Genomic DNA, 72089 nt, shown 5'->3' on the forward strand with positions numbered 1-72089 from the left:
TAAAGCTCATACTCCAAAGTCATGAACATGATCTGCACTATTTGCAGAGGCTTGTTATGTTGTAATTATAAGGTTTAGTTTATTCTAATGGGAACCACTGGTATTAATTTTGTTTTGCCTCTTTGTTTTTTTGTTTGTATGTCTTGATTGTCCTTGAAGATGACGTGGTGATGTCTTCAAAATCCTGGGTCAGTGCTCTGATGCTGCTTTTTGGGCTGCTTTATGCCCTTCATATCAGCTACCCCAAGAAGCTGACTTTTTTTTTTTTTGGTTCCTGGAACCAAGGAAAGTTCGATTTTGCTTAGTCTTTAAATCTGTTTGTGTTCAGGTAACAGATGTAATTAAGTCCAAATAACATTTTAGCTACACAAATGGTTTGAGGAAACCGATTGCCTTAAATGGTTTGAGTTGACTGAACTCAAATTAATCAAGACTAACTTTATCAGTTTGTGTTCTGTCAACTCAAACCATTTAAGGCCATCGATTTCCTCAAACCATTTAAGTAACTATATATATATATATACTTTACTACTTTTTTATTTATTGATTTATGCCACAGAATTACCACAAACATTGTTTGTGTCTGTGGTTTTCTGATAACAGGTTGGTAAAGGAAGGATCTTTGATGTGGTTTTAGAATCTTCATTTATACTGGTTTATACGTTTTATTAATATTGACTTAAGAAATAAAGAAATGTCTGGATGAATAATAAAAAACATAGTTATTAATTAATGCAACTAATTAACTCATTAAATATGATTGTAAGAATTAAAACTTTTGGTAAACTGATTAAAATGAATTACCTGTAACTAGAGTGAGAATCAGTGCATCTGACTTCACCTCTTAAACATATCTTTTGGAGTTAGAGGTCAGGGCTGTGTCTCAAAAGACACAATAACTTACAATACTTTAACCTTTCATACTAACTTTTTAAACTTTTTAACCATGAAGTTATGACATTGAAAACTCACAGCTGAAAATGTTAAATATGAATTCCACACGTTTACTTTCATTGTTGCTTGTTTTAATCTGCTTCTGAGAGAAATTCCGTTTCCAAGCACGTCATTTAATGTGTTTGACTTCATGCAACAGTATTAAACTCATGCAATATACTGTAGGGATTAAGTTGTAATGTTTTATTTATAAGGCCATATACATCAACGTGTTTGGAGTAATGTTCGAAGCAGATAAGTTATACCTACCTTATTATTAAAACAGATGGATGTGCATGCAATGAGTCAAGTTTCATTTTTATGCACTTTTATGCATATGCATAAGTCGTTTTATTAATACCTTAATTTCACTATACACAAATAGGCCTAATATATTATTCATCACTCTAAACATGTTAATGTAAATAATGACATTATTCTCAAAATATCACGAATTTAATCCCGTATTGCTACGAATCTTGTGATTTTTACGTTATTCTCATAGTGTTAACTTTATTCGCGAAATATTACTACTTTGTCACAATTATATTTAGTTTGACTTTTTTTCTGGAATAACTACCAGTTAAATTTTGCATTATAATGACTTTAATCTGAAGAGGTTTTCCATTTTAATTTTTATCTTTGCACAGGCATCTTTAAAGTTGAACAAAAACAAGTTCTGTGCAAATGGCAGGACAACACCAGCGCAATTAAGTATTTACAAAGCACATAAAATACTTCGCAGCTTTACACTCACACAGTCACGGGTAAATTTATATATATTCATTTAAAATGTAAATATTATTATATATGTATTAAAGTATTAAAATATATACTTTAGAAACTGTGTTTATGTCTTTCAGAATGTATTGTGGATGTTTTCTCACAATCACTACATTACATGTGCAGTTAACAAATTTACTGGACACTTTTTAATGTAACGTGATAAATTACAAGCGTATTTAACAAGAGTATGAAGACTACATAGCAAACTTTGAGTGATTATACTGTATAATGTGCTCAGGCCAGAGGTGTACCATGTGCCACCTGGTGGACATTCTGTGAAGTACAACACATGCATTTAAATACCAAAGCGCCGACATCTGTATACATCAATTTTATTTCTAAAGCACATTTCAATTCAACCTTAGTTTGCCAAAGTGCTGTACAAAAATAAAGGGAATAAAAATAAAAAAGGATGAAAGCAGGAAAACACATACACATTACAAAGAATTAAAAGCAGAAGAAAAGAGATGCGTTTTTAACATAGATTTGAATTCAGCTAACGTGGAAGCAGTTCTAATGGGTGATGGCAGGCTGTTCCACAGCTTAGGACCAGCTACTGCGAAGGCTCTGTCTCCCCTGCGTTACAGGCGAGACCATGGTATTCACAAAAGATGACCATCTTGGGATCTAAGTGACCGAGCAGGATTGTAAGTGGTGAGTAAATCGGAGAGATATCTTGGAGCTAAGTTGTTAAGAGCTTTATAGACAAATAACAGAATTTTGTAATCAATTCGATATCAGACTGGCAGCCAGTGCAGGGAGCGTAACATTGGTGTGATATGGTCTCGTTTGCAGCTACCCGTGTTTGCAGACACCAGAGCATGCAATGCATACCAGTTACTCTGATTTGGAATAAATTAGCCTGCATTAAGCTTTCAGTAAATGAACAATTATGGAGTGTCATGTGAGTTTAAATTGGGAGTGAGCAGAAACAAAGTAGCTTGAAGACAACTGTCATGTAACGTTTCTAAATGAGCAGAATGTTCCACCAATCAGGCATAACATTATGACCACCTGCCTAATATCATGTTGGTCCCCCTTTTCCTGCTAAAACGGCCCTGACCCGTCATTCACTGTGTATTCTGACACCTTTCTATCAGAACATTAACTTCTTCAGCAATTTGAGCAACTGTAGCTTGTTTATCAGATTGGACCACATGGACCAGCCTTCGCTCCAACCACTGTTCCTTCCCTGGACCACTTTTGATAGATACTGACCACTGCAGACCGGGAACACCCCACAAGAGCTGCAGTTTTGGAGACACTCTGATCCAGTTATCTAGCCATCACAATTTGGCCCTTCTCAAACTCACTCAAATCCTTACACATGTCCATTTTTCCTGCTTCTAACACATCAACTTTAAGGACAAAATGTTCACTTGCTGCCTAATATATCCCACCCACTAACAGGTGCCATGATGAGGAGTCCTCAGTATTATGTCACTGGTCATAATGTTATGCCTGGTCAGTGTATACACTCAATAAATGTAGAGCTGTGAGGCTATTTTGTTTAACATCAGTTCATTAGCACAGTATGTAGTTTTTGTTGGTCATGTACTATACAAAATGCACAGCACTAACACATTAATGAGTAAGAAAATGGAAAGGAGAATCTTTTTCTCTGTTAGCTTTGCTATCACTCTGTCCTTCTTCTCTCTCAGCTCTTTTTCCTGCTTTCACCAAAAGAGCCTGAGCTGCATCTACCAACATAATATAAAGAAAGCATTTCCACAGAATGAATGAATCATGTGTAGTACATTGTCTACAGTCTAGTTGGGTTTCCTGTCACTGTGTGCACCAGAGTAGTACAGTTTAGAGTCTGTCACTGCTGCAGAGGAGATGAACAGATCCACTTTTGTCAAACTTAATGAACAATCATGGATGATGTTGTATGGCTGGTGTTACATGTTCACTAGCTTCATTAATTAGCATCAGAGGCTTTGGTCATAATGCAGGTTTTTGTTAATAGGTTTGCTAGGATTTACTAGGTTTTTGTTTGCTATGAGACACATTGCATGATCACACCAACTATACCTTATAAATAATATAAACAGCTGCTTACTGTCCTAATAAATGATCATTAACTCAGAATTTATTTTTATTAACTGCTCTATCCTGGTCACATGTCCACAACTGTCTATATACACCTACATTCATTCATTCATCTTCAGTAACTGCTTTATCCTGGTCAGGGTTGCAGTGGATCTGGAGCTTCTCCCAGCAACACTAGTCATGAAGCAGGAATACAAATTACAATGGACTACACTGGGTTGTGGGTTGTTTATTAATTTAATTACACAATGTATAGACCAGCAACATCTAGCATCTGAAACATGTATATTTGTGAGTTTACCATGAATATTGTGTAGTTGCTGTGTTAATCCCTCATTATTCTTTTTTTCTCAGCTATTTTCTCCAGCTGTAAATGTTATTACAAAAGTTGTTTGTTTCTGTGGTTTACCAAAAAGTTGATAAAGTGAGTCTCTTTGATCTTGTGGTTTAATAAACGTCATATATGCCATTTACAGTTTTTGTAAAGCCTTTCAGTAACTCTGTATTACAGTGCTACTACTTCAAGAGCACAATGATAGAGTGCAGAATCTGAGAGCTTTAGACCTCTGATAGTAAGTTCAGTAGAGTCTCTGCTGGTTTTCGACTCTAATCGATGATCATCAGGAGTGCTCTGGTCAGATCTTGACCTTGCGCCTTTATACAGTAAAAACTGTGGTGCGCTGTTAGGATATTGTTTGTACCAGTAAAGATCAATGTCATTGCTGCTTGACTCATATGAACATTTCAGAGTAACAGTCTCTGTTTCTTTCCTGACAATGTTGGCATCTTCATCTGCTGGTCCAATTTTATCAGCAAAACTGCCTGGTGTAAAAAAAAAAAAAATACAAAAAAATATATCAGTGAAATATTTTTCTTAAACCAAATATTGACTTAAGATATCAAGAAATGACTGGATGAATAATAAAAAACATGGTTATTAATTAATGCAACTCATTAAATATGATTGTAAGAATTAAAACTTTTGATTAACTAATGAAAATGAATTACCTGTAACTAGAGTGAGAATCAGTGGTATGTATCTCACTATGTACAGTAAGTTGTATAGTTGATCCATTTCTGAACACAGCTCTGTGAGGATTCTGTATAATAGTGCTGTATGTGCTGAACTTTACACGTCTCTAGAAGGACACACCCAGGAAGTGATGCTGTTGGAGCATAATTTTACACAGATCATCACTTCACAGTATCAGTGACAGTGAACTGAGTCACTAATACAACACAGAACTATTCCACTGTTGCTGATCAACGTTTTGTGTGATTTGTTTTGGATATTTTTGGATGTTTTATTTACCTTTTGCTCTCTTTTTGATCTTTTGTCTATTTCTGCACCTTAGTTTATTAGTTATTCCCCCTGATAAATCCAGGATTTACTTACAGTAAATAAAGTAATTAAAGTTATTTAATTACACATTAAATTAGTGGTGTCTGCATCTACATCTGGAACCAATATTCCATTTAACTCCAAACTAGTTTCTATAGAAAACAAGCATAACATTTAAAACTAATCCACTTGACAGTCATGTTGTTTGCATGTATTTTTCAGATTCCATCTAGAATAAACCAAATAAATCAAATGTAGCATTAATATTCTAACTTTAATGGTACAAGAATGTCCAGAACAGAGCGTTTACTGGGTTTCTGATCCACAGTGTCCACTGGGTCCATGCAATAATAACCAGTTACACAACAAACTAGCTGTATGAGGAGTTGTTAGTGAAGTGCAGTTTGGGCTTTATTCTACAAACAATACAACATTAGTTAACCTCTAATATTGTGTCCATTAAAATACAATGTTACTACATTTGATGGTTAAATGATGGTTAATGTGAAAGGATGATGATGAAGTGAATGTAAAAGTGTAAATATCTCCATCTTGTGAGAAAAGCATGGCTCTTAAGTTGGTAAAAGGAAAAGAAGAGTAAAGCTCAGTGTAATCACTGCTTGACTCGTATGAACATTTTAGAATAACAGAGTCTGTATCTTTTCTGACAATGTTGGCATCTTCATCGGTCAGCCCAATTTAATCTGCTAAACTGCCCATTATAAAGAAGAATATAAATAAACTATTTAGAAGAATAACAAGTAAACTCTATGTCACAACTGTTTACTGTGAAAAGTAGCTTCCATCATCTCAGAGAATGTGAGCAGGTTGTGTGGTGCTCTAGTTCTAGACCCACAATAAGATAAGTGACTGCGCCATCTTGTGTTCACTGAAGAGAAAAACATAACACACTAATAAATAGTTTTATAATTTAGCAAATTAAAATTTCTCCTTCCCTCTCTCTCTCTCTCTCTCTCTCTTTCACACACACACACACACACACATTTTCATGAACACACCCCTATTACACCAATAAACTTATCACATGCAATTACAATTGTGTAGTATGAAAGGTTCAGTGACAACAGCCTATGCAGGATTATAAAGTAAATAAAAGATTTAAACATTGCTTGGTGAAATATGTTTATGGCTTGTTAAAGTTGGGCTGTCAAAATACATAATACTTAAAATTAGTAATTGTTCTTTATTATAACAATGACACAACACCACACTACAAGAAAACACTTTAAGCAGAAGGATTTTAACAGTGTGATAGCACAGTGACACAGCAGGTAGTGTTGCTGCATCACAGCTTCAGGATCCCCAGTTTGATGATGTGTTCAGGTCACTGTCAGTTTGTGTGCAGTTTTGCATCACCTCCAAAATACATGACAGTAATAAATTTACTAATATATTCACTATGTGTAAATAAGTATGTGAAAGGGTTTGTGTATGGAGCTCTGCAAAGGACTGACATCCCATTCAGGGTGTTTCCTACCTCATGTGTGGGACAAACTCCACATCAACCATGACCCTGATCAGTAGAGAGAAAGAGAGAATCCCCCAAAAGGACATGTAACTTTATCTAAAGCATTGGCAAAACTTCTTTCAATATAACAAAACTGTGTGAAAGTTTTTGTACAGTGCAGCTGGATTTCCTGTCACTGTGGGCCTCAGAGCACAGTAGTATAGAGCAGAGTCTGATACAGCAGCAGAGGAGATGATCAGATCCACTTGTATAGTTTTATCATCAACTTTAGCAGACATTCTTGGGTCAGTGTTGGAAATTAGATTTCCTTTTTGGTCAACAATAAGAAGGAACTCAGGTGTAGATTTTGGATATTGTCTGTACCAGTACAGGTAGTCTGATGTACGACTTGTTTTGTATTTGCAGGACAGAGTAACATCATCACCTTCATCTACAGCTTCAGGAGTGATATCTGGTTCTATTGAATCTGCCATGGAGTCACCTGTCATAGAGAAGAGAACATAAAGCATTTACTCTTTAAATAATCAACAGGAAATACTTAAGTCAGACCCACACTCTGCATTTTCACACTGCATCACCACACAGACTAATATTTAATATAATATAGTTAATATTTCTGTAATAACAAAAAGTCAATGTTAACTCACCTAGTGAAAGCCACAGATACATGAATATAACAGTGAACATGATGACTGGTCTTAGCTCAGTGAAAATAGTGGAGATCTTTCTGTAATCTAATATGTTAACACCATAAAGCTTCAAAATTGCTCCACCCCACAGCATCACATGACAGTGTCACCAATGTTGTTGTCAGATTGTTGATTCTTACTGAAACATCCTGGCTTTACATTCAGCCTCATATGGGAAACCTGTCCAGAGGACACTTAAGTAAACACATACTGAAAGCAGGAAATTAATGTATTTATGTTATTTTACATATGTTAGTGATATCTCTAAATTAGAGAAAGTTTGTGTAAACACCAGCAGGCAGATTAATGTTAGAATCACTAAGTGGAAGAGAATATGATTTATTTAAGAATGAGGAAGAAATGAGTAGTTTCCCTTGGTAATTAAGGTTGAATTAATCCCTTATTTCTCAGCTCTAACAGTTAAATCTGAAAAATAAAACTTTCCTGTACTCACAATAGCATCAGAAGAAGAGAAAGAAGAATAAAGGCACATTCACATATAAGTTTCTAGTTTTTAATGTTTCTGACACAGCAGGTGTCAAAGAAATGACATTAGATGAGAATTTATTCTTATGACAGTTTAGTGTTAAGTGGACAGTTGTGTTGTTTAATCAGAATGGTATCTCTGAAATTAGCTTAGGCACTAAGAGTAACCAGGGCAGGGGTTAGGATATTATATCAGCAGTATGTATGATAGAAGAACAAGTATACTCTATGTCTCAGAGAATGTGAGCAGGTTGTGTGGTGCTCTGGTTCTTGACCAACATTAAGATAAGTGACTGTGTTCACTGAAGAGAAAAACCTTAACACCAAAAAAATTGTTTTATAACTTACCAAATTTATATATGTGCAGAAATATCATTGAAAAAAATAATTGTTTCTCTCTCTCTCTCTCTCTCTCTCTCTCTCTCTTTCTCTCTCTCTCTCTCTTTCACACACACACACACACACAGCCATTTGCTCACCCATTCACACCTAGGGGCAATTTAACATTATCAATCAATCTACTTAGACTAGCTTTATTTAGATATTACTTCAAACTTGTTGCAAAATTTACACTAATAATATTAAAAATTAGACGATTGTTCAGTAAGTGGCAATATACAGTATCTCACAAAAGTGAGTACACCCCTCACATTTTTGTAAATATATGGCAACCTGTAGCTCTGGTGAACTCCATACCCAAGAGGGTTAAGGCAATGCTGGAAAATAATGGTGGCCACACAAAATATTGACACTTTGGGCCCAATTTGGACATTTCCACTTAGGGGTGTATTCACTTTTGTTGCCAACGGTTTAGACATTAATGGCTGTGTGTTGAGTTATTTTGAGGGGACAGCAAATTTACACTGTTATACAGGCTGTACACTCACTACTTTACATTGTAGCAGAGTGTCGTTTCTTCAGTGTTGTCACATGAAATGATATAATAAAATATTTACAAAACCGTGAGGGGTGTACTCACTTTTGTGAGATACTGTATGTCCATGTGTCCATACAGCCCTAAAACATCAGGCATGTGTGGCTTGGGGTGCAGTCAGAATTCTAATTCATCCCAAAAGTGTTGAGTGGGTTTGAGTTCAGGGCTGTGTGCAGGTAACTCATTTTATTCCACACCAAACTTGTAATAAACATCTTCATTGAGCTGGAACATGTTTTTGTAAGAATATAAAAACATCCTATACAATTGTGCAGCAGTTTGGAGAATGCCCACATACTGGTGTGATGGTTAGGTGTCCACAAATATAGCCATATTGTACATATTCAGGACTTTGTTAGAATTAGTATTGTTGTAATAATGTTGTAATAACTGGTTGTGCATGTCAATAAAGAAACATATGTAAAAATATGTTAATATAAATACTGAACCCTTCTCAATATCTCAGTACCTCAGGTTATGGACTCTCCTTTCATACATATGCATACTTGTACCCTTTTTTAAAGGGCTACTGCAATATAAGCAGAACATTCATAAAGCTGCAACAAAATGTTCCCAGTTATATATTTGCTTGAAATCTAATTTGTGCAAAGCCAATATTAAGTTATAACTTGTAGTCAATTCACAGACAGATTAAAGTGCACAGTGGAATTGCACATTTTATTAGGTAGAATGTGTGTGTGTGTGTGTTCAGTGATTGTTTGCAGTCCGAATGGCCCAGGGGAAGAAGCTGTTTGTAAGTCTGGTGGTGTGAGACTTTGTTGACCTGAAGCGCCCCCCAGATGGCAACAGGTCAAACAAGTGATGAGCAGGATGTGAGGAGTCTCCTGTGATGGCCTTGATTTTGCTGAGGCAGCAGGACCTGGACATGTCATCCAGGGAGGGCAGAGGGCAGCCGATGATTTTTTGAGCTGTTTTTCACCCTCTGCACAGTTTGTCCTCATCTGTGCAGCTTGCGTACCACACACCCAGACAGTATGTCAGTGTGCTCTCCACAGAGGTCTATAAAGTTTAAGCCCTCAGGTAGCGTAGCCATGTGGTCTAAGGCACTGGATTTAGGTTCCAGTCTCTTTGGAGGCAGGGGTTCCAATCCCACTGCTGCCAGCTGAGTCTTTTCAAGGCAGGGGTTGTGGGCTCTGGCACCACAAAGGCTTTACAGTGGTTGTGGCTCCTGTGCCTTCTGCAAATGTGCTTAAGAGTTGACGTTAGCAGGCTGCCTAGATGCAAAAAAAACCCAGCATGCTCACACTGTACCGGAGCCCCCAGACCCGGGTGCTGAAATAGCTCCGAGTTTTTGGCAACTGGTGTCAACACCTGGCTTTGAACGCTGCTCTGTTTCACACCTTGCTTTTTCAAAAAGCAAGTCCAAACAACCACAGAACGGTACGCAAAACACGGTTTCCGCGTGTGTGAGCCGCATCAGTTGTGCCCTTACCATGGTTACGAGCTACCAACAAAACAACAATTCAACCAAGAATAAAAATTCGACATAAGAAGTGGTGGCCAAGAGGTTTGGGCAATGGAGTGCAAGTGCCAGGTGCACTGAGGTGTAAGGTCATGTGGGTGACCTAGGACGCCAAGAGGTTAAGGAGACAGACTGCTAATCCACGTGGGATGGGCTCCAGTTGCTTTGGGAACAGGCTTGTTTAAACGCCTTGGGTTATGGCGCTCCACTACGGAATTGTCGCCATCTCTGTGGACATTCAGCCTTGGGTGCCTTATCTATACTTGACGAGGTGGCCGAGAGGTTAAGGCGATGGACTGCTAATTCTTTGTGCTCTGCACGCGTGGGTTCGAATCCCATCCTCGTCACTTGTGTGACCTTCAACCTCCTCTTTGCATACAGAATGCTTTGTACCTGGTCTGCCAGACCATGCTAGAGGGGAGCGAAAAAAGCTCGTCCTGGGTCTAGGTGTTTTGCAGCCGTGGGCTGTATTTCCATGTTGGTTGGACACAGATGCTGTAAGGCTGACGGGTCGCCACTGGAGATCCATGCAGATCAATGCAGTGCGCAGTCCCGAAGACAGCAGCCCGGATCGTGCACCTTTCTTGCAACAGACTGGGATGCAAGTTCATTTCAGCAAACCTTGTCAACAAGAGCCTAAGGCTGTCAATCCACTTTGCAAAACCTTTCCTGGGTTTGGATCTTGAATCACATCTGGTAATGGAAGCGTGCGTGGTACAACCATTGCGACCACCTGCCAGAGTGCCTCTCTTTCCCGACCTGGCAGACCTCCCTTGACCAAAGCCCCCCAACTCTCCAAGGGCATGGGTAGCGTGGCCGAGCGGTCCAAGGCGCTAGATTAAGGCTCCAGTCTCTTCGGGGGTGTACGTTCGAATCCCACCGCTGCCAGGTGAACTTTTTGGTCGACAACAGCAGAAGGTTGTTCCTTCACCCACACCTTCAGGAGTGTGCGGTTGAGCGCGAGGCCTTAATGCTGAGTTCACACTGCAAGATTTTCAAAGTTGTTGGGTCACCATTGTTTTCACACTGCACGACTATCTATCGGCTTGATTTCTGTTTATTTCTGATAAAAACCTATAACCTCTAATTAACTATAACATCGTGCTCCAACACTCCGTCCAGCGTGTATCCAGCCTTGATGCCCAATGACGCCTGAGATAAACACAGGCTCCTCGTGACCCGAGTATAGATCGGATAAGCGGTACAGACAATGAAATGAAATTGTGCTCCAACCAAAGCCGTGCTTGCTGATATAGAATAGAATAGAATAGAATAGAATAGAATAGAATAGAATAGAATAGAATAGAATAGAATAATGAAAATAATGGAAAATAATGAAATATTTAAAGAAATACAAAAAACATTAAACTGTCCAAGGATTTCCTGTGAAAATGATACAAATCTAACCCAAAAATAATCTGTTTGCTGTTTAACCCTTAGGAGTCGGCAAGCCCGCCGGTGGGAACACTTGCATTTTTTCTGGTAACCGTGAAAAGAACTTAAAATGCTCCGTCATTTTTGATCATACACATAAGTGTAGTACATCATTTGAATCTGTAAGGGTCTACTTTTATTCATGTACACTCACAATATCCACAAAACATTGTGCTTTTGTAAAATAAAGAAAATAAACAGGGTGCACTTTCAGCTGTCTCAGTCTCCGCGAAAATATTTTTGAAACGTGTCACTAAAATGGACTGAAACTGCGTGAATACTGCACACACAGACATGAGAAATATATCTATAGAAAGCTTAAAGGGTCTACTTTTAAATGATGCAAGTCATATCGAAAATCACGGATTATGTAATCCGTGTGAAACCAAGGAGAGGCACAGAATTTCTGTCGCACTTCATTATCTGATCTATATGGTAGTTGAGTCAAATAAAGTCACAAAGTGGATTTGTTTAAATACCAGGCTAATTACTTTTCTTATTGTTTATTCAGTTATGATTACCTTTAAAACTACATTTATTTATATAGTTGACACTTCTCAGTTCCTGCTGATTTATTTAGAATTATGAACAGAAAGTGGGCAACAATTTGTAGAGTCTGTCTATGGGATCATAGATCACAGGGTATGATAAATCACAGAGGTAAAATGTTTGAAGATGCACTGCCACATTTCAGTTAAAAGGAAGCCATTTGATTGCTTGTTTATCTTTTATTGATTAACTCTTCCTATAACTCTTTCGACAAACTTTGCAACCTGAATTTGAACATTTTATTTTCTTGGTCTTTAACAAAACAGTTTTAATCCTTTCTCAACAGCCTTGCATTATGTGAAGGGAGTGCATCCCCAAACCAGGGTATATAACCAGGGTATCTTTAGAAAGCTGATACTTGTAAGCTTACTGTTCAAGACTGAGAATTACTCAAGTGCTTATTAACAGCTATAATCAAGAACCAAAGACATCCAAAGAAGTACCAAGTTTGTTTTCCTTTTGCTCTCTGGATCTTCATAAAGCTTCTTGAAGCTCCACCCTGCAGTATCACATGACAGGGCTGATTGTTGATTCTTACATTTGAATCCAGGATTTATTGAATTTATTGTTTGAATGAAAACAATTTTTTTGTAAAATGTCTTGCTAATGTTAACATCATAAAGGTTCATGAAGCTCCACCCCACAACAACACAAGGTTAAAGGTAGTTACATATGAAAAATACAGCATTAGTACAAGTGCACTAGAGATTTTAAACACAGTTTAGTCTAAAGTGGACAGTTGTTTTATGTGGACTGGTATATCTGAAATTATCTACTAATGAGATGAACCATGGCAGGGGTTAAGATAATATTTGTGCAGTATGTATGATAGAAGTAGAGGTAGAGCCTATATCACAGAGGGTTTATTGTGAAAAGTATGTGAAAAGAATGTGCAGGTTTATATGCTGCTCTAGTATTCAACCCATCATAAGATAACTGAGTTCACCATCTTTGTGTTCATCAAGGAGAAAAACCTTAAGACACAAAGAAATGTTCACAGACAAAAAGACGCTTGAGTCATCAAAAAGAGTATTTAAACTTTGCACTTCATATATTTATAAAGGATTTTTTCTCTGTAATACTGTAATACATTATGTGTTAGTTTTTGCCTCTTCAAGGCAGTGGTGGTGAACTTGCTGTTGTTCACTGCAACAAACTCAAAAGATTCAGTGCTGCCTTCCATGATATAGTGTTGGTATATTGTATATTGTAAAATTCTGCTGTGATGATTGAACCAAGCTTTTACTTTTTATTTCAGGTTATCAAGGAATATAGAATAGAAATTGTGTGTATAGGTGTTCTGCAATTTCAGTTTTCTTTCTTAATTAAGGCAAACCAATGACAAGGGATTCTTTTGATGGTTTTTACTGATTCTCCAAAGATTGTTTCTAGACTGCAGTAAGATCACAAATCATGCAATGCTTATATATAAAAGAACGGAAGATTATGTATAGCATATATTATTATACTTATATATATTATATATTATTGTACTTATAATCCAAGAAGTCAGTTCTGAAGGATGTGACAAGAGGCTTAAAACATGGCCAACAATAAGATTACGCCATCTTGTGGAGGAAGGAGAATAATAACAATTTGCAGAACTTTATTCAACTTCTGAACGTGTACAGAGCCTCAGCTGCTTTATTATATAAGTTTTGATTGTTTGAATAACAATGTAGAAAATAATAATAATAATTATAATAATATAAAAATGATATAATAATCTAATAAAAAATACTGTTAGTCATTTAAAAATGAATTAACTTACTATTGTTTTATGATCCAGCAAAGTGATGCTGTGTGAGCTATAGCATGATGGCTCTATAAATAAAAGTGTATTTTATTTTAAAAGCATTGTAAATTCTTATTGATTTTAAACTCAGGTTGCTGTGTAGAGTTTTGAATGCTTTGCCAATATCCACTTTGCTCCTAGACAAGATTAAATAAAATAGTTACAGATGAATGAATGAATGAATGAATGAATGAATGAATGAATGAATGAAATGTGTCAATAATATAAACTTATTATAAATAATGAGAACAAAAGGGAAAGTTTTCCCCAAAAAGCCATGTAAATTTTCCCCATGTAAATTTCTTATTGGCATAACTGCTTTCAACATAACAAAAAAGTTTTTGTACAGTGCAGCTGGATTTCCTGTCACTGTGGGCGTCAGAGCACAGTAGTATAGAGCAGAGTCTGATACAGCAGCAGAGGAGATGATCAGATCCACTTGTTTATCATCATGAACTTTAGCAGACATTCCATCGGGGATGGGGGAACTTAGATCTCCACTTGGAGTAACATAAAGAAGGAACTCAGGTTTAGAGTTCATATATTGCCTGTACCACTGCACATTATATATGGTATCACTGAAGTCTTTGCAGCTGCAGGACAGAGTAACATCATCACCTTCATCTACAACTTTATGAGTGAAAAGTGGCTCTATTGGATCTGCCATGGAGTCACCTGTCATAAAGAGAACATATTGTATTTTTTCTAAATAATTTATTAATAAGGTATTACATAAATCATACTCACAATTTACTACTTTTTAAAAACACATCATGTTTTTTGTGTATGTGTTCATCCTTGATTCAGAACATATTATTTTTGCAATAATAAAAATGTTTACTCACCCAGTGAAAGCCACAGACACATGAATATAACAGTGAACATGATGAATGATCTTAGCTGAAGGAAACTATTCTTTCTGTACACTGATATGTTAACATCATCAGGATTCATGAAGCTCCACCCCACAGCATCACTCACATGACAGTGTCACTAATGTTACTGAAAGATTCTTGATTCTTACTGAAGCATTCTGGCTTTACATTCAGTCTCACATGGGGAACATGTCCTAAATCTATTTTAAACAAACAGGAAAAGCAAAACTAAAAGCAGTAACTGATAATAAAAGGTAATAATCACTATAATAAAGTTTAATCATGGAATTATTGAAATAATTATTATACAAACATTAAATCACAATTTAAAAGGCATCTGTTGTTGCTGCTGTCATTTGGAGCCATTTGTGCCACATTCTGCCTTATAGTCTGTATGATTCTTGATGACTGTTGTGTCAGAAAAATATTTTTGTATCATGATAAATCAAGATTTCTAAATTTTGTGTGAATGATTTTAGTTGTCATGTTCAATCCATTTTATTTTTATGGTAACACTTTACAATAACAGTGCATGAATAATCATGAACTAATACCTGAATTATTACTTACTTAAATCTGAACTAATCATGAGTTAAGGCATGTACTAATCACCAACTAATAAAGAGCTAACCTTAACTATGCTGTGAGTCTTATGAATTAATGTGTGAATAATAAACCACCTTACATACATGTTTGTTCATTTACATAATTTGCCTTGTGCAGCTGCACACGCAAACATCTCTGAATGACACTGGATTACACTCTAATAATAAACACCAGTAATTTCATCTCAACCCATTTTGTATCTTTCTCCATTCATTTCTCTTCCAATCCCACTGTAGTATTAGTATGTGCGCTGGGTGACTCGGGTCCAGGGCTCTGCTCCTTTGAACACAACATAACATTCATTATTTTTCCGTGTTTTAGTCTTAAATGTGGCTGTGTTTGTTTTAACTACTGGGTCTATGTTAATCAGGTCTGCTGGCTTTAAATCCTTCAACAGTTACACTGCTCATGTTTCGGGTCACTACCCTTCAATATCAATGTGGCACATGACACATGATTTATTTACTACACTTCCTATTTCTATAAAGTAAACATTTTCTAATCTACAAAATATATACAACACTGTAAGGCTTCCTATACTCTTTATTGTATTGTGGTTATATCTCAAATAATGCAAGTGAAAAATATGACTTTTCTTAGCAGAATAAACTCAAAAGACAATATTATCATGTAGCTTTGTATAAACTCCAAATGTTATTAACCACTTATGAATGTTGCTTTGGTTGTCACTTTATTATGTGGACAATAAATATGCATTCATCAAATGTATTTATTAGAGGATCCGTCTAAAAAGAAGAAGATTTTGCATAATGACGGCATATTAATAATACCTGTGGTGTTAATGAAGAGTTAATGACGATCTGGAACAGTATAGTAAAGTGGAACACAGGACAATCTATTACTAAGGACATAATAATTACTAATTTAATTTCATTAGAATTGATTATATCACATTAATAATTACTAATGAAGTGTTACTGTATTGTTACTTAATTACATTTGCATATACTTGGCTTGAAGTAATGCATTACTTCAATAATCTTTTTTAATCAAACAATTCTTATTGTGAAATTAAATTCTTCAGCACATTTATAGTACACCCTTAGAGTCTAAACAAAACACCAGAGGCACTGCAGTGACTGATACAATTTTAAAAATTCCCCATAAAATTATAATAATATAAAACCCCTAATACAATTTATAAGCATCTTGTATTAAGCTCAATGCTCTTTTAAGTATCTGTGGTAATTCAAGTGTTTCCCTTAATATCAGTGCTGGATCAAGTGCTATTTTATAAGCTGCCAAATAATGAAGAGTGAAGTCTTTAGTTCACTAGTGTTACATTAAAACTCAGCAATTTAAATTATTTAAAGACATATTGATATTTAACGTTGTTTTACATTTTTATTGCATCAGGAGAATAACAGCATGAACCTTAGCAGAAATAATTATTTTTGATAATTATTTATCAAAATAATGATAATTTGATACTGATCTACTATCTACTGATGATTTTGAATTTACATGCCATGTTTGGAGGAATTCTGTCTCTAATGTGATTTATAACGAGTATATTTATAAATCACATTAGATTTTTGACACATGTATTATTAGGAGACAGTATGTTCATTCAGACACAAATCTATCACTTGTGAGCCTCAGTGATGAATCTCTGCTCCTCTGCTGGTCTGATCATGGAGACAGTCTTGGATGCACATTACAGAGTATTGTGACTAGCTCTGTACCAAGCTGTTTCTCGTGTTTCTTTGTCTGATTGCTGTTGTGGTTTTGATCTGATTTTTTCATCGGTTTTCTGAGTCAGTCTAGTGTTTTTTGGATTGGTTTGCATCGTGGTTCGTCTTTACGGTTCTCTGACCTTTCTGCTGGTCCCTGATTACGTTATTACATTTACCTTGCCTGTCCTTTTGCATTATATTAATAAACTGCACATGGATCCTACTCACCCGGTGTCTGGAGGTTTGTTACAGCCATGCAGCCCACAGAGACACAAAACTCAAACAGACTGTACAAAAGTCAAGCTTGATTTTTTTCTCAGCAGGGGGAGATGTTTATCTGTTTCATTCAAATACAGGTTTCTTTCTTATTTCTCAAACTTCGCTGTTTATTTGCTTTGAATATCAACAATGATCCTCTTACATATGTTGTTAATACTTATTGGTTGAACAATCAGAGAAGAAATCTTTTAAAAATAAATGTTAATCTTAACATTATTACAAAACTGTGTGAACATTTGCTTGTTTTCCATTTCTTGATCATTCTGTTAAATTCTATCTAAGATAGTCACAGTAATATCTGATGGATTTTCTCAGAAGCTACACATGTAGTACATATACTACACCATAACTCAAACACACTTTCATTTAATTTTATCCAAAGTAAGGTATTATTTACACAATTCCACAGCTGCCTGGCATACATCGACATAAAAGTGAGTTTACATTCTTTACACCGAATAACAAAATTAAAATACAGAATATGTTTACAAGTACGTTATTTATTTGAAAAATATCCATGTCAAAAAAAATCACAATCTCTCAGCTTTGACTGCTTTCCAGAATCAAATACATGGAGACACAAAACTCTGGTATATAATCACCTGCAGTAGCAGTGAAATTGCAGGACAGAATGACATAATTATCTTCCAAGACATGCTCTTCTGCTATAAGATGCTCAGTCATTTACATTGATGTGCTCCCTGTGGAAAAAAGAGAAAAGAAAAATGTAAAAACTGAATGAAATATTAAAAAATGTAATTATTCTATTAAAATGAACATACCTAGTAGAAGCATTAAGAGAATAAGATTAAAGAGCAGCATGATAGAGATGGTAATCTGCTGAAAGATAAAGCTGAAGGAGTTTACTGTCATAGTCTGTGGAGCTCCACACTTCCTGCAGCTGACACTGTTGATCAGAATATGTGTCACCAGGGGGCAGAGGGACACCAGGGTTTATTAACTGTAATTACTGCACCACACAACCAGTCTTAAGCATTTTCTAAACACAAAGAAAAATGGGGTGGGTTTTATCATTTATAAATTTGACGGCCCCAAGTCCACTGAGTGTGACAAGGCAGTCACTGGTATTTTGAGTGGGGTGATAGCTTTGCTCAACACAGCTGACCTGAAAGCAGTAGCAGGCTTTGTTCATTATTTTACCCTGAAAACACCTAATGTGACCAACAGGCTCACTCACCACTCCATCTGAGGTTTTATATGAAAAATAAATGATCAATACAGGACACTTGAAGCATATTTTTACAAATATTTTTATTTCACTTTAAACTCAAAATATCACTTTAAACCACTGTGTCCAAAGGATTACATGGTGGACAAGATAACTTTGTTCACTCAGGAGAAAAGAAGGACTGGAATTGATTATAGGTGTATGATATAAAATTATGGGTGTCCATATCATCATTTTCTATTCATTCTGTCGCACATAATGGAAAATAGTTTTACTTGATGAATACAATTCAACATGTACTGAGCAATAATATAGTTTCACCTTTGAATGGATGCAGTTACCAGAGCAATACAGATATCCCACTACACCAGAGCCACAATGTATCAGTACAGAACACTGTCCTTTCAGCTGTTTCATAAAGTCACCCTTAACATCATACTATTGTCTGACTTCTGTTAAACCCTAAGACTTTATTCATTGCTGGCTATAAGAGGTCAATTAGTGGTATTGTTTGTTGGAAATTGACAAATGTACATAACTGTGTCAAGTATTTCCTCAAAAGTAAGTTATTTTATGTTAAACATATTAGATGTGTAGCTTAATTTCTATCAGTGTGTCTCTGACATTAATAAAACTACATAAACATATTATATAATCACATATAAACCCACTTTACCTTCTAAACATCATAAACAGGTGCTTAGTGTCCTGCAGCTGCAACATAACAAATACTGGCTGATAAGAATCTGTTCAGGAAATCCTGAATGTCACAGTTCTAGTGGGAACAGAATAGAGTTAACTCAAATGTCAGAGACATCCATAATCCCACAGTCATGTTTTAGTATATATACAGTAAAAGACACATTAAGCTTTATTAATCAAATGTACATGCAGTTAATGTGACAATGAACTTTCTACTGAACTTTCTATTCTCTATAGGAGTTTCTTTATTTATCCATTTCATTTGTACAACTGTATCTGTACAATGAATCTCATTGTTCTACAATCAAACTCACATCTGTTCTGAGGGGTTTGTAAAAGGTCATTGCTCTAGCTCACATCCAACAAAGTAACAGTGATCTGTACAAACATAAAACACACAAGACTGAAGGAATAAATGAATCTACCATTTTATTTATTTATTTGTTTGTTTTAAATGACTATTAATTACAGTGAATCATGGACAAAACTGGCAAGAAAAGATCAATAAACTTAATTTCATGTCATATGCACCCAAACATCCAAAACAATGGATCTGTGTCTATAAAATACTGTTTGTTCATAACAATGTAGATTTGTGACTTTAATGTGATGAATGTGCGGCTTATGTGGTTTTTAAACACATTTTATTTTTATTTATTAGTTTGCTTGCTTGCTTACTTTTTTATTTATTCGTTTATACCACAGAATTACCACAAACATTGTTTGTGTCTGTGGTTATCTGATAACAGGTTGGTAACGGAAGGATCTTTGATGTGGTTTTAGAATCTTCATTTATACTGGTTTATACGTTTTTGTAAAGCCTTTCAGTGACTCTGTATCACTGTGCTCCAACTCTTAGAGCACAATGATAGAGTGCAGAATCTGAGAGCTTTAGTCCTCTGATAGTAAGTTCAGTAGAGTATCTGCTTGTTTGAGTCTCCAATCGAGTGTCAGTAGGAGTGCTCGCATAACTGTTTGACCTTGCGCCTTTATACAATAAAAACTGTGGTGCGCTGTTAGGATATTGTTTGTACCAGTAAAGATAGATGTCATCACTGCCTGACTCATATGAACATTTCAGAATAACATTGTCTGTTTCTTTCCCCACAATGTTGGCATCTTCATCTGCTGGTCCAATTTTATCTGCAAAACTGCCTGTTGTAAAGAACATTAAGAAGAATTTTTGAAAACCAAATATTCCCTTGATAAATTAGGAAATTGCTATATACTTTAAAAGCATAACTATTAGTTAATACAGTGAATTAACTGATGAAAATGAATTACCTGTAACTAGAGTGAGAATCAGTGGTATGTATCTCACTATGTACAGTAAGTTGTATAGTTGATCCATTTCTGAACACAGCTCTGTGAGGATTCTGTATAATAGTGCTGTATGTGCTGAACTTTACACGTCTCTAGAAGGCCACACCCAGGAAGTGATGCTGCTGTAGTGTAGAGTCATTAATATGGCTGTGTTGTATTTTAAGATTTATCATCTATACAATACTATAAGCCTCTACCTGTTTGTGTGGTGTTTACATTATTTGTACATTTATAAAGTAAGATATTTCGCTGTGTAACTGCAAATGTAGGCTCACTGGCCACTACATCAAGCTATTTGTATGAAACCTGAATGCAGATTTTCTATAGAGATCATGCTAGAACAACAAAACCAGATTTCACTCTTTACACATACATTTGCCGTGTCTATGAATAAAAGGTAAGTACTAGAAAGCTAATTAGTGTAATTATATCTAAATAACAATTTCATGTTCCTTCATAAACCTGTGTGTTCACAGTTTAGGATGAGAAGTGAATGTCTATGCTACTTTGAAGGCACTGGTAGTAAGAATTAAAGACCAAAATTATTTAATTCATAGCTTTGGCATTGTAAAGTGTTCATATTCAATAAGTTAAGCATGTGAGAGAAACGTCTGAGGTGGTGTGTCTGTGCTACATTTACAGGAATCTCTTTAGAATTTTGAAAGTTTTATTTATATTTTTGAAGAAGGCTACTAAAAGGAACTGAGGAACCAGTAAGAAGAGTTTTATTGAGTGTGAGTTTAAATCTCTAGCTGGAGACACAGCACAGAGGCATTAACTTTGTATTTTTGTTCCTTCAGCTAGAGTTTATAATGTGTAGTCAGTAAGCACAAATCGGATATCACCCAGTTAGATGTGCTCTAACTACTCTAAAACGGCCCTTGATGTCCATCACTGTATGTGTGTTTATTGTCATAACCAGAAGAAAATGGCTACTGAAAATGTATGTATGAATGAATGTATTAATGGATAGATTAAAAAAAAATATTTAGCACTAAAGGGTGATGTGTTTTTTTCTGTTGCTGCCATTGTTTAATCCAAAAAGATGCCAGTAAACATGAAGATCAAGTCAATAGAATACATCAGTAATTTGCTGGGGATATATAATATACACAGAGAGAGTCCAGTGTCTAAGATCCTGCATTCTCCCCACTGTGGCCTGAGCACAGAACCAACCCAGCCACTGGAGGTTACACAAGTCAGTGCATTTTCAAGCTGAGATTAAATGGAGGGTTTGTGTCAGGCAGGGCATCTAATGTAAAACCTGCATCAAATCAAAATATGCAGATCAATGATCCACTGTGGCAAACCCTAATAGGATCAACCAAAAGAAGAAAAAACAGTAGTATGTTTGCCTTCAGTGTAGTTAAACTGTGTGAAAGTTTTTGTACAGTGCAGCTGGATTTCCTGTCACTGTGGGCGTCAGAGCACAGTAGTATAGAGCAGAGTCTGATACAGCAGCAGAGGAGATGATCAGATCCACTCGTTGCATGTTTTTATCAACATCAGCGTTCAGACGTGGTGGGATTGGGTCACTTTTATACCCACTTGTATCAATATAAAGAAGGAACTCAGGATTAGATGTTGGATATTGCCTGTACCAGTACAGGTAGTCGTTTCCTGCATAACTTGTTTTATAGCTGCAGGACAGATTAACATTTTCACCTTCATGTACAACATTATGAGTTGTAAGTGGCTCTACTGAATCTGCTATGGAGTCACCTGTCATAGAGGAAAGAACATAATGTCAGTAACCTGTGATCCTGTGGATCAAGGCAGTGTTATGTAAATTCTGCTTTTTTACATCACCACACAAACTATTTAATCATTAATTTAACATTTAATATTTATGCAATAAACAAGGCAATTTACTCACCTAGTGAAAGCCACAGAGACACGAATATAAAAGTAAACATGATGAACGGTTTTAGCTGAATGTAAATATTCTGAGGTCTTTATGTACTCTGATATGATCATAAATGTTCATGAAGCTCCACCCCACAGCATCACATGACACCAATGTTACTGACAGATTGTTGATTCTTACTGAAGCACTGCCGCTTAAAGTGCAACACAAACCACAAAAAAAGACTAGGCTACTCACAACAACCACAATGAGCAGTCTTTTTTTTTCTTTACAAAGCATAAAAACGAATAGCAGTTTGAGAACATTACTTTATTCTCCTGAACTCCTGAATTTGTGGAGCTTCAGCTGCTTAACTTGAGCTTGCTTCAGCTTCTAACTGTCCTCACAGTCAGGCATTTCAGAAGTGAATGTAAACATGTAAATAGCTCCATCTTGTGAGAAAAGCATGGCTCTGCTCCAGTCATGTGTAGTGCTTTTTGTACAGTGTGGTTGGGCAGCAACAGTAAAGAAAAGCAAGAAGAGGAGTAACATTGTTATCCTGAGTGTTTAGTTCAGGTCTCTAGCTTTAGAAATAATTGCCAGTGTTGTGTATTTGAAATGTGTCTCTTACGTCTCCACATATAGCTCCACTAAGCCACCGTGCTGCCCACTGATGAAACACTACACTTTAAATTAAAATCAAAAACTACAAAGCACAGTGTGGCTATTTACATATGAGACATTAACCATGGAGTGTAACCTGACAAAGAAATTAAATACTGAACATGGATACATCAAAACAGGTGGAAATTCCATTTCATGCTGATGATTATTGTTTATTGACCAGTTTACTGACTATCAAAGATTAGCAGTCCAATTTAATCCTACCATCTAATATCTGAATGTTATCTAGAATGACTACAACACTTGATTTATCAGTATTAACAAATAAAACAGTTGAGTATTGGAATAGTGTAGTTTAGTTTCTGTGGTTCTACAAAACCTACACAGAATCCTGCACTTCAACAGAGGACCTGTCAATCTGATTAGATATTAGTTAATTAATATTAGTTCAGCTACTTAACCTGATAATCTGTGCCCTTCTAATCCGTCAGGATGGCTGAGCAGTCTGAGGCGCTGCGTTCAGGTTGTCGTCTCCTCTGGAAGTGTGGGTTTGAATCTCACTTCTGACATTATGATCTTCTTTCCTTTGTGTTGTGATCCTGTACAGAAGTCTGTCATTGCATGTTGGAAGGAATCCTTTGACAATGGTGACTCAAGTTAGCAAATATATTCAGGTCACATGACTGTAAAAGCACATGTCCAAACATGATGGACATTTCCCAAGAAAGCACAAACACGATGAGTAAAAGTTTAATACTCAGTTAGATAGTTGAAAACATTAAATCAATAAACAAACAAAGCTAGTGGCTCGATGCACAAACTTTATTATTTTAAACTGTATTTATTGCATTAGAACAATATACACCAGAGCGTGTATTGAATAGCAGTTACTCTGATTTGTAATAAATTAGCCTGCTTTCAGCTTTCAGAAAATGAAAATATTATGCAGTGTCATGTGAGTATAAATTGGAAGTGAGCAGAAACAAAATAGCTTGAAGACAACTGTCAAGTAACAAAGACGCCAGGTTTTTATCCGATTTCACCTGCAGTTTGCATTTTACTTCCTTCCACCTTGTAATTTCTGTACCTACAGTGAGGGAAAAAATGATTTGATCCCCTGCTGATTTTGTACATTTGCCCACTGACAAAGAAATGACCAGTCTGTAATTTTAATGGTATTTTAATGTATTTGAACAGTGAGAGGCAGAATAACAACAAAAAAAATCTAAAAAAAGTTCTACATTGATTTGCATTTTAATGAGTGAAATAAGTATTTGATCCCCTATCAATCCCAGATGTCTTTTATACAGGTAAGGAGCTGAGATTACAGTAGGAGCACTCTCGGGGACTGCTCTTAATCTCAGCTCGTTAACTGTATGAAAGACACCTTTCCACAGAAGGAAGCAATCAATAAGATTCCAAACTCTCCATCATGGCCAAGACCAAAGAGCTGTCCATGGATGTCAGGGACAAGACTGTAGACCTACACAAGGCTGGAATGAGCTACAAGACCATCTCCAAGCAGCTTGGTGAGAAGGTGACAACAGTTGGTGCGATTATTCCCAAATGGAAGAAACACAAAAGGACTGTCAATCTTCCTTGGTCTGGGGCTCCATGCAAGATCTCACCTCATGGAGTTTCAATGATCATGAGAACGGCGAGGAATCAGCCCAGAATTACACTGGAGGATTTTGTCAATGATCTCAAGGCAGCTGGGACCACAGTCACCAAGATAACAATTGGTAACACACTACGCCATGAAAGACTGAAATCCAGTAGCGCCCGCAATGTCCCGATGCTAAAGAAAGCACATGTACAGGACCATCTGAAGTTTGCCAGTGAACATCTGAATGATTCAGAGGAGAACTGGGTGAAAGTGTTGTGGTCAAATGAGACCAAAATCCAGCTCTTTGGCATCAACTCAACTCGCCGTGTTTGGAGGAGGAGGAATGCTGCCTATGACCCCAAGTACACCATCCCCAGGTGACAGGACAACTGCACCGCATCAAAGGGACGATGGACGGGGCCATGTACCGTTAAATCTTGGATGAGAACCTCCTTCCCTCAGCCAGGGCATTGAAAATGGGTCGTGGATGGATATTCCAGCCTGACAATGACCCAAAACACACGGCCAAGGCAACAAAGGAGTGGTTCAAAAAGAAGCACATTAAGGCCCTGTAGTGGCCTAGCCAGTCTCCAGACCTTAATCCCATAGAAAATCTGTGGAGGGAGCTGAAGGGTCAGCCACAAAACCTTAATGACTTGGAGAGGATCTGCAAAGAGGAGTGGGCCCAAATTCCTTGAGATGTGAGATGTGTGCAAACCTGGTGGTCAACTACAAGAAATGTCTGACGTCTGTGATTGCCAACAAGGGTTTTCCACCAAGTACTAAGTCATGTTTTGCAAAGGGGTCAAATACTTATTTCACTCAATAAAATGCAAATCAATGTAGAACTTTTTTAAAATGTGTTTTTCTGGATTTTGTTGTTATTCTGTCTCTCACTGTTCAGATAAACCTACCATTAAAATTACAGACTGATCATTTCTTTGTCAGTGGGCAATGATCAAAATCAGCAGGGGATCAAATAATTTTTTCCCTCACTGTATGTGTATTCTACTTTGATTGTAGTAGGTTTGATAAGCAGCTGCACACCTCTTTTTCACTAAATCTGTGACTTTTTTCTTACGTTTCAACTTAATATGAGAATCCATCATTGTTGTTATATGCTATTTAGGACATGCAGAAGTGTCACGTGAAAGCTCGAAAGTTTTTATGAGCTTGGTTTTATTTTATTGTACAATAACAGTTTGGGGGATTTGATGTTATTGATGTTATTATGCTTTCTTTCTGCTTGTGCAGGTCTATTTTGAGAACATATATTACATATATTACAAACCATTCAAAACGTTTAAGAGATAATTCTGTTCTTTTCTTTTCTAATTGAATTACAAATTTTTTGGAGTGAATGAGTAAATGTGTGTGTGCATGATGCACTGTAAAAGACTGGAATCCCATCAAGAACTGAGCTGTCTCTAAATAATACATTTATTAAAAATAATACATGTACTAGTAATATAAACTTCTTTTAAATTCTGAGAGAAAAAGAAAGAGTCCTCCAAAATGCATATGTAAAATATTCTAATTTACCAGTAGAATTGTATTCAATATAACAAAACTGTGTGAAAGTCTTTGTACAGTGCAGCTGGATTTCCTGTCACTGTGGGCTGCAGAGCACAGTAGTATAGAGCAGAGTCTGATACAGCAGCAGAGGAGATGATCAGATCCACTTGTTTAGTTTTATCATCAACTTTAACAGACATTCTTGGGGGAGTGTTGGATTTTACATTTCCACTTTGAATAATATTAAGAAGGAACTCAGGTTTAGATTTTGGATATTGTCTGTACCAGTACAGGTAGTCTGATGTACCACTTGTTTTGTATGTGCAGGACAGAGTAACATCATCACCTTCATCTACAGCTTTATGAGGGAAATCTGGCTCTATTGAATCTGCCATGGAGTCACCTGTCATAGAGAAGAGAACATAAAGTTTTTAACCTTTAAATAATCAACAGGAAATACTTAAGTCAGACCCACACTCTGCATTTTCACACTGCATCACCACACAGACTAATATTTAATATAATATAGTTAATATTTCTGTAATAACAAAAAGTCAATGTTAACTCACCTAGTGAAAGGCACAGATACATGAATATAACAGTGAACATGATGACTGGTCTTAGCTCAGTGAAAATAGTGGAGATCTTTCTGTAATCTAATATGTTAACACCATAAAGCTTCAAAATTGCTCCACCCCACAGCATCACATGACAGTGTCACCAATGTTGTTGTCAGATTGTTGATTCTTACTGAAACATCCTGGCTTTACATTCAGCCTCATATGGGGAACCTGTCCAGAGCACATTTAAGTAAACACATACTGAAAGGAGGAAATCAAGTTTTGTTGTAAATCTGAAAAATAAAACTTTCCTGTACTCGTGATAGCATCAGAAGAAGAGAAAGAAGAGTAAAGGCCGATTTACGGACAAGTTTCCAGTTTTCAGTGTTTCTGACACAGCAGGTGCTTTTGTTTGTCACAGAAATGACATTAGATGAGTATTTATTCTTATGACAGTTTAGTGTTAAGTGGACAGTTGTGTTGTTTAATCAGAATGGTATCTCTGAAATTAGCTTAGGCACTAAGAGTAACCAGGGCAGGGGTTAGGATATTATATCAGCAGTATGTATGATAGAAGAACAAGTATACTCTATGTCACAAAGGTTTTACTGTGAAAAGTAGCTTCCATCATCTCAGAGAATGTGAGCAGGTTGTGTGGTGCCCTAGTTCTAGACCCACAATAAGATAAGTGACTGCGCCATCTTGTGTTCACTGAAGAGAAAAACCTTAACACACTAATAAATAAAGCCCTGCAAAAAGGTCATACAGCCACACATATATTGGATTTTTAATTTTTATTAGACCTTATATTTAAATTGTATTTACAGTTTGGGGTGTCATCCATTTCTCTCTTAAATACTGCTCGGTTTGTCACTGTATCTTTGTTTTTTATATTTTCTTTACGTTACTTAATACAAAGCAGAAAAAATAAATAATAAGGGAAAACTAAAAGGAAACAGATGTTGAACACGGTTGTAAAACTCAACAACTAAACTAAATTGGCCACTGAGAAATGCTTTATATTCACATGATATACTTTCTGTCCTATCAGGGGATTAAACACACACAACTGCCTTTAGATAAATTTACTTAGATGCTTGGTTATGAATCTCAACATAATATTTTAAACCAACATACTTTTATGAAATGATTCTTAGTCTTTTCTTCAAATGTTCTCACACTGAATACAAAAACAAACCAATGCAGTAATGAATGATCCAGTTCTAGTCAACTGTAGTGTTTATAAAATCTGATGACACTGATAATGCATGATGACAGGATAATGCTAGGTGAAGTGCAGGCCAGTTGGTGGGTGCATGTGTAAAAGTTTAGGATTTAAAATAAACACCATATAAAATAAATAACAAAACTTTACATCAGACGCACTTCAGCAGTTCATTATTTTCTGTGATTTTGTGCACCTTAGTTTATTAGCTTTTTTTATACCATGAATGGTCTTAGCTGAATGGAAATATTCTTTCTGTACTCTAATATGTTCATTTTATGAAGCTCCACCCACAGCATCACATGACAGTGTCACCAATGTTGCTGACAGATTGTTGATTCTTACAGATAAATCCAGGATTTACATTCAACTGTAGTTAAAGGACCTATATATATTTTAAGCAAACCCAAAGCAGGAACTATTTGTAATATACAGATAATAGCAACAATATAATTAAACAAATGTAATTATTCTAATGATAATTATACAATTGTTAAGCCATAATATAAAAATTAAACAAGTTTTAAATTAATTACACATTATATGTTTACAATCAGGCGGCTTAGTGGTTAGCATGTTCACCTCACACCTCCACGCGTCCATCTCCATGTGTCCTGGGTTCAAGTCTTGCTCCTGCTCACTGTGTGTGTGTGTGTGTGTGTTTGTGTAGAGTTTGCATGTTGCTTGGTGGGTTTCCTGCGGGTGCTACAGTTTCCTCCCAAAGACATGCTTCTAGGCTGATTGGAGTTCTGTAGTGTGTAAATGAGTGTGTGTGCACCCTGCGATGAATTGGCACTCTGTCCAGGGTGTATCCTGCCTTGATGCCCGATGATGCCTGAGATAGGCACAGGCTCCCTTTGACCTGAGAATAGATCAGATAAGTGGTACAGAAATAAAATGTTAAAAAGTAATCAGTGGTGTCTGCATCTACATCTGGAATATTCCAATCCAAAATAGTTTCTAAAGTATCTAAACCAGTGGTGGGCCATCAGTGCCAGCAAGGCCTTCTCTGCTGGCCTAAACAGCAGTGATCTGAATCACTGATTTGCATTTTAATATATTTTTCCATGCGTGTGTATTAAATTATTCCCAGTAGTCTATTCTCTACATTTCCTAGCTTTGCTCTTGGTTGCGCTGCTTCCAGTAATGATAAGAATGTTTATCTAATCATATTTCAGCCAGTGGCTGACATCATGTGTTGCCAGAGTGAAAGAAATCTGTCTTAAGGCCTTCAGAATGAATAGTGCAGGCGCCCGTAGCTTATTATAAGTGGCAATTAAAATTGTTACATTAACCAATCAGATTTCGAGTTGGCGTCATTGGCGCCATCTAGCAGGCTTACGATTACGTCAGCAATTTCCCGTCCGTTGATTGGACAACTGGAGTAGTCAGAGGCAGAGAACCACACAAACTAAATAAAATTATTTTAACTCACAATGACTGACAGAGGAGAAGAAATCGATTTGGTGGCAGACATCCTTACACATGCATTTTCAAGGCAGACTGTAATAAAATTGACTATTCCTTGTGAGGTGTGAAATACTCTAGCCTAATTTCTATTTTACTTTGCTATTAAACGGTTGAGGACACCAGTGAAGACCGCAGGACGCGGTAACCATAGTAACCAGTGATTTCCGGATTGGACCTAAGATTTCCAGCCAAGCTACAGCTTAAAACCCGTCCATTTAAAAATAAAATAAAATAAAATAGCAGCCCAAAATGCATACTGTGATAACTAATACATTAACAAACAGAAAACCCAAAACAAATGGGTAAGTGCAAAGGGCACTATATAGACACACACACACACACACACACACACACACTGACAGACCCACAGCACAGGCGATCTCACCCAGTGTCCAGCTCTTCAAGTCCTGCAGAAATCCGCGGAAGTTTTGATAATTTTATGATCATTCCTAAATATCATTCAACATTACATTAATAATATTGACTGTCAGATACTGAGCCAAAAGTGGTCACGTGATGAACGAACGAACGAATCAGACCCGAAGACGGTACTGACTGCAGAGCCGAAGTCTATGAGGCTGTCACGTGACGAGCAAGTTTCCCCGCACAGAACCAGATAGGATCTTGCGCACTTATGGTGTTCTAGATGGCTACTTAATTTACACCTTAACACGAAGCAGGATGTAAGCCTAAACATGTCCTGTTCTCCAAAAAAGATGATGTACTGTACATTTCCTCCCGCCGCCCCATCATAAGTGCTAGCTCAACTCAGGAATGGTTTACCATGGGGGAAAAAATCACATCATAGCAATGATTTTACTATTACTGCATCAGGCGATTTTTTAGTGATTGGATTTTAGGTTTGAGTGACTTGTGGCCAAGAGACAAAATCACTCTCTGTATGAAATCAAATGTACTCTTCAGAGCTGCAGGATACTCTAAGTTTAGATCATAAATCAGTCCAAAGAGCAGACACATTGCTTGTGGAAGATTTTCCACATCATCCACAACCATGGTACCTTCCAAAATGATAGCTGTTGTTTTGGCATCAAGATGCAGGGAGTAGGGTAGTGTTGCAGTTGCAGAGTGCTCGGGAATCACCAGTCAAAATTCCAATTGCAATTTCGGACATTTCTTCATTGTCATCACAGTCCTAAAAACAGGGCATATAGCAAAAATAAGGTCAAAGTAAGACACAAAACATCTTTTAAGAGCATATACTCACAGTAAAATGTGAAACAAAATTAATAACACTACAATATGTCTAAATGTACAGGCCTTTTCAATCAGGACACAGCAGTGGATGCAGGAACGAATACAGACATTCAAACCACTGCATGAAAAGACAATAAATCAAACGGAAGGCCAGCTATATAAATTAAAACCTATTCTAAAACTCACAATTTGATATTTGAAAAGTTATCAAAATACATAATTATGGAGGAGAATTGACTGAATTTTTAAAAAATTTTTCTTTCTTTCAATCTAATCTCCTTTCTGTATTTTATATTTATTTTACTGTACTTTCTTACCTCTTTTACTGACTTCATCTCTGTTGCATCTGTCCTTTATTCTTCCTACCTGTCTAAATTTCCAACCTCCTGTTTATTGTCCTTCTTACTATTGTTTTTCTTTCTTTTCTTTATGTATTATAAAATGTCTTCTTACTGTCTTTTTTTCTTAATTTATCTTTACTTTCTTTTCTCTACCCCAGGTGTAGGCAAGTTCGGTCCTAGAGAGCAGTCCTGCAGATTTCAGCTCCAACCCTGAAAAAAAGATTTGCTTGCCTGTAGCCTTAGTAATCCTGAAAACCTTGATTAGCTTGTTCAGATGTGTTTGATTAGGGTTGGAGCTGAACTCTGCAGGATTGCGGCTCTCTAGGACCTACCCCTGCTCTACCCCTTCTGTGTTTCAGTTTCCGTACTGTTTAGATCTCAAAACTGTTTAAAGAGCAGTTTGCCTGTCGAAACTACTTACAAAACAGGTCTTGTAAAAATCGGTGGGGTCCTCTCCAAGAAGGAATGGTAATCCATAGAGAACGGCTGTTCGTCTCACGTTGATGTTGGATTTCTGCAAAGTTATGAAAATTATTATTTAATAGCGCTCATGGCACTAACACAACACAAAGCAAAGAACAACAGCAAAAGCAACAGTTGTTTTAATATAAAAAAAAATTGTGATGTGTGTGAGGAGCTTACATCATTTTTAATCTGGTGCAAAATCTTCTTAAGTTTGGATAAAATTCTGTCATCATTCACTTGCCCTCTGGTTTTTCCAAACCTGTATAAATGTCTTTGTCCAGCCGAACGCAAAGGAAGATGTTTGTGAGAATGTCAGTAACCAAACAGATCTCATCCCCCATTTGCTACCATAATAGGAAAAATAAATACTATGGAAGTAAATGGGGGATGAGATCTGTTTGGTTACTGAAATTCTTACAAATACGTTCTTTTGTGTTCAGCAGAACTAAAACATTTATACAGGTTTGAAACTATCTGAGTAAATGACAGTTTTAATTTTGGGTGAACTATTTCTTTAATGATCCATAAAACCAAGAATATTTATTCACCTGACTCTGTGTGAAAAGGGCTGGCCACCTTTCCACTGTATTCTTCACTGCAGGTTCCTTCTCTATCAGTTCCTTTCTACACAAGGCAAATGTAGAATTCATGTTCTGGGCTAGTGCAGAATTAACATGACGTTTCTTCATGTCTTCCACCATCTCCTTCCTTTTAGACTCCATGCTGGCTTCATCTTCACCATCAGGGAAGTTCGGTAGAAAGTTGATTTCAAACCTCTTGGGACTTGTGATGTTTCTCTGAGGCTGCTGTCCCCTTCTTTTCCAACCATTTATGGATATCTCCAAACATCCAGCTTGATGCAGTTTTGAGTGGTAGTTACCCATTTTCCATCTGAGGCTATCATACCACCTATTCCGCCCCTTAGATGAGCTCTCCTGACACTTGTAGATATGTTTTATCTCGCATGTATTGTAGATTTCCCTGATGTAATCTGTATTCAACGTCAACAGGAAAAGTAGGGATCTCAAAATATTCTGGCCATGCAGTCCATAGACTATGAGATGAATGATCATCAGAAGCCACAGACAGGACTTCAGTGTCAGCTGTGTTAGGGGTTGTTGTCATTACAGTTCCATGTGGGCTTATCTGGCAAGTCAGCAATGTAGGTAAGATTCACAAGGGAATTGCTGAATTCTGGATCTTCATACTGAAGCTTTTCTTCAAGTTGCTCCATCAGGGAGTCAACTGTCTGTGGTTTCGCAGGAAGTATGATTTTTCTGATGTCATTTTCACAAACTATAACTCAGAGTACAGTCCTTGTCTCCATATTTATTCTCTCTACAAAGGTTAAAGAATTGGGTTGGTTTTCTTAAATTAAAGTAATAGCTTCAACAGAAAAACAGTTGTCCAATTGCATAATTCTAAACCCATCCTTTGAAAAAAATGATTTGAAAAGTTTCACTCATCCTTGTTTAAATGTACTTTAAAAAGTACACAAAATAATTAATAATTTAATGTGACATCTGCCATACAGTCCAAGCATTTAAGGCAAATAAATTGGTTTGCTGAGAAATCAACTTCAATATATAATCCATTTCACTGGATCAACCCTTCACATAGAATAGCATTTAACTGCTGCTCTCTCAGGAGTGCATGCAGGATATGACCATTTAAAGAAAATGAATTACATTTCAGTTTGTTTCTTAATAAACCCATTGATACTATTCAAACACTTGAAGTTGAATGAAATTATATGATGCTTTTGTGTCCTCCTGAAGTTTGAGAAGCAATGCTTGCTATCTTCTTACATAGTAGTCAGACATCAGCAATCAGAAATCATTTCAAAAATAAGCCTTTTTGTCTTCCAAGTAAGAATGAGAGTAAATAATTTTTCAATAATTTCAAGTCTCTTTAAGCTTGAATTATCATTCATTCAGCATATGATATAATGTTTGAGTGTAACACAGGTCCTTCCCCAAAGTTTATAAGAGTTCTGATAGTTTGGTGATTGTCAGTGATAGCACATGACAGCAAAGTTCAAAAGAACGCAGGTGCTGAATGTACCAACATGTCAGATCTTTACACACAAACAGAACAGCACTGTTGATGACAAGAATTTTGAAAAAACTGTCTGAAATCAGACAGGCCTGGAAAAGTACCAACAGATACAACCATATCTGGATTATACTTGATTCCATCATTGCTCACAGATGATGCTGTGAGGACAGGATATCAAGGGCCACCATGAGGGGCAGAAGTCTAATAAATGCCCAATTCTCATGGGCATTACCCCCAGTGGTACCTTATGAGGCAAATGTGCCTGGGATGATCTGAGGCTGATAAACTTTGTCTGAGAATTTGTAAGGTAACTGCTTGATAGCTTGAGTCAGGGATTCAAGAGATATTAATTTCCTTGATACCAAATCATTAATGCACAAGGACATTTCAGTAGGGATGACACCCTCCATAAGGTTGTGCATTATGTCAGGTGGAAAACCACCAACTGTGTGAAAATGTTCCAACCTTTCACTTAACACACAGCCACCTTTCACACCATGTTCCCGACCAGACCTCCTTCTCCTGGATTTCACTCCTCTTTGCAAAGCAGAACCGACATGGGTGCTCAACACTGAAACTCTCCTGTAGTCCTGCAAAAGAATGTGCACCTAGATTATCAGATGAAACAAAAAGCAAACTTCCTTTCAAACAGTCTCCTAACTGTTCAATATATACACCATGCTTTTCAAGAGTTTCAAGGTCCCTAACAAGTGGGTGCAAGATGTCTTTGTAACCATGATGTTAAATTGCACTAGCTCTGCATAAAAATGCTAGCTGAATTGACTGAAGTGATGAAAGATCTTTTGAGGAAAGGTTGGCTAGAACCCAATAGAGAGCAAATATTTTATGTTTCTTTTGAGAAGTGCCAAGGGGATTGGCAAGCTCAAATTCATCAAAATAAAGACCTAGGACAATCCTGAAGGTCTCAGTGTTGAAAAAGTCATTTTCTTGATACTGAGAGAATCCATGGCCACTTCCAGAACAGCGGAGACTCCCGGCACATGTGGCAGGGCATCCAGGCGATCACCAACTACAGAACATCACCACCTGCCTGTGACAGTGACGACTCCCTTCCAGATGCGCTGAACGACTTCTACGCTCGGTTTGAGGCACAGAACAACACAACAGCGAGGAAGACCATCCCTCCTCCAAACGACCAGGTGCTCTGTCTCACCACAGCTGATGTGAAGAGAACTCTATGCAGAGTTAACCCACGGAAGTCTGCTGGACCAGACAACATTCCTGGCAGAGTGCTGAGGGAGTGTGAGGAGCAGCTGGCATATGTCTTCACTGACATCTTCAACATCTTGCTGAGCAGCTCCATCATCCCAATGTGCCTCAAGACAACGACCATCGTCCCTGTGCCTAAGAAGTCTACGGTTTCCTGCCTCAATGACTATCATCCCGTCGCACTCACACCAATTGTGATGAAATGCTTCGAGAGGCTCGTCCTGAGGCACATCAAGTCACAGCTACCACCCTCACTGGACCCCTTGCAGTTTGCGTATCGTCCTAACCGCTCCACGGATGACACCATCACCACAACCCTCCATCTTGCCCTCACACACCTGGACTGTAAAGACTCCTACGTTCGAATGCTGTTCATAAATTTCAGTTCAGCATTCAACACAATCATCCCTCAGTGGCTGATTGAGAAGCTGAGCCTGCTGGGCCTGAACACCTCTCTCTGCAACTGGATCCTGGATTTCCTGACTGGGAGACCTCAGTCTGTCCGGATCAGGAACAGCATCTCCAGCACCACCACACTGAGCACTGGAGCTCCTCAGGGCTGTGTGCTCAGTCCACTGCTGTTCACTCTGCTGACTCACGACTGTGCAGCAATGCACAGATCCAACCACACTGTCAAGTTCGCCGATGACACAACTGTGGTGGGTCTCATCAGTAAGAGCAATGAGTCTGCTTACAGAGAGGAGGTGCAACATCTAACAGCCTGGTGCAGAGCCAATAACCTCTCCCTGAACGTTGACAAGACTAAAGAGATGGTGGTTGACTTCAGGAGAGCACAGAGTGACCATTCTTCGCTGTTCATCGATGGATCCTCGGTGGAGATCGTCAAGAGCACCAAATTCCTTGGTGTTCATCTGGCAGAGAACTTCACCTGGTCACTCAACACCAGCTCCATCACCAAGAAAGCCCAGCAGCGCCTCTACTTCCTGAGGAGGCTGAGTTAAGCCCATCTCCCTCCCCTCATCCTGACTGTGTTCTACAGAGGGACCATCGAGAGCGTCCTGAGCAGCTGCATCACTGCCTGGTTTGGGAACTGCACCGTCTCGGATCGCAAGACCCTTCAGCGGATAGTTAGGACAGCTGAGAAGATCATCGGAATCTCTCTCCCCGCTATCACGGACATTTACACCACATGCTGCATCTGCAAAGCTAACTGCATTGTGGATGACCCCACACACCCCTCACACACACTCTTCACCCTCCTGTCATCTGGAAAGAGGTACCGGAGCATTCGGGCCCTCACAACCAGACTGTTGAACAGTTTCTTTCCTCAATCCATCAGCCTCCTCAACACCCAGGACTGAACTGTAGAACAACTCTCTCTCACACACACATAAACACACACACACACTCAAGACTGAACTGTACAAAACTCTCTGTCTCTCTCACACACATACACACACACACACACACTCTCTCTCTCTCTCACCTGGATGGATACACTCACACACACACACACACACATAATTTAAATTGTTCATTACTTGTGGCACTACCACTACCTGTCATACGCTGCTATAGTTATACTTATGTTTATTTCTATTTGCACTACCTCAACTGCTGCTGTTGAATTTATTTTGCACAATATTTTTTACATCATTTCTTTTTATCTTATTTTATTTCACTTATATTCCATTACACATGTTCTTTTCTTTCTTTTCGGCACTAAGTGTCCTGTGTTTTTGTGTTGCCTTTTGTTTGTATTTATTATTTTTGCACTGTCTTGTCTTCGATCTGTTTGCACCTAGCTGCACACTGTGCACTTTATGTGGCTAAGACAAACTTCTGTCCTAGCTCTGTGTTTTTTTTGTGTTTGATCTTTATGTTGTATGTTTCTGTAGCACCAGGTCCTGGTGAAACGTTATTTCATTTCACTATGTACTGCGTCAGCTATATGTGGTTGAAATGACAATAAAGCTTCTTGAATCTTGAATCTTGAGTGCCATCTCTGTAAGTCTTAAATTCATTAACTAATCGATCATTGCAAAGAACCCTATATAGAATGTCAGCCCAGTTTAGCATTTTCTGCAACATTTGCAGAACTGGCACATAAGAGACTGACTCTGAATCAAGCTTGTATTCAACTGGCATGGCAATCAGAAATTCACTCTGAAAATATGATGCTCCTCTGCTTATTGTGGAAAGAGGCTCACCATCTTTCATTGTCAAGATGAAAGAAGTAAAATTTGATTTATATGTTGAATTATTTCCTGTGCAGCCAAATCAGAAACATGCAAAATCACCTGCATTTTGAGAGAGTGAGGCTATAATTTGAGAAAGAGTGAGGCTCCAACTGAGGACGCAATTCATCAAAGTTTTCAATCTCTATATCATTTATCTCCAAAAGTTCATCTACAGGATCAGCGCTCAAGGGCTATTCTTGTTGCACATTATCTACACTGTGTGTAGCAACATACAAGAGAACGTCAGATTTTAACTGCCTCTGATCAAATGCTCCATGCTCTCTACATTTATGGGAATTAAATGTAGAGTAGATATTGCTCTCAAAATTGCAATAGTTGTAGGGAAACTGCACAGTTCTATGATTTTTGAGATGCTGCCGCAAATGAGAAAAAAAATAGACTCTGTGCAGGGCGCCTCAAAACTGCAAAGTGGGCAGTGAAATATCAAAGGGATGTTATCACATGGACTGGATAGGCTACCATGTGCCTGATGTGAATGATGTTTTGTTAAGTGTACACTTATTGCATTAAATGATTTGAATGAGCACAGACAATCTGTGTAGAGACATGGAATTGGAGTACTTCTAGTGTAGCTTCCATGTTTTATTCTGTAGTGTTTCAACAGCTGAGCCCACTTTTCACACGAAAACAAGCAAAACCTACACTTCCACTGCATGAATTTAAGTCCCCAAAATAAGCATACACTAAATAAAAAACACAAAATATGGTACATGCTTGTTAATTAAGCTATCTTAATTCAGGCATCATGTTGTTCATTTCCATGTGAACCACACGTGCGGATCAAACGTTCTAGAAAGAATGTTCATAAAGGCCGCACAGGTTTTTACATATCATTAATGATAAACCATGAACTTACAACCGATTAAAATAGCTTAGAAATGTAATAAAACAAGTGAAACAAGTAAAAGTCGATTTTTGCAACGTAGCACTGGTCGCATTTGACATAAAACTACTTCAGTGTGCCTTTTTATGTCTTTTCCTCTTTCCACACAACTAGCAAATAAAATTGTATTTAAGTTGTAAGAGACACTGATGTTTATAAACAGATCATTGTGAGCATACCTAGTCATTCTACTACATCCCTAAAACGTGCTGTTCTTTGAGTTCTTCTTCGTCAATTCTCCAAACACCTGTGTTCTGTCACATTGCGCATGCATGAGACAAAAGCGTGTTTAAGAAATTAGAAGAGTAATTCTAATTGTGATAGTAATAATAATTGTAATAGTAATTGTTTCGTCCTATGCTGAAACTTAACCAAAGGCCAGTAAATATATCAAGCTCTGTTCATACAAATATGGTGGATTGTGATGTAGCAGCAGCTGATTGGCAATAAGCTTAAATCTTACTGGTTTCCAGGTTATTTTATAGCGCAAAGGGGAAAAAGACCCAGAACCTATAAATAAATAAATAAATACTCTTAAGTACTCTTAAGTTTAGTTCACACTACACAGTCTAATCAATTTAAATCAACAAATTTTCTAAAGTCAGTTAAATTTACAAGTTTTTCTTGAGTAGATTCAACAATTACTTTTTACAGTGCATGTGTTTGACTGGTCTATACCACAAAAAGAAAATACTGTATATTACTGTTAAATTCTATGGTAACCTGCTTAAGATTTTACAAGTATGTTACTGTATCGTACTGTTTGGAAAAACAGTATGTTGCTGTTAGAATTTGGATGTAATTTTACAGTCTGTCACTGCTCGAAGTCCATGTTCATAGCTTGATATTGGCTAATATGGCCCACAAAAATTAATTTTGTTATAAATCATGATCATTTCTGAAAGTAATTGAATGAAAACATTCAGGGGGAAAAACACTATCTTATCTCTATTATCCCAATAGGTGGCAAAATAAGTCAACAAACATGATTTAATATACAGTATTATATATATAATCATGATATACTGTGTAATCCCAGTTAAGTTCATTTCAGGTCCAGGTTGTAACAGTACAAAATGTGAAAAAAATATATAAGCACTTAAAAATGTATATTTCTTTGCAGTATGTCTTTCAATAGATTATGCAGTATGTTGGCGATATATCCATGTGTACAATCAGAATATAGTATGTAGATGCTGATAAATGAACGGATTCAAGAGGAAATGTGTTTTTTGGTCACTAATCTGGTTTTATTTCTGGCCCACTTGTTCATTTCTTTGGCATGTCCCATGTTATCTTTTCTTGGTGAAACTAGTTTCTCTGTTGTCCTGGTTTCATGGTTGTTAAATTTTTTTAGCTACTTATTTGGGTAAACAGGTTCATTACATAATTATAGATACTTTAATGTAATGAACGTGAACAGAGTCAGAAACTTTAATTTAATGAAATACTTTGCAATTGTAGATTTAAATCAATCATGAGTAACCGAAAGGAAACAGTTACATGGAGGAAACCTTTGAGATGACATGAGGAAGAAACTTTATGACTTTAACTCATTAGAGAATACAGGTTGTAGCTACTCAGGCAGTGAGGGCTTAACAGACATACATGAGACAGCGAAGGTTAAAATTCACAGTGTATTTATTTGGTGCACATAGGGAAAAAAAGAATCTTTGAGTACAAAATTCAGTGAAAATAGAAAAAGGAGCAAAATAGGGAAAACATGGTTACACAGCCATGGTTGATGGCTGAAAGGGGCTGAAAGGGGTCCAGGTACGGTGGAGCAGTGACGAGTGCAATGGCTTAGGGACGTCTTGCCTAAGTGTCAGGATGGCCGAGCGGTCTAAGGCGCCAGACTCAAGGTTCAAACCTTCCCCCTGATGTAAGGAGGATTCTGGTCTCCGAATGGAGGCGTGGGTTCGGATCCCACTTCTGACATGATCCTTTAGGGGCAGTGGTGGCTCAGGTGGTTAAGATCAGGGGTTCAAGCACCAGCACTGCCAAGTTGCCACTGTTGGGCCCTTGAGCAAGGCCCTCTCTGCTCCCGGGGTGCCCTGTGCTCTGACCCCAGCCTCCAAGGATGGGAAATGCGAAGAAAGAATTTCACTGTGCTGTAATGTATATGTGACAAATAAAGGCATTTTCATTTCATTTCTTCGGTCTCCAACAGCTTTGCCATGCTTCACTCCTTCACACCGCTTCACTCCTTCACATGGCTGCTCCACACGGCAGCCATGTGCTCCTCTGCTATCCAAAACATTGATGGTGCTGAACCAGCACAGTCTGTTCAGGTTTTTTATCAAGAAGAAAAACCTTAAAACATGTATCTTCAATTCAGTAAAACTTTCAATATAACAGAACTGTCAAAATTTTTGTACAGTGCAGCTGGATTTATGCTTTTTATATTCTTGAGTCTACTAAACTTTCCCTAGGTTCTACCTAGCTATAACCTTGCCATTTTAAAAAACATGTCCCCACCAAGAGATGTCAGAGTGACCATTTTAGCAATTATAAAGGAAACCCAGCAAATCTGTACACTCTATAGATTACACTGAGCACCTGCTTAGATACAGAACTGCTCTGAACAGCAGCTGGTCAGCGTATTTCTCTAATATCAGTAATGCCAGCTGTAATAATTGATTTATTTTGAAGATGAGAGCCCGAGCTGCTTCTTTATATTTTCTGTAGTGTAGTGGTTATCACGTTTGCCTAACACGCGAAAGGCCCCCGGTTCAAAACCGGGCAGAAACAACCCAAGGCTTTTGAGCTTTGCTTCAGTATGCGTCCACTCGTCCTAATCGGCACCCTGAAGGTGACTGGAGCAGTTTCTCCACAATGTGATGCCTAGTTTGAAATGCGCTTTAGTGCTTAGAAAATGAGCAAGTGTCTACTTCAAATCAAGCAGCGCGTAGGGGCTTTTGCTGCAGGCCGCAAGCCATCACTTACACCGCAATTGGAAATCGGAAAGAGCTCTCACCAAAGAACTCTGGCCAAAGCCTGTCAAATGCAACTGGTGGACTTTGCCGTTCCGTTTTGACTTTCGAGACCGGGCAGAAACAAGCCTTGAGCTTTGCTCCAGTAAGAGCCCACTTGTCCTAATCAGGACAAGACTAGAGCAGTTTCTCCACTATGTGGTGCCTAGCTTCAAATGGGCTTTAGTGCATGAACAAGTGTTTGCTTGTTCGAGTCGAGCAACAAGTAGGGCTGTTTTTTTTTTGGCCTCAGGCAGCAAGCAACCACTTAGAACAAAAGTGGAAATCACTTGTGGAAAGACCTCTCACAAGCAGAGAAGCCTTCGTCACACTCTTGCCAAAGCCTGCTAAACACAGCTGGAGGACTGTCCTGTTCCGTTTGCCTTTTCAAGGGCGGCCCTCGTACATTTGCCACGCTCCAACATGCGGTTTAAAGGTCGTGCGTTGGCCGGGAATCGAACCCGGGTCAACTGCTTGGAAGGCAGCTATGCTCACCACTATACCACCAACGCCTGTGGTTGTGTACTCATTACTCGGTTGAAGGAACGCTTAAGCCTTTGTGTTGATCGATTATTTATTTATTTACTTACTTTGCGGTTCCCCCGCCGAAAGGAAACGCTTTCCTTCGCTTCTGTTTCTGTAGTGTAGTGGTTATCACGTTCGCCTCACACGCGAAAGGTCCCCGGTTCGAAACCGGGCAGAAACATCTTTTGGTGGTCAGGGGCTTGTGCTTTGCGTCGAATAAGACTCGAGTATTGCGCTCTGTAGCACCCGTGCCTTGGGAACAAGCAGAAACTGAGATCCGGCCCCACTCCCACATAGTTTCTGTAGCGTGACTGTTTTCACGTTTTCTGCTCATTTGCGCTGGCGAACAAAAGTCTTGATATTGTCTTTTTTTTGTTTTCTATTTTGGTTTAATTGATTTATTTTGAAGATGAGAGCCCGAACATTTTCTTTGTAGTTTCTGTAGTGTAGTGGTTATCACGTTCGCCTAACACGCGAAAGGCCCCCGGTTCGAAACCGGGCAGAAACAACCCAAGGCTTTTGAGCTTTGCTTTAGTATGCGTCCACTCGTCCTAATCGGCACCCTGAAGGCGACTGGAGCAGTTTCTCCACAATGTGATGCCTAGTTTGAAATGCGCTTTAGTGCATAGAAAATGAACAAGTGTATACTTCAAATCAAGCAGGGCTTAGGGGCTTTTGCTGCAGGCCGCAAGCCATCACTTACACTGCAATTGGAAATCGGAAAGAGCTCTCACCAAAGAACTCTGGCCAAAGCCTGTCAAATGCAACTGGTGGACATTGCTGTTCCGTTTAGACTTTCGAGACCGGGCAGAAACAAGCCTTGAGCTTTGCTCCAGTAAGAGCCCACTTGTCCTAATCAGGACCCTGAAGGTGACATACTCACAATTTGCTACTTTTTAAAAAACATGTGTTCATTCATATCTAAGAATATTGTATTTTGCAATAATAAAAATGTTTACTCACCCAGTGAAAGCCACAGATACATGAATATAACAGTGAACATGATGACTGGTCTCAGCTGATTGAAAATATTCTTTCTTTACTCTGATATGTTAACATCATAAAGGTTCATGAAGCTCCACCCCAAAGCATCACATGACAGTGTCAGTGATGTTAGTGTTGATTCTTATTGAAACATCCTGGCTTTACATTCATTTGGAACCTGTCCTGAACATGCAGTAAACAAACAATAACAGAATGAAAGATTTTTAATAAGGAGAAATATTTATTCCATTTCATAACATTAATCAATAATTGAATTAGAAAATACTTTGTTGTGTGGATTATAAATAGTGCATCTACTTTGGGACATTTAGGGTTTTTTTTGTTTATTTTGAAGCCTGTTTGTTGTCCTGCATCTTCAATAAACAAGCTACAGTTAGTCCAGAATGCAGCCGCCAGAGTTCTTACCAGATCAAGAAAATATGATCATATAACCCCAATATTATCATCCCTGCACTGGCTACCTGTTAAGTTTAGAATTGACTATAAACTAGCTCTACTCACATACAAGGCTCTAAATGGTTTAGCTCCCACCTATCTATCCAGTCTTCTAACACATTACAATCCACCACGCTCTTTAAGATCACAAAATTCTGGACTTCTAGTAGTTCCCAGAATATCAAAGTCCACAAAAGGGGGTAGAGCGTTTTCGTATTTAGCTCCAAAACTCTGGAATAGTCTTCCGGACTGTGTTCGGGGCTCAGACACAGTCTTCCAGTTTAAATGTAGACTAAAGACTTATCTCTTTAGCCAGGCATACATCTAACACTTCCCATAACCTTGCACTCCAGTACATCTGATTAAATGCACATTCAGCTAGTACTGCTAATATTATGAACAGCAGCTACACTAATGCTGGTCCATTGTTTCCTTTCTTCTACCCATCCCGAGGCATACAGAGACTGTGCCGGCTCCAGTGGCATCCGGAGATGGACCAGCTCCAGCCGGGTTCTGCTTGTGAGGATTGGGATATTCAAGCAGCGCCATGGACAACAACCTCCTTATTGATTCACATAACACTATACACATGCTGTATCCACATCACACAATTGTCACCCAAATGAGGATGGGTTCCCTTTTGAGTCTGGTTCCTCTCAAGGTTTCTTCCTCATACCATCTAAGGGAGTTTTTCCTTGCCACAGTCGCCTCAGTCACCTCAGGCTTGCTCACTTGGGATAACATCTAGGACTGTTTGTCTGTTTGTCTATTCATATGTTTGTTGTTTTCTTATGTGGTTTCTCATGTAAAGCTGCTTTGAGACAATGCTCTTTGTTAAAAGCGCTATACAAATAAAATTGAATTGAATTGAATTGATTGCAACAGACTGGGATGCAAGTTCATATCAGCAAACCTTGTCAACAAGAGCCTAAGCCTTTCAAACCTTTCCTGGGTTTGGATCTTGAATCACGTCTGGTAATGGAAGCATGCGTGGTACAACCATTGCGACCGCCTGCCAGAGTGCCTCTCTTTCCCGACCTGGCAGGCCTCCCTTGACCACAGCCCCACAACCCTCCAAGTGCATGGGTAGCATCGCCAAAAAAAACATGGTTATTAATTAATGTAATTAATTAACTGATTAAATATGATTGTGATAGTTAAAACTATTGATAAACTGATGAAAATGAATTACCTGTAACTAGAGTGAGAATCAGTGGTATGTATCTCACTATGTACAGTAAGTTGTATAGTTGATCCATTTCTGAACACAGCTCTGTGAGGATTCTGTATAATAGTGCTGTATGTGCTGAACTTTACACGTCTCTAGAAGGCCACACCCAGGAAGTGATGCAGTTTTAGTGTTATTTTGTACAGATCACTTCACAGTGTCAGTGACAGAAATCTAGAGTCATTATGGCTGGTGTTGTATTTCAAGATTCATCATCTATACAATACTATAAGCCTTTATCTGTTTGTGTGGTTTTTAAATTATTTGTACATTTATAAATAATTATGATAATTTGCTGTGGAAAATCATAGGAAACTGGATCCAGATTTAAACAAAATCTCTCATAAGTAAATTTGCTGTGTCTATAACCAAAAGGTAATTAAATTCAGTTCAATTCAATTCAGTTCACTTCATTTTTATTTGTACAGCACTTTTAACAATGGACATTGTCTCAAAGCAGCTTTACAGAAATACAGAAATTCAGAATAGAAATTACAAAGTTGAAAATTAACTTTACCCCTAATGAGCAACTCTGAGGCAACAGCGGCAAGAAAAAACTCTGTGAGACGATATGAGGAAGACTCAAATGTGAACCCATCCTCATCTGGGTGATACCAGAGAGTGTGATTATGAATAAATTACCTTCTAATTGTATATTATCAAACATTAAAAGCAGCAGAGGAGATGATCAGATCCACTTGTTTAGTTTTATCATCAACTTTAGCAGACAGACGTGGTGGCATAGGGATTTACCTCCACATGGAGTGATGAAAAAAAGGAATTCAGGTTTAGATTTTGGATGTTGTTTGTACTGTTGTAGGCTGTTTACTGAACCACTGTCTTTGTTGCTGCAGGACAGAGTAACATCATCACCTTCATCTACAACTTTATGAGTGAAAAGTGGTTCTAATAAATCTGCCATGGAGTCACCTGTTATAGAGAAGAGAACATAATAATTTTTTAGTTTTGAGCTATATAACTCATATTCTATTTTTTCTTAACATCACACAGGCTAATTAATCATTAATTTATTATCTCCTTTCTGAAAAGATCAATGTTAACTTACCTAATGAAAGCCACAGACACATGAATATAACAGTGAACATGATGAATGGTGTTAGTACAATGACAATATTCTGAGGTCTTTCTGTACTCTATTATATTAATATTTCAGAGGTTCATGTCTCCACAAAGTGTGACATTCTCCATCCCGCTCCCTGTATTCCAGAGATAGGCTCCAGGTTGGAGCTTTAATTTTCAGAGGTAATTACAGTGGGATTTGAACCTCCTTGGACCTCTGGAGAAACAAGCTTCCAAGCGAGAACCAAGCCGGCAGTGCAAGTTTCCATTAGTTTTATCCCACCCACTCTATTCCATGTAAAACCAGGGCTCGTCCGGGATTTGAACCCGGGACCTCTCGCACCCAAAGCGAGAATCATACCCCTAGACCAACGAGCCAGGTCGTCCCTGTTCAGCTTGCTGTGTGCCAATGGAGGTTCACTGTACTCTGTAACTCTCTGTGACCTTCCAGTTCATATGGACTGGGGTCCGAGTAAAAGGAACTCGGTTACACAAAGTCAAGTTAACAATAAAGCGAGGGCTCCTGTGGGATTCGAACCTTTTTGGAATGCAGACGCTAAGTGTGAACCAAGCAAGGAGCTCTTGCCATTGGGCCAAATATATCATTAATCTCGGTGGACATGAAGATCAAAATCAATTCTTGTAGAACAAGCTTACTTTAGTGTCAGGTGGAGGTTTCAGTATAGGTCAAGTTTACAGGATTGTAGCTTCTTTGCTGGAAACTGTACTGTTGCTCCAGTATAGCTTGGTGAATATTATGAGGCTTCAAGTAGTTTCTGTGACATTTGCAGTAAGTTTAAAAATGATTCCAGTTGGTAATAAAATTGAATTAGCTGGTTGCTAATGAAACTCAGGTGGCTGGTGGGGTATGGTTTGGTAACTGTTACAAGGTCTCATCTGTTCGATAGGGTGACACTAGGAAGCTGTAATGGAGTCCCATGTGGTTGCTATGGATTTTAAAAAATATTTTAGTATGATTTATGTCATTTACAGGGTTGTTACTGTAGTCTTAGATTTCTGTTCTTGGTGAACAGGAATGAAACCCGATGTGGTCTTTAGCTGTTGTAGCTCATCTACCTCAAGAATGGATTATGGAGCACTATTTCAGTAGAGCTTATTTATTTCCTGATTGTGTGATGGAAACTGTGTTTTTATTTTCCACAATTCTTATTCTTAGTTATACATACTTTCAGGTATCCTGTAATTCTCAAAAATATATTAAAGACCCTGCAAAGACACACATGATGAACACATTAAATCTCATGCTCAGTAAAACAAACAAACAAACAAGCAAACAAACAAACAAATAAATTAAAAAAAAAAAAAGTCAAATCAGCTGCTTGTCAAAAAAGTTTACAATATCTAAATTTTCCAGCATGTGATCTTTACACTGTCATTAAGTAAATAAACCATCACACCTGCCACTATTGTTTATGAGAACTGCACTTAATACTGCAGAGGGAGTGAACATGTGGCTTCTTCAAACACACACCTAACTTTTCTATCTGTATTTGGATTCACTTAGAATGTTTTGTCTATTCAATTCAAATAAAGTATTCATATATGGTTATATACATACATTTCTATTGGATCAATAATCAGAATGCTGATGTTATGCATAGCTTCCAGTCTTTTCTTCTTATTGTGATTCTTTAACACTTTCATGTTTGAGGTCTCTGTAGGTTTTTGGACAGTGAAGTTGACTTTCCTGTCACTGTGGGCTGCAAGGCGCAGTAGTACAGTGCAGAGTCTGATACTGAAGCAGGCGAGATCTCCAAATCCACACGCTTCAGACTCTTATGAACTTTAGCAGACAAATGAGGATGAGGAGTATCACCTGTCTGATTCCCTCCCGATTCCGTCAACAGAACGAGGAATTCTGGTGCTGCATTGGAATATTGTCGATACCACTGTAGATTGTTCATAGAAACAGTGTATTTATAATCACAGGAGAGTGTAACTGCTTGCTCCTCTTTACCATAGACAGCAGAAGATGTTGGAGTAATGCTGTCCTGTGTGCTCTCACCTGAAGAGGACATTTATTTCAGAATATTATCATTTTATATTATACAGTATACATACAGTACATGCTTACAATCTAAAACACTCACACATGGAAACATTTCTTTATTAGTTATAAAACATTTAAACATGATATATGGGGATATATAAAATATAAGCTTACCTATGAACATGGTAAAAAACAGAAACACAGAAAACCATCATGTTTTAATTTCCTCTGTTCTTCTGAAAGTTTCCTTTTTATGTTATTGTAAATGTCAAGTTTCCTTCTACTCTGTCTTCAGTGAAGCATCTAAGCATTTCTTGTGTACAAAGCCTCAACTGTAGATTCCCTCTGTTTTAACCAATCAGAGTGCAGGATTTGCCACATTATGTAAAATACACACACATGTTCTAAAAGAATATAATGAGCAAAAGATTCATATATTTAGTTCCTGTATTTCCTATTTCTATGAACTTAAACCTTTTCTAATCTACAAAATATATTGTTGCAATTACAAACAATTCTTATTGTGAAATTAAATTCTTCAGCAGATTTATAGTACACCCTTAAAGTCTAAACAAAACACCAGAGGTACTGTAGTGATTGATAGGATTTGAAAAAATTCCCCATAAAATTATAATAATATAAAACCCCTAACAAGGTGGTGTTTGAGAGCATGTGCACAAATACATAAGCATCTTGTATTAAGCTTCTGCAGTAATTCAAGTGTTTCAGTCGGACTGCACTCCACACACCATGTATCTGTGCTGAAGCTTTGTTCAGGTTTAATGTTCATGGCCACTTTAACACTCCACATGGTTCTGTTGTGTCCAGGTCCAATCAGGTTCAGTTCTAGAGTATTTTCATGTCATGTACTGCCATCTGCAGGAGCTGAATTTAAATAGACACATACATTATTTACATCAAGAACCATCAATATATTTAAAACAAAAGTATTGCTCACCACGCTGGGAATAGTTCCCAGTTTCAATTCACAGATTCATTTGGAATCATTACAGCATTTCAGCATATCAGAACACAAGAATAACCCGTCTTTTTCTTTTTTATCTGTATTTCTGACATTAACCTAGACAAAAACAAGTCCTCAGATTCAGCATCCTTAAAGAGACAAATTTGCTGGTGTGCTTGTGATTATTGTCCTTTAATATGACCCAGTTTCAGCCCAACATAAGCTCATGGACAGTCTTACATTTGTCTCAAGAATATTCTAATATAAAGTGGAGATCATCAATGTCCAAATGATTAAAAGTTTTCTAGAGCCTGTGGCTGCAAAACAACCGAATCCTCACCCCTCCACCAACATGACACTTGGTATGAGGTGTTTGTTGTGATAAACTCTGTTTGACCTTCACCAAACATGAAACTATGAATAATGATTAACCATCAGTCCAAAAAAAATATTGTTCCCAAATTTGTTAAGATGCTGCCATGTTTTTTTGGAGAGAAAGGGCTTCTTCCTCTCACCTCCTCCATGAAAGCCATATGTGGAGGCAGGACTGAGGTGGAGCACAGGTTTGTGAATGGAAGGTGGTGCAGGGAAGAGTAAGTGCTGTTTCCACAGGTCAGGGTCGTAACACTTAAGACCTGGGAAATGCAACTGTGAATGGATTTTTGCTGATCCATTTAAAATTTGGCAGACATTGTACATCCATTTAACTGAAAATACAAATGTTAATACACAATTTCCATTTTCATTTCATTTTCACTCAATCTTGATGAATTTCATTATGATCAATAAAAGGAAAGCAAATTTGACTAACACTTTTCTTATTCATCCATTTTAACTTCTTGTAACTATACAATGGAATTATGGTCTGGAGTGCTCACATTTTGTTCTGGATCTTAGTTCACATTTGGTAAAGTAACATACATTTATACACACAGGTATAATAAACACATGAAAGAATAAATGAATGTATGAATGGAAAAAAAATTACAGGATATATAATTATAGGATATTGTTTGTACCAATAAAGCAGAATGTGCAATTCTGGTCCTAAAGTCCTGGGATCGTTGTGCAGACCTGTCAAGGGGAAAAAGAAGAGAGATATTTTAAAATGTGACAATTGAAATGTTACAAAATCAATTTATACTCATCTGTGGAGTGCTTGAGCAATGTAGGGACAAAATATGAACTGTAACAACGTATGGAATGGGAACTTGTGCAATAAATTGTGTGTTTGTGTGTGTGTGTTGTGTTGGTGGGTACTGGGAAGGTGTAGAAGTAAGGGAAGGACATTGCCAAGAGCCTCTCCAAAGTCTTCACCATCTTCTTCTCGACATGCTGCCCGAGGAGATGCCTAACCGTGCTGGCTAAAGCTGGCGAGTCGGTGTAGAGCTCCAGGGGCTGAGAGAACAGTACCACAAAAAGGCCTGTAAGCTGATCCTATCAACAAATTACACAAACACAAATCCAGTGTAATGTCACTGTCTTAGAGATACAATGCTGACCATTTGTGTAACGTGGCATCAGAAGATATTTGAACACTTACAATAAGCACTGTGAAGTAGATCTTTGCTCCAGGCTCCCGAACGTCTACATCCCACTTGATGAGCGCAAGCAGGCGCTCCGAGAGTCCTCCCTGAAGCTTTAGGAAAGGGAGAAGACAAGCTCCATTAATGTCAGGGTTTAAAATATGGGAAAACAAAATGAAATAAAATAGATCCTGTTCTCAAACTACATTCAAGCATCGCTTTTAAATCTCCCGATAAGACGCTTACTGGCTGAGGCGTTAAGCCCTTCGTGAAGTATCCGCAGAGAAGCAGCTCGTAAAACACGTCCACGAGGTTGTAGTGGTAGGCCTGCAGAGAGCAGAAAAGTTACAAAATGAAATTAACTTTACATAATGGAGTCCTAATGGAGTTCTCTATTATCAAAGTCTTTCAGATTTAAACAGCTGTCATGTTACACAGGCATTCATAAGCTTACACAGGACCCGGAGAGCTCTGCTTTGATGGAGTCCCGATGAGAAGGAGTCCTCAGGAACCGAATCGGAGCCACGGAGGCCAGCTGTACGCCAACTGCATCCTGTTAAAACGTAAAAAACAAAAAAATCTCTGTAATTCACTTATGGTGTTCTAGATGGCTACTTAATTTACACCTTAACACGAAGCAGGATGTAAGTCTAAACATGTCCTGTTCTCCAAAAAAGATGATGTACTGTACATTTCCTCCTGCCGCCCCATCATAAGTGCTTCTTCTCATCGCAGTTTCATAATAACACATCTAACATTCTGTCACGTTCCTTACAGTAAAAACAGCTTGTGTAAAATAAAGGAAAGGTTTGTTTACCGGTTAAAAGGTTTGCATTACTCATTACGATATTTATCTTAATAATGCTACCAAGTTAATTATCCAGGCTTGCTAACAGTGTAGATAAACCAGTGTTTTTTTTCACCCACACCCAGAAATAGAGGATTTTGATTTTTTATTTTTTTTTTAAAAAGGGAGAAGTAAAAAAACAAAATTTCCTTTTTAACGCTGAAATGTTAATAAACCTGTGAGTTTGTAAGCTAGTTAAGCTGAGAATAAACAGACAAATATTAGCATTAATTAGCATTAGCTTGTGTAAATTCACCGTACATGGTGACTGATTAAAGTCTCAAAAACCTCCTGTCCCAGTCCATCATCCGAAATCTATCTAAATATTATACGGAATAATTATTAAAACCTTCACCCGAGTTCAGCAAGCTTTACACTCTATATGATATTGTGTAAATGAAATGATTAGCGAGGTTCGCTAGCTAGATAACATAGCTTGGTTCAGGAGTTTAGCATTAGCACCAGTAGGCAAGTTTGCTAGCAGGCTAACTAAATATTATATTTACATCAACTGACCCAAACAATTGTGTAATAATTACAACAAACAGACAAGCTCTCTCAGTAGATAACATTAATCTATAATTTATTATTTACACTAGCTAGCAAGCTGCCCAATCACAAGACTTAGCATGTTTAAGTTTTAAACAGTAGCCAGGGTTCTTAAAGGTGTCCTACTACTGGGGTAAATATTACATTGTATTGTATATTATGTTATATTATGTTGTATATTTATTGTTTATTGTATATTTATTGTAAAATCAGTGTGACATTAAAGGATAAAGATCGTCCTACCGTGAGGGGCTGAGTGTTGTCAGAAGGAGCGCTTTCTCCCCGCAGGACGCGGTAACCATAGTAACCAGTGATTTCCGGATTGGACCTAAGATTTCCAGCCCAGCTACAGCTTAAAACCCGTCCATTTAAAAATGAAATAAAATAAAATAGCAGCCCCAAATGCATACTGTGATAACTAATACATTAACAAACAGAAAACCCAAAACAAATGGGTAAGTGCAAAGGGCACTATTTACACACACACACACACACACACACACACACACACACTGACAGACCCGCAGCACAGGCGATCTCACCCAGTGTCCAGCTCTTCAAGTCCTGCAGAAGGCTATTGAATCTGTCACCTGTCATAGAGAAGAGAACATAATGTTTTTAACCTTTAAATAATCAACAGGAAATACTTTAGTCTGAACTCCTCTGCATTTTCACACTGCATCACCACACAGACATGATGACTGGTCTTAGCTCAGTGAAAATAGTGGAGATCTTTCTGTAATCTAATATGTTAACACCATAAAGCTTCAAAATTGCTCCACCCCACAGCATCACATGACAGTGTCACCAATGTTGTTGTCAGATTGTTGATTCTTACTGAAACATCCTGGCTTTACATTCAGCCTCATATGGGAAACCTGTCCAGAGCACATTTAAGTAAACACATACTGAAAGCAGGAGTTCAGGTTACTGTCAGTTTGTGTGCAGTTTTACATCACCTCCAAAAACATGACAGTAGGACATTTTTCTAGGAGAAATAATGCTTTTTTGTGAATGAGTGTGTGAAATGGTAACTATATGGTTTGTATATGGAGCTCTGCAAAGGGTGTTTTCCTACCTCATGTGAACAAAGTTCATACCATATCAACCATGACCCTGACAGAATCCCCCAAAAGGACATGTAACTTTCACTAAAGCATTGGAAGAGCTGCTTTCAATATAACAAAACTGTGTGAAAGTTTTTGTACAGTGCAGCTGGATTTCCTGTCACTGTGGGCTCCAGAGCACAGTAGTATAGAGCAGAGTCTGATACAGCAGCAGAGGAGATGATCAGATCCACTTTCTTATTCGTTTTATCTTGCTCTTTTTTAAGTTTTATGGACAATCGTGGATGAGGTGGTTGAGCCTCAGTGACATATTCACTGCTTTCATCAATCAGCAGCAGAAACTCGGGTCTTGATCCAGGTTTTTGTCGATACCAGTGGAGACTGTTAAATGATCCAGTATATGTGCAGGACAGTGAGATGTTGCTGCCTTCCATTGAAAATACATTGGTTTGTTCTGGTTTAATGTTATTGTCAGCAGCCTCTGCTATAAAAACATTACAACAATATTGTGATATTTTAATCATAAATGACACATTTCACATGGAAAATTGTGTCTTCTTAATTAGAAAAAATAATATTTTGTGTGCAGTGTATATGACTTACCAACATCAGCAAGAGTGAAAAACACCACGAAGAGGAACAACATTGTTTTCCTGAGTGTTTAGTTCAAACCTCTAGCTTTAGAAATGAATGTCAGTGTTACTATTTGATGTACATCTCCACCTCTAGCTCCACCTACTTGTATTTATGCATATTCATGATAACTGTTCTATACTGTATACTGTTTATATAAATCTGTAGAAATGTTTTTGTATTAATAAAACAATGTGGTCCTAAGCCATGGATTCACTCGTACCATTTACCTGTGATATTTTGACATTGTTAGTTACATCACTTGTTTTTGGGACTCTCTCTCTCTCTCTCTCTCTCTCTCTCATTAATAAAATAAGAATCTTTTAATGGATGGACATTCAGGAATTGTTATAATATGTAATGAAGTCCTTTCTTTAGTAGGTGGTGTTTGTGATTGCACTGTGTGACCCTGGTTTTGTTGGTGTGTAAACTAAACCCATCACTGGGTCACACGGTTCTCACAGTGTCTTTTATATTGTGTTACTTTCCATTAGTAATTTTACAGATTGTTCTATTGCCTCATTGTTCTGTGAAATTCTATCTAAGACAGTTTTACTGGATTAAATGTACTTAGCAGTGGTATTTATTGGTTTTGTTTGTAGAAATTTGTTTTGTTTATTTACCTTCCTCTGTGTGTCATTTGTACAGCAGAAGGTGGCTTATTGTTAGAACCATTAAAAGAATAAGGTTTATTTGAGAATACAGAAGAAATATTCACACAAAAGTATGTCTTCATAACCCCCATATATTTCTCTTTAAATACTGCTGAATTTGTCATTTTCATGAATGAAAGCAGCTATAAAACTCAACTCCACTGAATTGGCCATTAAGAAAGTCCTGTCCTACATCTTGTCATGGATATAAATATATATTGAGCTTATTTGTTTGTTGTGATAAACCTGTTATACTGTATTTCACTGAGGTAATGAACAAACCCGCCTTTTTTCTTTCTTTGTCTGTTTTATGTTGTCATTTTACTCTGATCTGACTTTGATTTTAATGTAATTGATATAGACATCTGCTTAATAAAGCCACTGTGAAAAAATTAGTTTAGCTGATGGATCCAGGCACAGCAGCTGCACTTTGCAGTTCACAGAAAAGTATTGATTCACCCCTAATTATTAACAGTAGTACAGATTTATTATCAAATATAATTAGGATCATTTGTGACTTGGGGCCTGAAACAAAAATCTGACTGAGTTTCCTAAACAGACAGGTTTTTCTTTTACAGGTTCCACAGATGCAGGGTCTCAGAGGGTAACAGACATATTCCCAAAACCCACAGCAATTAAGTGCTGAAGTATTTCAATCAATGTCAAAAGCACACTGGGAAATCAAACTAGTGGACATTCTTATTATTCAAGACTCAAGACCAAAGTAAACCTGCAAAGAAACATATGTTGAACACGTCAGATCTCAAGCACAATAAACACAGAAATAACTGTTCATCAAAGAATTCATATTTTAGAATTAATATTAATAAAGCTGCCACCACTGGCTATGAGAACTGCACTTAGTGCTGTGGAGACTGAGTGAACATGTGGCAGCACAGTGAGAGTCTGGAGTGGAGCAACCATTTCCATTTCAAGTAGAACTTGTGATTTCAAGTGCTATTTTATAATCTGCCAAATAATGAAGAGTGAAGTCTTCAGTTCACTAGTGTTACATTAAAAATCAGCACCTTAAAATACTTAAATACATATTGTTATTAAACCTTGTATTATATTTTATTACATCAGGAGAATAACAAAATAACACCATGAGCATTAGCAAAAATATATATTTTTTTATTAAATATTAACATTTATTTTTAACGGATCTATTCTTCTCTGGTTATTCAACCAATAAGCATTAGCAACATATCCAAGACGATCATTGTTGATATTCAAGCAAACGAACGTAAAAAGTCTGAGAATTAAGAAAGAAAAGTGTATTTGAATGAAACAGGTAAACATCTCCCCCTGCTGAGAAACAAATGCAGCTTGACTTTTTGTACAGTGTGTTTGAGTTTTGTGTCACTGTGGGCTCCATGGTGCAGTAGTACAGTGCAGAGTCTGATACTGCAGCAGGAAAGATCTCCAGATCTACTTTCTTGTCCTTTTTATGAACTTTGATGGATAGTCGTGGGTCATGTTCAGATTTAGTGACACCATCTGTGGATTTATGAATCTGCAGGAGATATTCGGGTCCTGATTGAGGTTTTTGTCGATACCAGTGGAGATAGTTAGCTGAATCATCATATGTGCAGGTCAGTGTGATGTTGCTGCCTTCACTTGAAGATATGATGGTTTGTTCTGGTGTAATGCTGCTGTCAACAGCACCTGCTATAAAACATTACAACAACATAAACATTTCTATTTTCATTGTGTAAGTTAATTAATCATGTTTAGGTATCAGATTAAGTATCAGTTTATTTCCAGCATTCAACTAAAGTTTGTGTATAAAGTGTGTAATAAATGACTTACCAATGTTTTTAACAACTATGAAAATAAAGAAGAGTAACATGACTGTTGTGTCTCTCTTGCAGTAGGTATAAATGGCAGGATCTCTGTGAAACTTTCTAAACTGTATCTTACCACATCTAGCTCCACCCACTTTTACTCATAGTCATGTCAGATCTGGTATCATATGTAATAAATCCATTGTTTAAGTTAATTGACTGAAACAAGCAATGAATGTTCATAATATATTTTATGTCATGTTTAAATCTGTTAAGGCTGATTTTTGCTAAATTTAATGATAATTTTAAGCAGTTCACTAGAATAAGACACCCTTTATTAATCTCATATTGTGTCTGTATTTAATAACTGCATTCAACCATATATTTAAATTAATTTAAGTTATTCTGTAGTGCTACATGCTACACAATGTAATTAATGCTATGAGCCTCCCCTTGATAAAGCACTCCCTAAATAAAATGTTTCACTATGCTGGAGTAAACAAATACTTGACTAAATGAGTCCCATTTGTCTCAGAAGGTATGAACACCATCTAAATTTGAAAAAGTCTTACAATATGTACAAATTCAGCTAACAAATAACTGAAAAAAGTTTCTTTTCATCATTAATGCTATAGACTAGCACTGGTTCCAGTAGCCAGCATAAAAAATAGGCGTACACAAAGAGTCACAATGTACAAGGCTTCATGATGTGTGTTAGTGTCCATGTGCTTGATTCTCAGTACTTTTTCCACTCCTGTGATATGGTGTGTTTCCTCCTTGTGCCTAGTGTGTCCATGATAGATTCTGGAGCCACCGTGACCCTGATCAGGATAAAGTCTTTACTGAAGAAATGCAGCATAACTAACCAGGTTTTAGACATCTTTAGGCAGACTGACTGCATTTACTGCTAGATTTGTTAATATGGGTCTTTATCAAGCACAATCTTTTTCATAATGTTTGAGTGTTTTCCAGAGTTTATTCACAGTAATATCTGATGGATTTTCTCAGAAGCTACACATGTAGTACATATACTACACCATAACTCATGCATTGGTAAACTGAAGTTTTCTTTCATTCAACTTTCCTTTAATTTTATCCAAAGTAAGGTATTATTTACACAATTCCACAGCTGCCTGGCATACATCGGCATAAAAGTGAGAATTTACATTCTTTACACTGAATAACAAAATTAAAATACAGAATATGTTTACAAGTACGTTATTTATTTAAAAAATATCAATGTCAAAAAAAAAATCACAATCTCTCAGCTTTGACTGCTTTCCAGAATCAAATACATAGATGGAGACACGAAACTCTGGTATATAATCACCTGCAGTAGCAGTGAAATTGGAGGACAGAATGACATAATTATCTTCCAAGACATGCTCTTCTGCTATAAGATGCTCAGTCATTTACATTGATGTGCTCCCTGTGGAAAAAAGAGAAAAGAAAAATGTAAAAACTGAATGAAATATTAAAAAATGTAATTATTCTATTAAAACGAACATACCTAGTAGAAGTATTAACAGAATAAGATTAAAGAGCAGCATGTATTTTGAGTGCAGTGATAGCTTTGCTCAACACAGCTGACCTGAAAGCAGTAGCAGGCTTTATTCATTATTTTACCCTGAAAACACCTAATGTGACCGACAGGCTCACTCACCACTCCATCTGAGGTTTTATATGAAAAATAAATGATCAATACAGGACACTTGAAGCATATTTTTACAAATATTTTTATTTCACTTTAAACTCAAAATATCTCTTTAAACCACTGTGTCCAAAGGATTACATGGTGGACAAGATAACTTTGTTCACTCAAGAGAAAAGAAGGATTGGAATTGATTATAGGTGTATGATATAAAATTATGGGTGTCCATATCATCATTTTCTATTCATTCTGTCACACATAATGGAAAGCTTTCTTTAGTTGCTTAAGACTGCAATAAAATTACAAATCATATACAATCTATTTTTATGCAATGCATGATATCTGAAAGTACTATGTGTGTATGATTGAAGAAAGGGTATAGCCTATATCATTGTGTTATTCATAATCAAATAAATCTACATCTCTGGGGTATGTGAGTAGGAACTAGTACTAGTATTGTACTTAGCCCATGATAAACTAACTGACTTCGCCTTCTTGTGAAGAAAGGAGCCACTAGCACAAGTTAGTTTCCTGAGTCCTGTGTGTGTTTTCTCCAGGTTATCCAGTTTCCTATCACCTTCTAAAAACACGACAGTAAGTGGATTGGAGACACAAACTTTTCTCAGTTAAAAGAACATTCTCACTATAACCACATTTCACTGACAACCAGAAACTCATAAAAAATTCATTTTGTGTTTATCTAATAGTTATGTTTTGCTACTTAAAGATGTCCTGTGTGACTTCATTAAACAGTTTATTCTGAGTGGCTAAATGAGCAGAATGTTCCACCAATCAGGCATAACATTATGACCACCTGCCTAATATCATGTTGGTCCCCCTTTCCCTGCTAAAACGGCCCTGACCCGTCATTCACTGTGTATTCTGACACCTTTCTATCAGAACTCACATTAACTTCTTCAGCAATTTGAGCAACTGTAGCTTGTTTATCAGATTGGACCACATGGACCAGCCTTCGGTCCAACTACTGTTCCTTCCCTGGACCACTTTTGATAGATACTGACCACTGCAGACCGGGAACACCCCACAAGAGCTGCAGTTTTGGAGACGCTCTGATCCAGTCATCTAACCATCAAAATCTGGCCCTTCTCAAACTCACTCAAATCCTTACACATGTCCATTTTTCCTGCTTCTAACACATCAACTTTAAGGACAAAATGTTCACTTGCTGCCTAATATATCCCACCCACTAACAGGTGCCATGATGAGGAGATCATCAGTGTTATGTCACTGGTCATAATGTTATGCCTGGTCGGTGTATACACTCAATAAATGTAGAGCTGTGAGGCTATTTTGTTTAACATCAGTTCATTAGAACAGTATGTAGTTTTTGTTGGTCATGTACTATACAAAATGCACAGGACTAACACATTAATGAGTAAGAAAATGGAAAGGAGAATCTTTTTCTCTGTTAGCTTTGCTATCACTCTGTCCCTCTTCTCTCTCTGCTCTTTTTCCTGCTTTCACCAAAAGAGCCTGAGCTGCATCTACCAACATAATATAAAGAAAGCATTTCCACAGAATGAATGAATCATGTGTAGTACATTGTCTACAGTCTAGTTGGGTTTCCTGTCACTGTGTGCACCAGAGTAGTACAGTTTAGAGTCTGTCACTGCTGCAGAGGAGATGAACAGATCCACTTTTGTCAAACTTAATGAACAATCATGGATGATGTTGTATGGCTGGTGTTACATGTTCACTAGCTTCATTAATTAGCATCAGAGGCTTTGGTCATAATGCAGGTTTTTGTTAATAGGTTTGCTAGGATTTACTAGGTTTTTGTTTGCTATGAGACACATTGCATGATCACATCAACTATACCTTATAAATAATATAAACAGCTGCTTACTGTCCTAATAAATGATCATTAACTCAGAAATTGGAATAGAAAAGCTATACTTGTATTCAGGCTATATAGGTAACAAGTTTGATCATTTCAAATTATTGTATGAGTGCAGCATTTGATTCTGCAAGCTACTGTTATAAACAGACATAGCTAATGTTAGCTTGCAAGCTATATTCTCACAGTTATATCAGAGAACAAACAAATCCTGAAATAAATGAATACATAACATTTACTGTTACAAATGAGATATTAAATAACAGTTGCAATATATGCCTTGAGGAATACAAGCTAGCTAGCAAAAATAACTGGAAAATGCTAACTGTCTTATATAGAAACTTTTTGGTTGCTTGTAAAAAGCACAATTTTTTTAATGGCTTTAAAGGCATCAAAGTTTTAAGAACTTTAAGAAATTTCTAAGTTTTAACGTTTTGGTACACCAACATTAACCTGCTCTGGCTAGTCAGCATTATCATCTCAGCTAGTATAATTGTCTCCTCATGGTAACTAGCTAACATTAGCTAAACAATGGTTTCAGTTATACTTAGCATGAAAAGCTAACAGGACATTACTCTTGAAAACTGCAATAGCATAAGAAAATATGATATCCTATTATACATAATGTTAGCAGAAGCAACTGAATAAACATCATCTAATTAACATGGTGAGCTAACATTAGAGATAATCTTAAAGGTTAAGTTTAGCCTTCTTTCCATTTTAATTAACTTTAGAAGAGTCCCCCATTATAGACTGTAATAATGTCATAGATAATTACAGTGGAAATGTGTTCCTGTAGTCAAACTGGTAGATGAAGGTGCTAGCAATGCCAGTAGTCATGGGTGTGAAAGTTCAGATTGAGCCAGCCTCTGAACTTTCAAACCCATGACCACCTAATGAAATGGACCTAATGAAAATTCAATTGTTTATGATTATCGATCACTTTATTTATTAAATATGTTCATGATTTCTTACCTATAAACAGCCTGACAGTAGTTACAGGGTCATTTACATGTTTCAGTGTCTGAAAATCCAGCCTTGTCCAGTCCAGTGGAGTGTACCTCTGAGCAGGGAAATGTTCACATCCAGTGAGTATTCATCACATTAAACCAGCCACCTTTTCATTTATCAATCAAACATTAAATCTAAGTACATTCTTTGTGTGTTTTTGAGACTCTCTACATGCAAAACCTAAGAAAGCTAGAGGTCTAAAATCCAGTGACAGATCCAGGCTCAGTGTCAGGTCAGGGTATAGTGATGGTTCCAGACACAGTGACATGGTCAGGGCACACAGTCAGGCACAGTGTTAGGTCATGATAATATGACACTTTATTAATCTCCTAAAGGGAACTTGTTACAGCAGCAGCATGTAAAATAGACAAAAATAGACATGTGACATAATAGTGCCATAATAAAGATGAACAGAATATGACAATAAGACTAATAGTAGACATAATATAGTAGTAAACATGCAGCAAACAAACAAATACACACTTAACATGAGGTATTTAAGAGTATAGTTTGAAGCAAAGGAAAATGTACATTTTTTAATTGCCCATACTATGCCCCAGTAACATCTGATAAAACGATTCTGTTATTGTCATTAAAATAGCATGATGTTTGTGAATATACTATGATTCTTGTGTAGGTGTTATTTTAATCTCTTTTCATTTTTTCCCCACCATCTGCATGTGTTACCACAAATGTTGTTTGTCTGTGGTTAACTGATATGTTGGTAAAGGGGCTTCTGTGGCTTTATAAATTTAGATATTCCATTGTTATGTTTTTGTAAAGCCTTTCAGTGACTCTGTATCACTGTGCTGCTACTCTAAGAGCACAAAGATAGAGTGCAGAATCTGAGAGCTTTAGACCTCTGATAGTAAGTTCAGTAGAGTCTCTGCTGGTTTTCGACTCTAATCGACGATCATCAGGAGTGCTCTCATAAGCACTATCTGACCTTGCGCCTTTATACAGTAAAAACTGTGGTGCGCTGTTAGGATATTGTTTGTACCAGTAAAGCCAAATGTATTCACTGCTTGTCTCATATGAACATTTCAGAGTAACAGTCTCTGTTTCTTTCCTGACAATGTTGGCATCTTCATCCGTTGGTCCAATTTTATCTGCAAAACTGCCTGGTGTAAGAAGAACATAAAGAAATATATCAGTGAAGTATTTTTTGCAAATCATATAATAAAAAATAAAAAAATGACTAGATTAATACAAATATGGTAATTAATCAATATAATTTATTAACTGATTAAAAATCATTGTAATAATTATTATAACAGATGAAAATGAATGACCTGTAACTAGAGTGAGAATCAGTGGTATGTATCTCACTATGTACAGTAAGTTGTATAGTTGATCCATTTCTGAACACAGCTCTGTGAGGATTCTGTATAATAGTGCTGTATGTGCTGAACTTTACACGTCTCTAGAAGGACACACCCAGGAAGTGATGCTGTTGGAGCATAATTTTACACAGATCATCACTTCACAGTATCAGTGACAGTGAACTGAGTCACTAATACAACACAGAACTATTCCACTGTTGCTGATCAACTTTCTGTGTGATTTGGTTTGGATATTTTTGGATGTTTTATTTACCTTTTGCTCTCTTTTTGATCTTTTGTCTATTTCTGCACCTTAGTTTATTAGTTATTCCTCTTACAGTAAATAAAGTAATTAATGTTATTTAATTACACATTAAATTAGTGGTGTCTGCATCTACATCTGGAACCAATGTTCCATTTAACTCCAAACTAGTTTCTAAAGTAAGCAAACATTTAAAACTAATCCATTTGACATAGTCATGTTGTTTGCATGTATTTTTCAGATTCCATCTAGAATAAACCAAATAAATCAAATGTAGCATTAATATTCTAACTTTAATGGTACAAGACTGTCCAGAACAGAGCGTTTACTGGGTTTCTGATCCACAGTGTCCACTGGGTCCAATAATAACCAGTTACACAACAAACTAGCTGTATGAGGAGTTGTTAGTGAAGTGCAGTTTGGGCTTTATTCTACAAACAATACAACATTAGTTAACCTCTAATATTGTGTCCATTAAAATATTACATCTGATGGTTAAATGATGTGAAAGGATGTTGATGAAGTGAATGTAAAAGTGTAAATATCTCCATCTTGTGAGAAAAGCATGACTCTTAAGTTGGTAAAAGGAAAAGAAGAGTAAAGCTCAGTGTAATCACTGCTTGACTCGTATGAACATTTTAGAATAACAGAGTCTGTTTCTTTTCTGACAATGTTGGCATCTTCATCGGTCAGCCCAATTTAATCTGCTAAACTGCCCATTATAAAGAAGAATATAAATAAACTATTTAGTAGAATAACAAGTAAACTCTATGTCACAATTGTTTACTGTGAAAAGTAGCTTCCATCATCTCAGAGAATGTGAGCAGGTTGTGTGGTGCTCTAGTTCTAGACCCACAATAAGATAAGTGACTGCGCCATCTTGTGTTCACTGAAGAGAAAAACATAACACATTAATAAATAGTTTTATAATTTAGCAATTTAAAATTTCTCTCTCTCTCTCTCTCTCTCTCTCTCTCTCTCTTTCACACACACACACAAAGGGATTTAAGGGAGAGACACACTTCAGCAGGTAAAAGATAGTGTAGTGTGTGAACATTATCTGAGTGAGCATGTAGTGAACACACCCCTATTACACCAATAAACTTATCACATGCAATTACAATTTTGTAGTATGAAAGGTTCAGTGACAACAGCCTATGCAGGATTATAAAGTAAATAAAAGATTTAAACATTGCTTGGTGAAATATGTTTATGGCTTGTTAAAGTTGGGCTGTCAAAATACATAATACTTAAAATAAGTAATTGTTCTTTATTATAACAATGACACAACACCACACTACAAGAAAACACTTTAAGCAGAAGGATTTTAACAGTGTGATAGCACAGTGACACAGCAGGTAGTGTTGCTGCATCACAGCTTCAGGATCCCCAGTTTGATGATGAGTTCAAGTTACTGTCAGTTTGTGTGCAGTTTTGCATCACCTCCAAAATACATGACAGTAGTAAATTTACTAATAAATTCACTATGTGTAAATAAGTATGTGAAAGGGTTTGTGTATGGAGCTCTGCAAAGGACTGACATCCCATTCAGGGTGTTTCCTACCTCATGTGTGAGACAAACTCCATATCAACCACGACCCTGATCAGTAGAGAGAAAGAGAGAATCCCCCAAAAGGGCATGTAACTTTCTCTAAAGCATTGACAGAACTGCTTTCAATATAACAAAACTGTGTGAAAGTTTTTGTACAGTGCAGCTGGATTTCCTGTCACTGTGGGCTGCAGAGCACAGTAGTATAGAGCAGAGTCTGATACAGCAGCAGAGGAGATGATCAGATCCACTTTCTTACTCGTTTTATCTGGTTTTATGGACAATCCTGGATGAGGTGGTTGAGCCTCATTGACATAACTACCGCTTTCATCAGTTAGCAGCAGAAACTCAGATCTTGATCCAGGTTTTTGTCGATACCAGTGGAGACTGTCAACTCGTCCAGTATATGTGCAGGACAGTGAGATGTTGCTGCCTTCCATTGAAAATACATTGGTTTGATCTGGTTTAATGTTATTGTCAGCAGCCTCTGCTATAAAAACATTACAACAATATTGTGGTATTTTAATCATAAATGACACATTTCACATGGAAAATTGTGTCTTCTTAATTAGTAAAAATAATATTTTGTGTGCAGTGTATATGACTTACCAACATCAGCAAGAGTGAAAAACACCACGAAGAGGAACAACATTGTTTTCCTGAGTGTTTAGTTCAAACCTCTAGCTTTAGAAATGAACGTCAGTGTTACTATTTGATGTACATCTCCACCTCTAGCTCCACCTACTTGTATTTATGCATATTCATGACTACTTTTCTATACTCAACATTTTGACATTATGAGTTTGGATCTCTCTCTCTCTCTCCCTCTCTCTCTCTCTCATTAATAAAATAAGAATATTTTGTTGTGATGTCTTCATAACCACCATATATTTCTCTTTTTGTGTTTTTTTCCCACAAGGATGTTGAACGCAGTCATAAAACTCAACTCTACTGAACTGGTCATAAAGAAAGTCCTACATTGTGTCCTATCAGGGGAGTAAAAACACAATATGACCTTAAATTTACTTAAATACTTGATTATTAATCACAAGATAATATTTGAAACCAAAATACTTTTATGAAATGATTCTATGACAAAACAGTGGAAAAAATCAGTGCACTAATGAATGAGTTCTAGTCAACCTTGAATGAGGAACCTGTCCTAAGCACACAGTAAACAAATACTGACAGCATATCATTTTTAATAATGAAAACAATCAATCTATTCTATAAACATTAAATCATCATTAAATTACAATATATTGTGGTTGAAAAAAATAATATACACACATTAGGGCATTGTTTGTTTGCTTATTTGTTTGTTGTGATTATAAATAGGACAGTTTGGAGGGTATTTCACTGAGGTGATGAACAAACCAGCCTCTTTTCTGTCTTTGTCTATTTTACTTTGTCATCACCCATTTGATTTTAATATAATTGATAAAGCCATCTGCTTAATAAAGCCACTGTGAAATCATTAGGCATCATCAAAAACACTTTGCAGTTTACAGATTAGTATTGATTCACCCCTAATTATTAACAGTAGTACAGATTTATTATCAAATATAATTAGGATCATCTGTGACTTGGGGCCTGAAACAAAAATCTCACTGAGAAGTTTCCTAAACAATCTTGCTTTCTTTTACAGGTTCCACAGATGCAGGGTCTCAGAGGGTAACAGACATATTCCCAAAACCCACAGCAATTAAGTGCTGAAGTATTCAATCAATGTCAAAAGCACACTGGGAAATCAAACTAGTGGACATTCTTATTATTCAAGACTCAAGACCAAAGTAAACCTGCACAGAAACATATGTTGAACACGTCAGATCTCAAGCACAATAAACACAGAAATAACTGCTCATCAAAGAATTAGCATTTATTATCATTATACCTGGAATAGTATAGCATTTTGTGATATTTCTAACATGTGAACTTTAGACTGTCATTTACTAAGCTAGCTAAAGTCAGTGGACTAAAAGCTGCCACCACTGGCTATGAGAACTGCCCTTAGTGCTGTGGAGACTGAGTGAACATGTGGCAGCACAGTGAGAGTCTGGAGTGGAGCAACCATTTCCATTTCAACCACAACTTGTGATTTCAAGTGCTATTTTATAATCTGCCAAATAATGAAGAGTGAAGTATTTAGTTCAGTGTTAAATGAAAAATCAGCATCCTAAATTATTTAAATACATATTGTTATTGAACTTTGTGTTACATTTTTATTACATCAGGGGAATAACAAATTCATTTTTTTGATTAAAGATTAACATTTATTTTTAAAGGATTTCTTCTCTGATTGTTCAACCAATAAGCATTACCAACATATGTAAGAGGATCATTGTTGAAATTCAAAGCAAATCAACATCAGAGTCTGAGAAATAAGAAAGAAAAGTGTATTTGAATGAAACAGGTAAACACCTCCCCCTGCTGAGAAAAACATGCAGCTTGTCTTTTTGTACAGTGTGTTTGAGTTTTGTGTCACTGTGGGCTCCATGGTGCAGTAGTACAGTGCAGAGTCTGATACTGCAGCAGGAAAGATCTCCAGATCTACTTTCTTTTTATTTTTACGAACTTTGGTGGATAGTCGTGGGTCATGTTCAGATTTAGTGACACTATCTGAGGATTTAGGAATTAGCAGCAGAAACTCTGGTTCTGATTGAGGTTTTTGTCGATACCAGTGGAGATTTCTAGCTGAATCATCATATGTGCAGGTCAGTGTGATGTTGCTGCCTTCTCTTGAAGATATGATGGTTTGTTCTGGTGTAATGCTGCTGTCAACAGCACCTGCTATAAAACATTGCAACAACATAAACATTTCTACTTTCATTGTGTAAGTTAATTAATCATGTTTAGGTATCAGCTCATTTCCAGCATTCATCTAAAGTTTGTGTATAATATAAATGACTTACCGATGTTTTTAACAACTATGAAAATAAAGAAGAGTAACATGACTGTTGTGTCTCTCTTGCAGTAGGTATAAATGGCAGGATCTCTGTGAAACTTTCTAAACTGTATCTTACCACATCTAGCTCCACCCACTTTTACTCAGTAATAATATTTTGTCAGTTCTGGCATTATATGTGCTAAATCCATTGTTTAAACAACAAGCAGTGAATGTTCATAATATATTTTATTGCTTGTTTAAGTCTGTTTAGATTTGATAGATTTAGTGATAATATTAAGCAGTTCACTAGAATGAGAATTTCTTTACTAATTGTTTGCATATTGTTTCTGTAGTATAGTAACTGCATTCAATCATATATTCAGATTAATTTTATATATTCTGTAATGCTACATGCTACACAGTGTCATTAATTCCATAGTTATCTGTTTGTGTCTAAAGCCAAACGTCAGTATCTACCCTGAATGAGCCTCCCTAACACACCCATATAAAATGATTCACTATGCTGGTGTAAACAAATACTTGACAAAATGAGTCCCATTTGTTTCTGAAGGTATGAACACCATCTAAATTTGAACAAGTCTTACATCCTCTGTGATAAACAGACTAGCATTAATGTGCTCCTTAATCTCTATCACTAGTGAACCTTTGGGTACCTGCTACACGTTCTTTTTTTTTTTTTTTTTTTACAGTGAATCATTTTTGGCATACATTTATGCTGGTATTTTTTATTATGTGCCCATTTTAGAGGGATGCAATACGACAATTCACTGCAGACTTTGGTCCAAGTAAAAGCATGTCTCTTTTGCTCAGTTTGATGAAGGTCCTGCTGTGCTGTTTAGCTGTGAGATGAAGTCGTGTGAAGTCACCAGATTATGTCTACAACCCGATAGCAAGCAGTTGGCTAAGTTCTGAATCATCTATATTTTGTTATAATTTGCATAAAATAATACACACACTAGTGAGCTACAGCAGCTAGTTAGTCAAGTAGATAAGTAGCACCTTGACATAGCTTCAGCATCCCTGCTTTGATTCTGAGCCACAGATTACTCACTATGTGGAGTTTTGGATGTTCTCTCCATGGCCACAAGACATGCCAATAGCTGATATATCTAGATTGCCCCTAGGTGTGAATGAGTGTTTTAGCATGGTGTCCTGTAAGAGGCTTCAATCCAAGGACCCACCCTACTCCCAGCATTCCTGGGATAGGCTCAAGGTTGGAGCTTTGATTTTCAGAGGTTATTTGGTGAAATACACCATGGGATTTGCACCTCCTTGGACCTCTCAAGAAACAAGCTTCCAAATGAGAACCAAGCAGCCGGCACTCCAAGTTTCCATTAGTTTTGTCCCACTCAGTCTATTCCATGTAACATGTTAACAGTATAGGAAGGGCTCATCACTTTTCAGTTGACGACTATTGTAATAATTTCACTAACTCCATTCGTTTGGAAAGGAGACATCAACAAGCAGTGTTCTTGGGGATGTGCCCAAAGAACAGAAAGGAATGAAAGGAAGCCAATATTAAGTGGCAGGAACTTGGTTCATTTCATGAAAATAGTCAACATTAACTAAATACAAATTAATTTCTTTTCATTAAGTAGCACTGGTTTCAGTAGAAATAAAAATACTTACACAAATAGTGACAATGTGCAAAGCTTCATGTACATGTACATTCTCAGTACTTTTTCCACACCTGTGATATGGTGTATTCCAGTGGTGGGCTGTGCATTTCACACCTAGGCCTTCACTGGTGTCCTTCCTGAATTAATCCACCTCTATACCATCATTATGACGCCACGGCAATAGATACTAATCAACCGTTAAATAGAAAAGTATATATTCTCTGATTATCCAATCAAAGGACGGGAAATTGCTGACATAATCGTATGCCTGCTAGATGGACCCAATGACACCAACTCGAAATCTGATTGGTTAATTTAACAGTTTCATTGCCATTTATTTTAAGCTATGGACGCCTGCACTATTGATTCTGAAGGCCTTAAGGCAGATTTCTTTCACCCTGGCAACACATGATGTCAGCCACTGGCTGAAATATGATTGGATAAATACTCTTATCATAAATATACACTACTGGAAGCAGCGCAACCAAGAGAAAAGCTATGAAGTTTAGAGAATAGACAACTGTGAATAATTTAATACACATTCATGGAAAAATATATTAAATATATTAAAATGCAAGTCAGTGATTCAGATCACTGCTGTTTAGGCCAGCAGAGAAGGCCTTGCTGACACTGATAACCCACCACTGGTGTATTCCCTCCTTATGCCTAGTGTGTCCATGATAGATTCTGGAGCCTTTATTTAGGAAGATCAGTGAATGAACCCATTGTGGAATTCATGTAATGATACACATGTAAATACATATTGTAATTAGTCATATTAACATGTTTGTGTTACAGCCTGGGAATTATGTTCTGTTGGCAAAATTTCCCATCTTCTGTTTAGTTCAGTAAAACATTTTAAAACTTTATCTACTGCCATCTGTACAGAGTGTGTAAGCTCTTCTCTCTGGCAGTACAGGTCCATCACAGACATAATTAAACTGAACAAAGTGTGACATTTATTGAATGAGAAATGCAGCATAACCAGTTTTTAGACATCTTTAGGCAGACTGACTGCATTTACTGTCATGGACTGCTGGACATTTCCCTGTCAGGACACCAGAGGGCGGTCTGGCAGGGTTTAATTTTGTTCCCATGTGTTTTTGTTAACGTTGTATGCACCCTACCGCCCCACCGCTGCACACCTGTTCCTTACTTTTCAATGACTTTATCAGGACCTACTGCTTCTGATTCAGTATCTTCTGCTCGGCCACTGATACAGTACGCATTGATCAGTATAAGTGTGTAGTATAAATACAATATTGATATTCTTCATCTGTCATGTTGACATGGTGACCTGCAACTGCAAATCTGTAACAGTCTGCCAGTTAGAGCACCTGAACTTATTTTAATGATATTTATGGCTTTTGTCTGCATTTTGATGACATTTGGAAGTCCAAGACAATGGAGGCACCAGACAAGTGCTTTTTTTAAATAAAAATACATAAGTATCATCATCATCAAGCACTTTGCATAAAATTTACCTCAGGTTTGATTCCCTGACTCCCCTGTCCTCCACAAAACCTTTAAGAGAACAATGGGGGAAAATGCCATTCGGATATTTTCTGCAAGGTTGACAATGTTACTTTGGGACACCTTTGAAAATATTATTCTCCTTCCCTAGATTATACTACACCTCTTAAATTAGACACTTCTGAATGTTGTGAATCCCCAAACAAGTTGTACAATATTGTGCCTCTTAGAATACATGACAAATCCTAATTTGTGTTTGTACATATACATGAATGAAAATTCATTCGAATTAATCATGGGAAAAACTGCAGCAAAGTACAATGAATTAAATTTTAAACAGTACACACCAGCAACAAGTGACACAGTGTCTCTTTATTTTATTCTCTTTCTTCAGCTGCATATGTTACCACAAATGTCTTTTGTGTCTGTGGTTAACTGATAAGTTGCTAAAGGAAGTATCTTTGATGTTAAACGTTGAACTTCAAATGAATTATTTCATAGGTTTTTGTACAGTCTCTCAGTGACTCTGTATCACTGTGCTGCTACTGTAAGAGCACAGTGATAGAGTGCAGAATCTGAGATCTGCAGATGTTTGATAGTGAGTTCAGTAGAGTCTGGGGATGTTTCTGCATTGAATCGAGAGCCAGAGGGGTTGTACTGATCTGAACTTGCTGACTTTGCACCTTTAAGCAGTAAAAACTGTGGTGCACTGTTAGGATATTGTCTGTACCAATAAAGCCGAATGCTACCACTGCTTGATTCATATGAACATCTCAGAGTAACAGCTTCTGTTTCCTTCCCCACAATGTTGACATCTTTGTCCTTCGGCCAAATTTTATCAGCAAAACTGCCTGTTGTATTGAAAAATGATTAATAAAGATATAATACAAATATCGAAAAATTCTAAAAATGTTTTTTGTGTAACACCAAAAACACTGATATTAAAAATAAATGAATTAATTCTATGAATATTAGTTGATTCCATTAATTAATTGATGAACTGATGAAAATTACCTGTAACTAGAGTGAGAATCAGTGGTATGTATCTCACTATGTACAGTAAGTTGTATAGTTGATCCATTTCTGAACACAGCTCTGTGAGGATTCTGTATAATAGTGCTGTATGTGCTGAACTTTACACGTCTCTAGAAGGACACACCCAGGAAGTGATGCTGTTGGAGCATAATTTTACACAGATCATCACTTCACAGTATCAGTGACAGTGAACTGAGTCACTAATACAACACAGAACTATTCCACTGTTGCTGATCAACCCACTGCATCTGACTTCACCTCTTAAACATATCTTTTGGAGTTAGAGGTCAGGGCTGTGTCTCATGACTCTAACACCAAAAAGACACAATAACTCACAATACTTTAACCTTTGGTACTAACTTTTGAAACAAAGTTCATTTCCAAGCATGAAATGAAGTATTTTTCTACTTTATTTTGAATAGAAATTTTAATAGAAAAGCTATACTTGTTTTCAGGCTGTATAGGTACAGGTGTTTTGTTAGCTGATCATTCTGAACTACTGTATAAGTGCAGCATTTAACTCTTCAAGCTACTGTTATAAACACACATAGCTAATGTTAGCTTGCTAGCTAGCTATTCTCACAGTTTTATTAGAGAACAATCACCTCATAGAATAACCTGATACATTACTGTTACATATGAGATGTTAAAAGGCAATTATAATGTTGCAATATATGCTTGAAGACTACAAGTTATCTAGCAACAAAAACTGAAAATAACAGTCTGTGTCTTGGGGTAAAAACAAAAATCTCACTTAGAAGTTTCCTAAACAGACTTCATATGAAATTTAAAGGAGACTGAGGCGATCACGAATTTGTGTACAATTTATGGAGAAAAAGGAGAAAAAGTGTCCATGATAGATTCTGGAGCCACCGTGACCCTGATCAGGATAAAGTCTTTACTGAAGATTAATGAATGAACCCATTGTGGAATTCAGTTATGTAATGATACACATGTAAATACATATTGTAATTAGTCATATTAACATGTTTGTGTTGTAGCCTGGGAATTATGTTTGTTGGCTAAATTTCCCGTCTTCTGTTTAGGTCAGTAAAACATTTTAAAACTTTATCTATTGCCCTCTGTACAGAGTGTGTAAGCTCTTCTCTCTGGCAGTACAGGTCCATCACAGACATAATTAAACTGATCAAAGTGTGACATTTATTGAATGAGAAATGCAGCATAACTAACCAGGTTTTAGACATCTTTAGGCAGACTGACTGCATTTACTGCTAGATTTGTTAATATGGGTCTTTATCATAATATTTGGGTGTTTTTTGTTTAGTCACAGTAATATCTGATGGATTTTCTCAGCCATCACACATTTAGTACATATACTACTTATATAAACTTAACTATATATGAACTTAACTCATGCATTGGTAAATTGTAGTTTTATTTTATTTGACAGCTGATTTTATCCAAAGTAAGGAATTGTTTACACAGAACACAGTATGAACACAGAACACAGTATGAACACAGAACACAGTATGAACACAAGAACACAATATGAACACAGAACACAATATGAACACAGAACACAGTATGAACACAGAACACAGTATGAACACAGAACACAATATGAAACACAGAGCACAGTATGAACACAGAACACAGTATGAACACAGAACACAGTATGAACACAGAACACAGAACACAATATGAACACAGAACACAATATGATCACAGAACACAATATGAACACAGAACACAGTATGAACACAGAACACAATATGAACACAGAGCACAGTATGAACACAGAACACAGTATGAACACAGAACACAGAACACAATATGAACACAGAACACAATATGAACACAGAACACAATATGAACACAGAGCACAGTATGAACACAGAACACAATATGAACACAGAGCACAGTATGAACACAGAACACAATATGAACACAGAGCACAGTATGAACACAGAACACAATATGAACACAGAACACAATATGAACACAGAACACAATATGAACACAGAGCACAGTATGAACACAGAACACAATATGAACACAGAGCACAGTATGGAACACAGAACACAGTATGAACACAGAACACAATATGAACACAGAACACAATATGAACACAGAACACAATATGAACACAGAACACAATATGAACACAGTGCACAGTATGAACACAGAACACAATATGAACACAGAACACAATATGAACACAGAGCACAGTATGAACACAGAACACAATATGAACA

At 37.0% G+C, this 72089-nt stretch overlaps 7 non-coding genes and 2 gene segments (V, D, J or C); 5 read left to right on the forward strand and 4 right to left on the reverse strand.

Annotated features, from left to right (window-relative positions):
* The first annotated feature begins 10459 nt into the window (after positions 1–10459).
* Positions 10460–10541, forward strand: trnas-gcu (transfer RNA serine (anticodon GCU)). Its single transcript has one exon. It is a non-coding gene; the product is annotated as a tRNA-Ser (tRNA).
* Positions 10542–14348: 3807 nt separating this feature from the next.
* Positions 14349–18251, reverse strand: LOC131356835 (T cell receptor beta variable 13-like; the record flags this gene model as incomplete). The annotated part of the segment is given in 2 exon segments: positions 14349–14647; positions 18212–18251. Coding segments are annotated over 2 exon segments (339 nt in total), but the record flags the coding sequence as incomplete, so codon positions are not given.
* Positions 18252–26341: 8090 nt separating this feature from the next.
* Positions 26342–26843, reverse strand: LOC131355720 (T cell receptor alpha variable 38-1-like; the record flags this gene model as incomplete). The annotated part of the segment is given in 2 exon segments: positions 26342–26637; positions 26804–26843. Coding segments are annotated over 2 exon segments (336 nt in total), but the record flags the coding sequence as incomplete, so codon positions are not given.
* A 12884-nt stretch (positions 26844–39727) lies between these two features.
* On the forward strand, positions 39728–39841 carry trnal-caa (transfer RNA leucine (anticodon CAA)). The gene is made up of 2 exons: positions 39728–39765; positions 39796–39841. It is a non-coding gene; the product is annotated as a tRNA-Leu (tRNA).
* A 740-nt stretch (positions 39842–40581) lies between these two features.
* On the forward strand, positions 40582–40654 carry trnav-aac (transfer RNA valine (anticodon AAC)). The gene has a single exon. It is a non-coding gene; the product is annotated as a tRNA-Val (tRNA).
* Positions 40655–41315: 661 nt separating this feature from the next.
* Positions 41316–41387, reverse strand: trnag-ucc (transfer RNA glycine (anticodon UCC)). Its single transcript has one exon. It is a non-coding gene; the product is annotated as a tRNA-Gly (tRNA).
* A 121-nt stretch (positions 41388–41508) lies between these two features.
* trnav-cac (transfer RNA valine (anticodon CAC)) lies at positions 41509–41581 on the forward strand. The gene has a single exon. It is a non-coding gene; the product is annotated as a tRNA-Val (tRNA).
* Positions 41582–41835: 254 nt separating this feature from the next.
* Positions 41836–41908, forward strand: trnav-aac (transfer RNA valine (anticodon AAC)). The gene has a single exon. It is a non-coding gene; the product is annotated as a tRNA-Val (tRNA).
* A 3546-nt stretch (positions 41909–45454) lies between these two features.
* On the reverse strand, positions 45455–45526 carry trnap-ugg (transfer RNA proline (anticodon UGG)). Its single transcript has one exon. It is a non-coding gene; the product is annotated as a tRNA-Pro (tRNA).
* Between the last annotated feature and the right edge of the window lie 26563 nt (positions 45527–72089).

This window comes from Hemibagrus wyckioides, linkage group LG07, assembly GCF_019097595.1.
Source record: "Hemibagrus wyckioides isolate EC202008001 linkage group LG07, SWU_Hwy_1.0, whole genome shotgun sequence".
NCBI classification, from domain to species: Eukaryota; Metazoa; Chordata; class Actinopteri; order Siluriformes; family Bagridae; genus Hemibagrus; species Hemibagrus wyckioides.